The sequence below is a fragment of the Zea mays genome, chromosome 9, assembly GCF_902167145.1.
Source record: "Zea mays cultivar B73 chromosome 9, Zm-B73-REFERENCE-NAM-5.0, whole genome shotgun sequence".
NCBI lineage: Eukaryota > Viridiplantae > Streptophyta > Magnoliopsida > Poales > Poaceae > Zea > Zea mays.
In genome coordinates, this window is record NC_050104.1 from 105,753,133 (window position 1) to 105,825,221 (window position 72,089).

Genomic DNA, 72,089 nt, shown 5'->3' on the forward strand with positions numbered 1-72,089 from the left:
GCGGCGCCTTTTGGGGAAAGGCCATATGGGTTTGTGGCTCATCACAAACCAAAATAAATAAATAAAAAATAAAAAGTGAATGAACTTAGTGATATGGAATACTGAATTCTCATGCAACAAGATGACCTGATGGAGTATCTCCTTGATTAACTTTGATGGCTGTGTGGTAGTAGTGGCTTCTAGAATTAAATAAAGTTGCGTTATTAATAGATGATGCGTTATGTTGGTGTAATGGTACAATCATTTATGTTGTTGAGTGTGTTTATATATGTGCGCGAGAATGGATTCCACCCGGCTTTATTAATAGGTGAGGCCGGCCAGGCTGCTTCTTTTCGCTTTTATTTGGTGGAATGCACCTTCTGGAACAAGTAAACCGTAAGAGACAGAGCATCTCTGGGGGAGTTCAGGCGCAAGTTCGTGGCATGCATCTTGACCAGAACGCTAGCTACTTTAATTTCCGATGGTATCATCGGATGAGGGCCGTTCACGGTTTACAAAACCGTTTTAGGTTACCGGAGGTAAATCGATGGAAAATCGATAAAAACAAAAAATCTGGATAATAAAAAATAAATCAGTGACAAAGACAAAAAATATTAAACGCACGGACAAATCAGCGGCATAAACAAAAAAATCTGGACAATAAAAAACAAATCAGTGACAAAGACAAAAAAATATGTTCACGGTGGGGCTCGAACCCATGACCTTAAGGTTAAGAGCCTTGCGCTCTACCAACTGAGCTAGACAAGCTTTGTGGTTATATATTCGAGCTCGGCGCCATAGATCTTGGCGCCGAGCTCGGTGCCACGTTGACGCCGCGTCAGCTCGTGAACGACAGCGCGGCAGGTAGCTCGGCGCCAAGATCTATGGCGCCGAGATGTGTAAACTCGGCGCCATAGCTCATGGCGCCGAGAAATGGGTCCAAAATTGCATTTAAGTTTTCTGGGGGTCTAATTGGAAATTTTTGACACAAAAAGGACTCAAAAACAAAAAATTTGGTCCACCCGCCGCCCTCGTGGGAGTGAAACCCTAGCTAGGGTTCTGCCCGCCGCCGCCTTCGATCAAGACGCCAGCAGCCTTAGCGCGAGCCCGCCATGGACACAGAACGCAAGCGCATCGCGCCGGGGGGCGCCAACGGCGCGGGCGGCCCGAAGCGCGCGAGAGGTGAGCAGCTTCTCTAGCTCCGGGGAATATGGATTGGCTGTTGCTTCACGGAAGGTTCGGCTCTCTAGGGGTTATAGCTGGTCTTCGTTGGTCGGATCTGCACTCCGTCGTTCGCGACTTCGCTGCGAACTGCGGAGATCCGTGGCTTTTGCTTCTGGTACTGCAGGGGGGATCTGGAGTATTGGGAGTTTGGAAAGACCTAGAATGTTTTTCGTGTTTTCTCTGATTGGTTTACGTGGTAGCTGAAGGCTGTTCTCGTTTAGGTCTATCCACGGAATTTTGCTCGCTGGACGAAAATTTGAGGGATGAAACGAGACGTAGTTGACGTGCTAGATTGAGATTGCTACTGTTCTGTTTTGATAGATCTTTCGGCCTTTTAATGCTTTGTTGAACTTTTAATGCTTCTTCGTTGGGCTAGGTAGAAGTCCCCCTTTTAGTGCTTTCAGTGGTTTAAGCAAGTATGAATTTTCTAATAACAAATCATTGGATTGGACCACTGCTTGCATACTGGAAGATATAAGCAGCATTGGTGACCTTTTAATGTGATAATCCCAATGTTTCTCACAGAAACCGGCGGATCCCTCGCCTGTGCGTCCCCTACGCCTCCTATCACCGACGTTTCTTCTCCGCCGACCCCTACGCTGCCTTCTAGCATCGACGCTTCATCTCCGGTGTCCTCTGCATCTTCTGCTTCTTCTCCTGCGTCCTCTGCATCTTCTTCGACGTCTACGCTTTCGTCGGAGGCCACCACAGTCAGATCCCACGGACCATTTTCCTGTCTTTGTGTTTGTTTTGATCGTAAAATTCTATCGGTAAGGTTTTCTTCCCGGTTTGGCCGGAAAATGTTCTGTAGCTTTTTTTGCTGCAACAGTGGTAGTGGTGCAAAGGTAAATCTTAAGGAAAAAAAGGAGAAGGATAAGGAGGAGGAGGAGGAGAAGGATAAGGAGAAGAAAAAGGGCGTGCCGCAAGCATCATTAATTGATATTTAGAAATTGGTACAGCTCTATTCCTGTGCATCCAACGTGTTCTCCTGTACATTTAGTGCAGCAGCAGCCACAATAATATGTAGAACCATGTCTTGTTCTTTCTTGTTGTAATACTTCTAAGACATTGTTGTTGACCTATCACTAGGGGTGCTGTTGTACACTAAGACATTGCTGTTGAACTATTGTTTGTTGTTGCAAGAACAGATGACATTTCTGTAGTTATTTCGATAGACCTCGCAGCCACAATAATCTGTAGAACCATGTCTTGTTCTTTGTTGTTGTAATACCCCGTGGCTGTGATTATTTTATCTCCATTTTCTGTCTCATTATTTATGTCAACAATTTCAAGGGCTTATGCTTCTACTGGATGTCCGAAACCCTAAACCTAATTGAGTTTAGTCTAGTTCAATTACCCAAAGTAAGAATAGAAAAGAATTCCTCCACAGAGCATTATTACAAAGCATTGTATGAAGAAAAAAAGAAAAAAAGGCAAAGTGAAATGTACTACGTTCACACGTGCATTGTATGACTTGGAATAACAGTATTCAGCTGAAGTTTAGAAATCACAAGTCACAATATTTCAACATACCAAAAGCAGAATATCTAGGCATCATCAGCTAAGCATCACTGGTTCTAATGCCATTTCAAACGGGGCCAGCCAAACTCAACACTAGGCCAAAACAACAACAATGAAGCATGAACAATTTCATGCACTAATCTTCCTTGGCATTGCTTGCTGAATGGCATCCGCATCCCTCTCTAGAAAAGAACATCACTGCATCGGCCAGCATACTAGTAAGTAGTTCATAGTTACATCCATAGAACATTGCCATAAAGAAAATAAATGCCAAGTAGCTTGTTTGAGAAACCACATCGCTCTAGGGTAAACCTTTCAGAAAGCAATAACAGGCTATTCAGAAAGCAATATACAATCATCATTACTTTCAGAAGATAGAAAAACATGTAAACAGAAAGAAACCAAGGCTGAACGCAGTCTCCATGACATGTATTTGCTTTTAGCTGGCCCCTTAGATTTTAAGGCCAGACTAGACTAGTAAAAAAACACAGGAGGAACAGGATAAATAACTGACATGACTATAGAAGACCTAAACAAACTGGCTTACCTTTAAGGAAGAGGGATCATATTCTAATTTCCAGGTTACTGCCAGGAAACTGATCCATCAGATTCTAATTTCCAGGTTCCTTCCAGGAAACTGATCTTTTCCTCAAGGGATTCCAGACGGGAGAACGTACTCAGATTTTGATAGTCTTTAAGTAACTTATTGGCTATACAAAATTTTAAAGTACCACCTAAGATGCCATGGTCTTTAAGATATTTCATTGCATCCTCGTGGGTCATGCCATTTTGTAATGACTGAGCCACATGAACTTTCGAGCTCTTCTGACGAACATGGCTGGAAGAGGTCTCGTCAATCCTGCGCTTTCCAGTACTTGCACTACTTAAGTTCCCACATCTAATATTGGCACGATACGCGGCTACTGATGGTGACTTATGCTTATCACAACTTACAAATATATGTGTGAGCTGATCCAAATATTGCAACATACGTTCGTATTTACCCGATTCAAGTTCTTTTTTTATCTACAATGGAAAGCGTCAGTTAGTGTTAAGTTCTATAAACAGAGAAAGACTGAAATGTTCAGGTGAGGTACCTCTTCAAGTGAGAGCTTTATCGGGCCTACGCCATTTGACAACTGCCGCGTAAGCTTGTTGTACCGTCCCCACAAATCTTTGAAGTATTTAAACCTATTTTGCAGATACTTAAGTGGAATAGTCATATTCGTTTGTTTATTAATGGATTTTGTAACATTCTGCCAAAAAAGGTGAGTGAATTCTGTTACATAGATGCCGTTCTCAACCTCTTTGAAACACGCATCCACGAAAAGTGTGTCCAATACATCAGGCCATGCCATGTCCAACGGATCCCTCCAACCTAAAATGGAAAAAAAGATGCAAGCAGTTTAACCATCTGTTCTGAAAGTATTGTATGGATTTCTGCAAGCAAATCGTGTATCGGTGTTCCAGGGTGATATGTCATCCCTTGCGCCCCAACAATTTTAAACAATGGTCAGAGAAGTGAAACACAAAATATTACAACTATTTCTTGGACTGGGCAATTATTGATTATGTGCTGAGACAAAGCTGACACTCGATACTTCTGTAGCAAGCAATCCTATTAAGTGCTTTATAATTTACCACTGGATTCCAATATTCCACAAGAACCAAGAACCCTAGGACCCAAGAACCCTACTTCGTGGTCAGCAGATGCGAAGGAAGAGGAGGTACCTGTCAATCGACTGGACCGACAAGGTGAAGACCGAGTCAAACGAGAACTGCAACCGGCGATGCGACGACTGAACCTCACCAAAGAGCCACCACCGATCCAGCAAGAATATGGGCCGACTATGTGTCGGCTGTATTGGTAAGAAAATTTGCCGGCAATGCGTCGGCTGGATCTCCGCGCATGGCCACTGTCGTTCGGGCGCGGACCAGAGGACTCGCCCTTGCCCTTCATTTGTTGGGGGAGAGAATGGAGGGAGGGGGAGAACTTCAATGCAGGCAGTGAAGGCCAGAAGGGGCACGCGGGCGGCTGTAGCCAGTGACTCAGAGCAATGGCGATTAGACAGGCTCGGGGGCAGCGACTCGGAGGCAGAGGACTCGGCTGGATCTCCGCGCATGGCCACTGCCGTCCAGGCCCGGACCAGAGGACTCGCCCTTCATTTGTTGGGGGAGAGAATGGAGGTTGGAGGGAGGGGCAGAACTTCAATGCGGGCAGTGAAGGCCAGAAGGGGCACGCCGGCGGCGGCGACAGCGGAGACCGAGGTGTTCTGTGCAGTGGCTAAATTTATCAAACGCTTAGGCTGACTCCAACAATGTTGCATATCGGAGAGGCGCGCGCGAGAGAGATGGGCCTGTTGGGCTCATTTCTTCTGTATGGGTGGCCTATCTTCTCGACAGGCAAAAACAACACCGCCCCACTGCCTGGCTACCCATCTTCTTCTGACCTCTTTCTTCCTCCGCATCCACTGCCGCGACGGGACCTCGCCGCCCCACTATCGCGACGGGACCTCGCCGCCCCACTGACGCAACCTCGTCGGCTGTGTCGTGGGAGCTCCGGTCCCCTCGCATCACCTGCTGGCGGGCCCGTGAGCTAGGGTCCGGTCGCCGCGGATCTCGGCGGCCTCCTCCGCCGAGCTCCTCGTAGCCCCGCGACGCGATATCATCGGGCGTGCCGCCTGAGGTAGCTGCCATAACTTCACTGCTGTTCTCTCTGTTCTTTCCCTGACTTGCATCTGTATCTATTGTCCATCTCTCTCGAATGTCCACTCCATTCTTTCTTCTTTTCCCTGAGCTGAGAAAAGAGCAGATCATGGTCCATTTTGACACGGAATTTCACTCTGGGTCTAAACCGAGCGGGAGTGGTTGATTCTTTCTTTTCTTCTTTTGATTTCCTCCAGTATTCAAAGATGATATCTGATTTCAAGTGCATCATAGCCTATAGGGTTAGGGTGGCGAGCAGCAGGGTTGTAGGGTGGCGTGTGCAGCATGCTGCTGAGTGGCGCTTTACTGTAGCCTATAGGTGGCATGCAAGCCTTGAACGACTTTTGAATCCCCAGCTTCTGCATGTCTCCGACACTGCCCATGATGACATCAATTCCAGCAGTGCAGTTCTCCTTGTGGTGCTCAGCCCGGAGCTGAGAGATTAGCTCAGCACTATCGAAACCAGCATTGTCAGCTATGGTCGTTGGGATGGCTTGCAGGGTGTAACACCTCAGGTGTTACCAAGGCAATGGCTTCATTTATGCACTAATGACTTGTGATCACATGTGGTTAAGTGGAGAAGAAGAAAAACCTAAAACCTTGGAAGCATGGGTTAGCTAAGGAGGGTTAATGACAAAAGCTATACCCAAACATGTTAAACAATGGTCATTTTGAGCCAAGGAGATTAAACCCTAAAGACATCTAAGGACACTAGACTTCCAAGCAAGGGATCAGTGAATAAGTTAATCAAATTGCCAAAACATGATTCTAATCCTTAAACAAAGTTTTAGTAACATTGTAACCTACCAAATGCAGGGGGAAACATTACAAAAAGACCCCTTGAAGACCCCAAATTCACCCCTTAAGTAGAGAGCACACTAGAGCTCTCTAATCTTTTCTAAGTTAGATTTAACCCTAATCTAAAGATCCACCGTGTTCACTTAGTAAATGGCGCCAAAACCCCTTGGGTTAAATACCAAAAAGGCGCCAAACCACCTAAGGCACCCACTGGAAAAGTTTGAAACCGAGCCAATTTCATTTGACAAGATTTGACATCGTTTTTGTCGCGAGGTGGACAGTGGGACAAGCCAGAATTGGCGTCCGCAAATCTCCCTACCTAGGCCATATCTGCTATTGGAACTCACATACAAGAGACAACCCTAGGTGCTAGGAGGAGGTCTGCGCCGGATTTTTGCCAAGATTCACATGTTTGCGATCTCGGCGAGCTGTTGAACAAGGGCAGAAGAACACTTCCATGTGTTCGACGCGCCCTGAACGCGCCAGAGCATGCCCAGCGCCCAACCCCGCGCGCCCCGCGCCGCGCCAAGCCGCGCCCGTGTCTCCTGCCCGCGCCCGCGTCTATAAAGCCCGCCGAAGCTTTAGTCGTACTCCCCCGAGCGCTCTCGACCTCACCGGAGCAAGAGATCACCGGCGTTTGCCCTGCAGACGGCGTGCCAGCAGCCGCCCGATCCCCCGCCACCGTAGACCGGCCAGCGGAGCCATCCCCAACCCCGTCCAACCCTTGGAATAGATTCTACGTGCCTTGGTGAAGCTCCCAGAGCGAGGAATCGAGCTCTGCCTCGCCGGAGACGCCGGATCAAGGTCACCGGACTTCACCCGACCGCCGGCAAACGTAGACCGAGCCCCACGGTGAGTTATTCTTAGATTCCTTGCATGGGTCGACTCATTAGCACCCCGTGAAGCTCACCGTGCCCTTGGATTGACCTGTATCGCTGTGGATAGGCCGGAGCACACGCCGCCGACGAGCTCGCCCGCCTGCGCACGTGGACCAGCCGATTCCGGCCATCACCGTCGTTGAGCTGCACATCGTTGTGACCGCAAGGACCTCCCGAAGCCAACCCCACCCTTCGCCGGACCTTCCTCGCCGCCGGTAAGCCGCGCCGCCCTTTTTCCTTTCGCGGGTACTATTCAAAAGGGGGGAGGGACCTCGGGGGAAGAAGAAATAGAAGTCAGGGGGGTTTTTGAACTGTCAGTGACTCAGGGGAATAGTTGCGCAGGGGTATAAATTAAAGAAATGGTTTAGGAAGAACCCAGGGTCCTCGGTGTAAACTGGTTTTCCAGGAAACCTTTTTAATATTTCTAATTTAAATGCAAATAGAGCTTGTAAAATTTATAACTTCAGTTTTATTCAACCAAATTTGGTCAAACCAATTTTGCCTGATTCTAAATAATGTGAACTACTTAGGAAAAATACAAAACCCCCTTAGTATTGCAAAAGAATTTAAAGTTTGGATTTGAATATTGGTTTGGCCAAAAGCTAAATAATAGAAGGAAAAATAGTTACACTGTTAGACTGAGGTTAAGAAAAATCAGAGAAGTACTTAATCACTCCCTAATCTGTTTAAAAATAGTAAACCCCTCGATACACCAAATTAAGGTAGGGTTTGCCATTTAAATCATTTTTAGCTTAAAAGATAAGGAAAATAGAAAAGGTAATTTAAATTAAGAACCAGGGAGCAACCATATTTTTGTTAACTCACTTATTTAATGTAGTTCACTTGAAAAATTTATTAGACCTTTGTTTAGTACAAAAGAAATGAGATACCTTTTATTTTATGCAAACAAGGAAAACTTAGAAAAATCTTAGAGAAATAATCCTGAGGAGAAAACACCCCAAACTTTGGGATAACTAATACTTTGTTATTATGAACATAGGAAAAATATGAGTTTTGTTGTTTGATATTTTTCAAATAACAAGTTAGTTATAAGTATTTTTTGGCATTAAACCTTAGAAAAGCATAACTAAATAACCACTAAGTAACCCTCTGTGATTTTTGGCACAGAAGCATGTTATTACCCATAGATCCCAGCAAAAATAACTCTTAGTACAGAGCCCACACCTAGATGGGAGATGTAGTGCAAAGTGACCCCTCTGCCCCAACTTTTGTTATTTTTGTCTAGGGCAAATTCTATTTATTTTTTACCTCAAAATTATAGGATAGAATACAGTGACCAATAGTAACCCACTGTAAGTTTTACAGAATTGTTGGAAATTTTGAAATCACTGTTGTAGTTCAAACCCAACTTAAGAGCATGAAAAGAGAATAAAAGAAAGAATTAAGCAGTGGAGATAAATGTTAACCTGACCAAAACAGCAAAACTCTTAAGTACCTACTAGAACCTTTAAGGGCAATCCAAGCCTTAATCCACTATGGTTGCCTCTAAGCAAAACCTCAAACCTAAATTGATAATCATAAACCACAAGAGCTTCTTATAACCAGAAAACCCTAAGTTATCAAATAACTTAGTTCTTCGTCACTACGCATAATGGTTACTAAATCCTGCATATCATAGCATACATATCAGAACATCTTCAAAGTTAAGGCCTCATCTACCGAGGGACGCGATCCCGTCTCACCCGAGCCCAGCCTCGAGCAAGAACAGTAGTCCCGAACGGATTCACGGCTCGCCCGAGGGTCCCCTCAGGCAGTGGGCGCACCCCCGACTCGCCCGAGGCAAAGCTCGGGCAAACTTTGTCGTATAGCGGCCTCGGCCAAATCGCCTTGCCACCGACCGTATCATGTGCGCATTTAATGCGGGGATCACCTGACACCTTATCCTGACACGCGCGCCTCAGTTGGCAAGGTCAAAATGACCGCAGTCACTTCACCATTTTATTGATCGTTCTGACAGGATAACAACACTATTCATCCCGTTCCGACCACTGTGCCAACCATCGGGGTAAGACTAACAACAGTAAGTTGCTGACTCTCCCGAGTTTAGCCTCGGGCGCAGCAAAGAGTTCCGCCTCGCCCGACCCAGGCCTCGGCCCTAGCCTCGGCCTCGGGAGGAATCATCACCACGCCCGACCCAGGCCTCAGCCTCAGCCTCGGCCTCGGGAGGAGGTCTTCGCCTCGCCCGACCTAGGCCTCGGCATCGGGAGGAAGTCTTCGCCTCGCCCGACTTAGGCCTCGGCTTTGGGAGAAATCACCGCCTCGCCCGACACGGCCTCGGACCGACTACACGAACCAGGAATACAACACTATCCTTCCCCTAGCTAGCCACCTCAGGCTACGAAGGAACAAGACCGGTGTCACATCAAATTACTCTAGTAGCAGGTGATGATGATTCCCGGCATGCACCCATGACGTCGACTGTCCTCAGCTCTCTACGAAGGCAAAGAAACGTCAACAGGACCTGGGGCCGCACCGCCAGCTACGCTTCTACAAGGGCTCAAGCACTTCTCCGCCGGCCACGTTAGCACATAGATACACCCCCATATGTACAGCTGGGTCACCTCCTTGTACCTATAAAAGGAGATGCCCAGGGTTGAAAGAGACCCGGTCTTTGTGACCACCTCAACGGGGAGTAGGTTTGCGAAAACCGAACCTCGGTAAAACAAATCCACGTGTCACACTTCTTATTCGCTTGCGATTTGTTTTGCACCCTCTCTCGCGGACTCGATTATATTTCTAACGCTAACCCGGCTTGTAGTTGTGATTATTTTGAGAATTTCAGTTTCACCCTATTCACCCCCCTCTAGGCGACTTTCAATTGGTATCAGAGCCCGGTGCTTCATTAGAGCCTAACCGCTCGAAGTGATGTCGGGAGATCACGCCAAGAAGGAGATGGAGACCGGCGAAAAGCCCACTACAAGCCACGAGAAAGCTCTATCGGGAGAGTCCCGCAACAAGGAGAAGAAGAAGGAAAAGAAAACTTCTTCCCACAAGTCGCATCGGAGTGGCGACAAGATAAAGAAGATGAGGAAGGTGGTCTATTACGAGACCGACACTTCATCACCTTCCGCCTCCGGCTCCGACGCGCCATCCATTACTTCTAAGCGCCGTGAGCGCAAGAAGTTTAGTAAGATTCCCCTACACTATCCTCGCATTTCTAGACATACTCCATTACTTTCCGTTCCTTTAAGCAAACCGCCAACCTTTGACGGTGAAGATTATGCTAGGTGGAGTGATTTAATGAAATTTCACCTAACCTCACTCCACAAAAGTATATGGAATGTTGTTGAGTTTGGAGCACAGGTACCATCCGTAGGGGATGAGGACTATGATGAGGATGAGGTAGCCCAAATCGAGCACTTCAACTCCCAAGCAACAACAATACTCCTCGCCTCTTTAAGTCGAGAGGAGTACAACAAGGTGCAAGGACTAAAAAGCGCCAAGGAAGTTTGGGACGTGCTCAAGACCGCGCACGAGGGTGATGAACTCACCAAGATCACCAAGCGGGAGACGATCGAGGGGGAGCTCGGTCGCTTTCGTCTTCGCCAAGGAGAAGAGCCACAAGATATGTACAACCGGCTCAAAACCTTGGTGAATCAAGTGCGCAACCTCGGGAGCAAGAAATGGGATGACCACGAGGTGGTTAAGGTTATTTTAAGATCACTCATTTTCCTTAACCCTACTCAAGTACAATTAATTCGTGGTAATCCAAGATATACACTAATGACTCCCGAGGAAGTAATCGGGAATTTTGTGAGCTTTGAATTTATGATCAAGGGCTCACGGAAGATCAACGAGCTCGACGGTCCTTCCACGTCCGAAGCTCAACCGGTCGCATTCAAAGCGACGGAGGAAAAAAAGGAGGAGTCTACACCGAGTAGAACACCCATCGACGCCTCCAAGCTCGACAACGAGGAAATGACGCTTGTCATCAAAAGCTTTCGCCAAATCCTCAAGCAAAGGAGGGGGAAAGATTACAAGCCCCGCTCCAAGAAGGTTTGCTACAAGTGTGGTAAGCCCGGTCACTTTATAGCAAAATGTCCTATTTCTAGTGACAGTGACAGGGGCGACGACAAGAAGGGGAGAAGAAAGGAGAAGAAGTACTACAAGAAGAAGGGCGGCGATGCCCATGTTTGTCGCGAGTGGGACTCCGACGAAAGCTCTAGCGACTCCTCCGACGACGAGGACGCAGCCAACATCGCCGTCACCAAGGGACTCCTCTTCCCCAACGTCGGCCACAAGTGCCTCATGGCAAAGGACGGCAAAAAGAAGAAGGTTAAATCTAAATCCTCCACTAGATATGAATCCTCTAGTGATGATAATGCTAGTGATGAGGAAGATAATTTACGTACTCTTTTTGTCAACCTAAACATGCAACAAAAAGAAAAGTTAAATGAATTAATTAGTGTCATCCATGAGAAGGATGACCTCTTGGACTCCCAAGAGGACTTCCTAATCAAGGAAAACAAAAAGCATGTTAAGGTTAAAAATGATTATGCTCTAGAAGTTGAAAAATGTGAAAAATTATCTAGTGAGCTAAGCACTTGCCATGAGACAATAGACAACCTTAGAAATGAGAATGCTAATTTATTAGCTAAGGTTGATTCAAATGTTTGTAATGCTTCAATTCCCAATCTTAGAAATGATAATGATGATTTACTTGCTAAGATTGAAGAATTAAACATATCTCTTGTTAGCCTTAGGAAGGAAAATGAAAAATTGATTGCTAAGGCTAAAGATTTTGATGTTTGCAATGTTACAATTTCCGATCTTAGAGATAAGAATGATATATTGCGTGCTAAGATTGTTGAACTTAATTCTTGGAAACCCTCTACATCTATCGTAGAACATACTACCATTTGTACTATATGTAGAGATGTTAACATTGATGCTATACATGATCACATGGCTTTAATTAAACAACAAAATGATCATATAGCAAAATTAGATGCTAAAATTGCCGAGCATAACTTAGAAAACGAAAAATTTAAATTTGCTAGAAGTATGCTCTATAATGGGAGACGCCCTGGCATCAAGGATGGCATTGGCTTCCAACAGGGAGGCAATGTCAAACTTAGTGCCCCTCCTAAGAAATTGTCCAACTTTGTTAAGGGCAAGGCTCCCATGCCTCAGGATAACGAGGGTTACATTTTATACCCTGCCGGTTATCCCGAGGACAAAATTAGCAGAATTCATTCTAGGAAGTCTCACTCTGGCCCTAACCATGCTTTCATGTATAAGGGTGAGACATCTAGCTCTAGGCAACCAACCCGTGCTAAGTTGCCTAAGAAGAAAACTCCTAGTGCATCAAATGAACATAGCTTTTCATTCAAAACTTTTGATGCATCATATGTGTTAACTAACAAATCCGGCAAGGTAGTTGCCAAATATGTTGGGGGCAAGCACAAAGGGTCAAAGACTTGTGTTTGGGTACCCAAAGTTCTTGTGTCTAATGCCAAAGGACCCAAAACCATTTGGGTACCTAAAGTCAAGAACTAAACTTGTTTTGCAGGTTTATGCATCCGGGGGATCAAGTTAGATTATCGACAGCGGGTGCACAAACCACATGACAGGGGAGAAGAAGATGTTCTCCTCCTATGAGAAAAACCATGATCCCCAACGAGCTATCACATTCGGGGATGGAAACCAAGGTTTGGTCAAAGGTTTGGGTAAAATAGCTATATCCACTGACCATTCCATTTCCAATGTTTTTCTTGTTGATTCATTAGATTACAATTTGCTTTCCGTTTCGCAATTATGTCAAATGGGCTACAACTGTCTTTTTACTGATGTAGGTGTCACTGTCTTTAGAAGAAGTGATGATTCAATAGCATTTAAGGGAGTGTTAGAGGGTCAGCTATACTTAGTGAATTTTGATAGAGCTGAACTCGACACTTGCTTAATTGCTAAGACTAACATGGGCTGGCTCTGGCATCGCCGTCTAGCACATGTTGGGATGAAGAATCTTCATAAGCTTCTAAAGGGAGATCACATTTTAGGATTAACAAATGTTCATTTTGAGAAAGACAGGATTTGTAGCGCTTGCCAAGCAGAGAAGCAAGTTGGTGCTCATCATCCACACAAGAACATCATGACGACTGACAGGCCACTGGAGCTCCTACACATGGACCTATTCGGCCCGATTGCTTACATAAGCATCGGCGGGAGTAAGTACTGTCTAGTAATTGTGGATGATTATTCTCGCTTCACTTGGGTATTCTTTTTGCAGGAAAAATCTCACACCCAAGAGACCTTAAAGGGATTCTTGAGACGGGCTCAAAATGAGTTCGGCTTAAGGATCAAGAAAATTAGAAGCGACAACGGGACGAAGTTCAAGAACTCTCAAATTGAAGGCTTCCTTGAAGAGGAGGGCATCAAGCATGAGTTCTCTTCTCCCTACACCCCACAACAAAATGGTGTAGTAGAGAGGAAGAATCGAACTCTATTGGACATGGCAAGAACCATGCTTGATGAGTACAAGACTTCGGATCGGTTTTGGGCGGAGGCGGTCAACACCGCCTGCTACGCCATCAACCGGTTATATCTACACTGAATCCTCAAGAAGACATCATACGAACTCCTAACCGGTAAAAAGCCCAATATTTCATATTTTAGAGTCTTTGGTAGCAAATGCTTTATTCTTGTTAAAAGAGGTAGAAAATCTAAATTTGCTCCTAAGACTGTAGAAGGCTTTTTACTAGGATATGATTCAAACACAAGGGCATATAGAGTCTTTAACAAGTCCTCTGGACAAGTTGAAGTTTCTTGTGACGTTGTGTTTGATGAGACTAACGGCTCTCAAGTAGAGCAAGTTGATCTTGATGAGATAGGTGATGAAGAGGCTTCGTGCATCGCGCTAAGGAACATGCCCATTGGGGATGTGTGTCCAAAGGAATCCGAAGAGCCTCCAAATGCACAAGATCAACCATCCTCCTCCACGCAAGCATCCCCACCAACTCAAAATCAGGATGAGGCTCAAGTTGATGAAGGAGAAGATCAAGCAAATGAGCCACCTCAAGATGACGACAATGATCAAGGGGGAGATGCAAATGATCAAGACAAGGAGGATGAAGAACCAAGACCGCCACACCCAAGAGTCCACCAAGCAATCCAACGAGACCACCCCGTCGACACCATCCTTGGCGACATTCATAAGGGGGTAACCACTAGATCTCGTGTTGCACATTTTTTGAGCATTACTCTTTTGTTTCCTCTATTGAGCCACACAGGGTAGAGGAAGCACTTCAAGATTCGGATTGGGTGGTGGCGATGCAAGAGGAGCTCAACAACTTCACTAGGAATGAGGTATGGCATTTAGTTCCACGTCCTAATCAAAATGTTGTAGGAACCAAATGGGTCTTCTGCAACAAGCAAGATGAGCATGGTGTGGTGACAAGGAACAAAGCTCGACTTGTGGCCAAGGGATACTCCCAAGTCGAAGGTTTGGATTTCGGTGAAACCTATGCACCCGTAGCTAGGCTTGAGTCAATTCGTATATTATTGGCCTATGCCACTTACCATGGCTTCAAGCTTTACCAAATGGACGTGAAGAGTGCCTTCCTCAATGGACCAATCAAGGAAGAGGTCTATGTTGAGCAACCTCCCGGCTTTGAAGATAGTGAGTACCCTAACCATGTCTATAAACTCTCTAAGGCGCTTTATGGGCTCAAGCAAGCCCCAAGAGCATGGTATGAATGCCTTAGAGATTTCCTTATCACTAATGGATTCAAAGTCGGAAAGGCCGATCCTACACTCTTTACCAAAACACTTGAAAATGATTTGTTTGTATGCCAAATTTATGTTGATGATATTATATTTGGGTCTACTAACGAATCTACATGTGAAGAGTTTAGTAGGATCATGACACAAAAATTCGAGATGTCTATGATGGGGGAGTTGAAGTACTTCTTAGGATTTCAAGTAAAGCAACTCCAAGAGGGCACCTTCCTAAGCTAAACAAAGTATATTCAAGATATCCTAAGCAAGTTTGGAATGAAGGATGCCAAACCCATCAAGACACCCATGGGAACCAATGGGCATCTCGACCTCGACGAAGGAGGTAAATCAGTCGATCAAAAGGTATACCGGTCGATGATAGGTTCTTTGCTATATTTATGTGCATCTCAACCGGATATTATGCTTTCCGTATGCATGTGTGCAAGATTCCAAGCCGACCCTAAGGAAGCTCACCTTACGGCCGTAAAACGAATCTTGAGATATTTAGTTTATACTCCTAAGTTTGGGCTCTGGTATCCTAGGGGATCCACATTTGATTTGATTGGTTATTCGGATGTCGATTGGGCAGGGTGTAAAATGAATAGAAAGAGCACATCGGGGACTTGCCAGTTCTTGGGAAGATCCTTAGTGTCTTGGGCTTCAAAGAAGCAAAATTCTGTAGCTCTTTCTACCGTCGAGGCCGAGTACATTGCCGCAGGCCATTGTTGCGCACAACTACTTTGGATGAGGCAAACCCTTAGGGACTACGGTTACAAACTAACCAAAGTTCCTCTTCTATGTGATAATGAGAGTGCAATCCGCATGGCGGATAATCCCGTTGAGCATAGCCGCACTAAACACATAGCCATTCGGTATCACTTTTTAAGGGATCACCAACAAAAGGGAGATATCGAGATTTCATATATTAACACTAAAGATCAATTAGCCGATATCTTTACCAAGCCTCTTGATGAACAAACCTTTAACAAACTTAGGCATGAGCTAAATATTCTTGATTCTAGGAACTTCTTTTGTTGATTTGCACACATAGCTCATTCATATACCTTTGATCATGTCTCTTTCACATGCTATGACTAATGTGTTTTCAAGTCTATTTCAAACCAAGTCATAGGTGTATTGAAAGGAAATTGGAGTCTTCGGCGAAGACAAAGGCTTCCACTCCGTAACTCATCCTTCGCCGTCGCTCCGAGCATCTCTCCGGCCTTGGTATAATCTTCACTCATTTATTTATGACCAAAGGGGGAGAAAGTACTTCTAAAGGGCTCTAATGACTCCGTTTTGGCGATTCATGCCAAAGGGGGAGAAAGTATTAGCCCAAAGCAAAAGGACCGCACCACCACCTAATTTTAAAAAGAGTTTTTTCAATTGGTATGATTCTCAATTGATAAATTTCAAATTGGTATCTTATTGTGTTCAAAAGGGGTTGAAAAGTAGTATTCCAAAATTGATATATCAAAACCCTCTTGAACATTAAGAGGAGGATTTCATTTAGGGGGAGTTTTGTTTAGTCAAAGGAAAAGCATTTAAAACAGGGGGAGAAAATTTCAAATCTTGAAGATGCTTTGCAAAATCTTATTCATTTACCTTTGACTATTTGCAAAAGGACTTTGAAAAGAATTTACAAAAGAGTTTGCAAAAACAAAACATGTGGTGCATAAGTGGTCCAAAATGTTAAAAATGAAGAAACAATCCATGCATATCTTATAAGTATTTATATTGGCTCAATTCCAAGCAACCTTTGCACTTACATTATGCAAACTAGTTCAATTATGCACTTCTATACTTGCTTTGGTTTGTGTTGGTATCAATCACCAAAAAGGGGGAGATTGAAAGGGAATTAGGCTTACACCTATTTCCTAAATGATTTTGGTGGTTGAATTGCCCAACACAAATAAATTGGACTAACTAGTTTGCTCTAGTGTATAAGTTATACAGGTGCCAAAGGTTCACACTTAGCCAATAAAAAGACCAAGAATTGGGTTCAACAAAGAGAGCAAGGGATAACCGAAGTGTGCCCTAGTCTGGCGCACCGGACTGTCCGGTGCACCAGGGGACTTCATGCTGAACTCCTCACCTTCGAGAAAATCCAGAGGCGCTCCGCTATAATTCACCGGACTGTCCGGTGTACACCGGACAGTGTCCGGTGCCCCAGGGAAGAGCGGCTCTGGAACTCGCCAGCCTCGGGAATTCGCTCCGCTATAATTCACCGGACTGTCCGGTGTACACCGGACTGTCCGGTGAACCAGTGGAGCAACAGCTACTTCGCGCCAACAGTCACCTGCAGAAGCATTAAATGCGCGCCAGAACGTGCAGAAGTCAGGCACGCGCAAAGTGGCGCACCGGACACTCTACAGTGCATGTCCGGTGTGCCACCGGACATCCAGGCGGGCCCAGCAGTCAGAGCTCCAACGGTCGGAACCCAACGGCCTGGTGACGTGGCTGGCGCACCGGACACTGTCCGGTGTGCACCGGACTGTCCGGTGTGCACCGGACTGTCCGGTGCACCATACGACAGACAGCCCCACCAAACGGCTAGTTTGGTGGTTGAGGCTATAAATACCCCCAACCACCCCACATTCAAGTCATCCAAGTTTTCCTACTTCAACTACTTACAAGAGCTCTAGCATTCAATTCTAGACACACCCAAGTGATCAAATCCTCTCCAAACTCCACACAACGCCTTAGTGACCACCTCAACGGGGAGTAGGTTTGCGAAAACCGAACCTCAGTAAAGCAAATCCACGTGTCACACTCCTTATTCGCTTGCGATTTGTTTTGCACCCTCTCTCGCGGACTCGATTATATTTCTAACGCTAACCCGGCTTGTAGTTGTGATTATTTTGAGAATTTCAGTTTCGCCCTATTCACCCCCCCTCTAGGCGACTTTCAATAACACACTTGGGGTTTCTAAAAAAGGATTTGAGGTCGTTCTCAGCTTCTGAACCCAGTGGACGTACCAACTCATAATCGCGTGCAAGCTCAGCCTTCCCTGCAAGGTTTAGTTATGCCGAATTTGAGACGATAGTCCAAAACCATTTTGTAAGCAGTTCAATCCATATCATAATCCGAAACTTATTTTAATTCTGGGGCCCTTCCCAACTGACCATGTTTTTTGTTTATGCAGAAATGTTCTGAACGAATTGTGGCAAATAAGGAGATGATGCTTGATGTGTTCGACTATGTCGTTGGTGACTTTGTCCCCAATTCTTATCCGGAGCCAACCCTTCGTTTGCCTTCTATTTCTCCTGGAAGTAATGATAAGAAAAGAACTTCCATGTGTTTGGATGAAAAGGATGACAGTGCCATCCAACATCGCTCTAAAAGATCTTGCTGTTCAGAGAGTGTTGATCACCATTTGTCTAGGTTGTTGGACCAAAGAGCAGTTGTTCAAGAAATTTTGACGGGCCCTATAAGTATGAACGATTGTACTGAAAAACTTAAGAAATGTGTTTTTCAAAAAAAAGAACTTTGGAATGCTATCGATATATTGAAGGCTGATTTAGAATTGCGTCAGGTATTCATCAAATTAGAAGATTCTGAGGCAAAAGGGTATATGATCCATGCCATGCGTAACAGCAATGTTTAGCTGTCTGTAATAAATTTATCACTCTTATGAGGTTTGGGATGTGAGGAAGACCATTTCGCCTGTAAGGGAATTTGTTGGCCATTCAGAAAGTTTCATTTCTCTCACTGCTCTTACGGGGCGTTTGGATCCCTTCATTTTAGAGGAATTGGAATTCACTCATTAAAGTAACTTATTTAGTTTGGAATTTAACATTCCACCACTTTCCAGAGTTCAGATATAAGCCTATATCAAATTCATGGGGTGAAGGATGGGAAATGATTTTATGCATTAGTAGAATTTGTTTCTATTCTGTAACTTACATGACACTCTTCGTTTCATTCCTCTATAGTAAAAATGTAGCACATAAATATCTCTGACATCTTGCTAATAATAGTATACAAATATATTTGCATAAAACTGAATTAGCTTAATTGATATATGACTAAATTATTATTATTAGAATGGAATTCAATTCCAATGATCCAAACGGGGCATTAGTGTTTTCCCCATCTAATGCTTATCTATATGTATTCATAAGATATTTAACTCCATATAAAAACACAGCCCAAAGCAAGATTTTTTGGCCCAAAATGGCCTGCTTTCTGTTCCTGTGCGTACGCACCCCGCCCGCGCCGCAGTCCTGACTCGAGTCCCGTTGGTTCCTATCCCCGTAAGGCCAGAACAGAAATAACTTAGAGCTCGGAACAGAAATAACTGAGAGCCAGATAGGAATAACTGAGGTACGTAGAACACAATAACTGAGTTGTCACAACAGAATAACTGAGTATGCACAGCAGAAATAACTAAGATCCTGTAGGAATCACAGAGTAGCGAGAACAAAAATAACTGAGTAGGGAGAACAGAATAACTGATGAATAACTGATTAGTCAGCAGAGAATAACTGAGTCCCGAGAACAAAAACAACGGAGCAGGTAGAACCTGAATTCCTTCTTTTTCGATTTCCCATCCTTCTCCTGCTGCTTCCTCTTCCCCTTGCTTGCGTTGTGCAAACCAAACCCCCAGTTCTATTCATTCATTTGGCCGCCTCATTTTTAAAACAAGATGCACCTCTCTCGCATGTACTACGTATTTACTACGTATTTACTCTGATTTGATTTATCATAATGTATTTTAAGCATAGACTTAATTTTTTCAGATTTTGCCGGCATAGGAGTACATCTTTTCAAAGCTAATTATTAGGTGCTTGTTGGCGATAGACGGACCCATCAGTCTGCTCATCGGCGGCCCCGACCATCGCATCAAATATTTTGACTAGAGCAGAGGAAGTGACCCCCTCCACTTCCAAACCCCACGGCGGTGCAGAGCGCATCGCCGAGCCCCCGCCCACCCGACAGCCTCACCTCGAATTCTTCTCCAGTAGTTCGTTGCCCTCCTCCTTCCCCTTCCCTCCTCGACAGGTACCCGGCGGCTTGGATCTATGCGGACCCGGCATCTGTATTTTACCTCATTGGTAAAGAGTTCGTTCCGGTTCTCCTTTTCCCATTTTCGTTTCTGCGAGCAATCGATTCCATATCTGTGTTCTGACATGGATTCATCCACTTTTTTTGCATTGAGCTCGTCCCCGATCTTCATTGCATTTTCCTTTTTTGCAAGGGATGGAGGTGCAGGTGCTGGATTTGTCTTCCAATTCCGAGGGCGAGGTGTCGGCGCACTCGCCCGATCACAAGCGCCCCTCTCAGAAGCCGGGTGTAGACCCCAATCGCCGGGTTGGCGACAATGGTTCTAGCGCCGTGGACAGCCTCTTCGAGGAAGCGGGTGCGGCGAGGCCACCGCGTCACCCCAACAACACGCTGAACAAAGGGAAGGAGAAGGTCATCGATGTGGAGAGCGTGGGGTCTCCAAAGCACGGCGGGGAATCGCTCGGTGCTGCTGGGCGCGTCCTGGGAGCTGGGAGTGATCCGTGGAGCGCACTGGTGAGCAAGTGCAAGGCTGGGGACAGTGGGAATAATGGAACTACGTGTTGGGATAGTTGGGGTGATCAGCTTACTAACTCGGCCCCCGTGGCATGTCTAGGGTAAGAGAGGACGGGGTTTCATGAGACATATGAACTGTGAGGGACGCATCAGCTTCACAGTGACTCTTCAGCATTCAGTGACCAGTGGAAGGGTATTCTGGGTGCAAGCCCTGCTGATCCTGTCAACTCACTGTGGTGCTCCAGGGATACAAGCATGAAAGATAGTGAGGATGAAACCTTGTCTCAAAGGTCTGTGTCTATTCGTGAAATTTCTAGCTGTGATTATTTTCTTACCGAAGATAGTAGCTCATCATGGCTGTCGAAGGTCAAGGGGTTGAACTTCCCACTTCCTGATGAGCATCAGTTGAGAACCAGGCAGATTGAGAATGATGAGATGTTTGCCTGTAGACTTCAGGAGCAGCTCAATCAGCAACAACCAGGATCTCAGCATTCTGAAGCGGTTGTTACACTGGACTACTCAAGCCTTAATGTTTTGTTTCCTTTTGGTGTCTTTTCCATCTTAATTGGTTTTGCAGTTTGTGTGTATGTTGGGATGTAACAAACAGCTTTTTCATTGCTGACATCTTGTAGGTTGATAAAACAATAGCCTGGACATTACATGAGCAAGATGTTGAGCATGCCAGATTTGCTGCAAGAGAAGTCCAGTCTAGTTCTGTAAGTTGTCACGTGGCAAGGATAGTTTATCGTTTGTGAATTCAATGTAGGTATGTTTATGCACATCCAGATCTTTTATTTATGAACGGTTATGTTGATACCTATATGTTTTTTTTGAAAGTTATGGAACGTATTATCAAGCTGCCCAAGAGCTATGTGTTGAAACGGAAGAGGATGGCATAACATCATATATTCATATCTGCCTGTAACCATCTGAATTTCGACACTTGGTGGATTCACTAATTAGAAAATAAGTCTCAAAACTAAGACAAAGCTACATGCATCAACTGAAACATTATATAACTTAAAAATATCTCTTCCTTGCTCACCATTATTGGTTTACTATAGATTTGTGCACATATATTTCCCTGTATTGACGTTTACGGTGTTCGATTAGTACCAGTTGGCTAAACCCTCTTGTGTTCATTCCAGCTAGGCTTTATTTTAGGTTCGGTACGGTTTTATTTTGGTGTTACAAACTATGTAATTTCATCGCACACGAGAAATGAAATTTGGTTCATCTGTGGTGGAAAATATTTCTCTGTATTGGCTATGACATTTTATATCTAAAGAAATCCATTCTCATTTATATGAATCTGCATCCTAAGTTCCTGATCCATGTCCATATTCTCTCCTATTTGCCATTGTTTTCCATACTATATTCTGAATTTTCATAGCATTATTTCTTTTTTTCTAAATGTACTATTGTTCTCAGAGCCAGAGGGACAGATAAATGGCACACTTATATTCTTATGGACGTCACTCACCTGTTCAAAATTTTGCTTCTTGGGCATCAAATCATACTCCAATTTCAATGCCAAGCAGAGGCGGCTTGCAAAGAAACATCAACTGCCCTCAAGTGGAGCAACGCAATGTGAGACATTTTCAAATTTATTTGATGGACCTCCACCTCTGTCCTGTGCACTGACGCTTGCTCATTGTCAGATGCTTATCTCTCAGTTAACCAGAGGATGCTTCAGAGAAGACATGGATCTACAAACGGTTAGAACTTACTCTATTCTTAGAGGACCATGCTTTGGGGGGTGTGCGTAGAGCCTTCTTTTCTAGTACGATACGACAATGTATGTAGATGCAGCTTGCATATACTGTTAGACTACCCGTCTAGGGTTTGGGGTGTTCCCCATGTAATTACCGTCTCACCCTCAATGTAATGGGCTCACATTCCAACATGGTATCAGACTAGGTTTAGGGTTTTTCCGCTACAGCAGCTGCAGCCACCGGGGGCTCCCTCCACCCCTGCAGCCGCCACACCCTTCTCCCTCCCAGCCGCCAGCCCCCAGCCGCCGGCCTCCTAACGCCGGCACTCCCTCCCTCCCTGACTGCTGCGCCGCCAGCCGGCCCGGCGCCCCGACGCCGCCCCAGCCGCGACCGCGCCAGGATGCAGTCGCGCCGCCAGCCGCTCGGGCCACCGCTCCGCCCGCGACCCGCTCAGGCCACCGCGCCCTGAAAGGGAAATGTGACCTTGGGCCATTTCTAAGTATTTTGGTGATTTAGTGCCCAACACAAGTGCCTAAGTGTAAAAAGGTGGACAAAGTACAAATCAAGGATAAATGTATGTTTCTCAGACTTAGTACATTGTTTTATGGACTAATGTATTGTATCTAAGTGCTGGAAACAGGAAAAATCAAATTGAAAATATCTTGGCTCGAGCAGCCAAGACTCTGCTGAGTCTGGGAGCACCGGACTGTCCGGTGGTGCACTGGACAGTGTCCGGTGGTGCACCGGACAGTGTCCGGTGCGCCAGGCTGGCTCGAGCGAACTGGCCGCTCTCGGGAATTCACCGGCGACGTACGGCTATAATTCACCGAACTGTCCGGTGTGCACCGGACTGTCCGGTGAGCCAACGGTCGGCCGGGCCAACGGTCGGCAGCGCGATCTGCGTGGGACACGTGGCTGAGCCAACGGCTAGAAGGGAGCACCGGACTGTCCGGTGTGCACCGGACATGTCCGGTGCGCCAACGGCTCTCTGGCTGCCAACGGTCGGCTGCGCCAGTTAAGGAAAGAAATTGGGCACCGGACAGTGTCCGGTGTGCACCGGACTGTCCGGTGCGCCACGCGACAGAAGGCAAGAATTGCCTTCCCAGATTGCTCTCAACGGCTCCTAGCTGCCTTGGGGCTATAAAAGGGACCCCTAGGCGCATGGAGGAGAAGACCAAGCATTCCTAGAGCACTCTTGATCACTCACACTCAAATCTTGCGCACTTGTTCGACATTCTAGTGATTTGAGCTCCGTTCTAGTGTGCTAGTCTCTTGAGCTCAAGTCTGGGTCTTGTGTGTGCGTATTTGCAGTGATCTTTGTGTCTTGTGTGAGTTGCTAATCCCTCCCTTGCTCCGTGCTTCTTTGTGAACATCTTGGTAAGGGCGAGAGACTCCATGTTGTGGAGATTCCTCGCAAACGGGATTAAGAAAAGCAAAGCAAAACACCGTGGTATTCAAGTGGGTCTTTGGACCACTTGAGAGGGGTTGATTGCAACCCTCGTCCGTTGGGACGCCACAACGTGGAGTAGGCAAGCGTTGGTCTTGGCCGAACCACGGGATAAACCACTGTGCCATCTCTGTGCTTGATATCTTCGTGGTTGTGTTTTGTTGAGACTCCTCTCTAGCCACTTGGTGATTATTGTGCTAACACTTAACCAAGTTTTGTGGCTTAAGTTTTAAGTTTTACAGGATCACCTATTCACCCCCCCCCTCTAGGTGCTCTCAATTGGTATCAGAGCCATTCTCTTCAAGAAAGGGACTAACCGCCCGAAGAGATGGATCCTAAGGGAAAGGGGATGGTGGTCAACAACAACGAGAAGGAATCTATCTTCAACGAACCGAAGGATGACAAGTCTACCGACTCGGGCTCAAGCCACAAGCGAAAAAACGGGAAGAAGAAGAAGACAAGGCGCATCAAGGAGATCGTCTACTACGACAGCGACGAATCTTCCTCTTCCCAAAAGGACGACTATTGGGGGCCTTCAGCTTACGAAGGTCCTCAAAAACAGGATTTAACAGTATTTTTGGAGCATAATATGTGAACAGGTATCTTCGGACTCGAGTCGATATCACAGTAGGAGAAGCCCAAGATAATACGAAGGTTGATGCAGCGCCGAAGATGTGAGCGGGAAAGCTTCGGCGTGGTAGCAGAAAATGAAACCGACTTAAAGATGAAAAGGCTATTCAGACCTTGGTGGATTACTATAGAATCATTACCAAATGTAAAGGGCATGAATGTAATTTTGTATGGGCTGTGTCCCGTGTCTATAAATAGGTGAACAGTACCCCCGTACTGTTCACGCTGATTTGGCATCTGCTTTTGCGTCACACCTGTACTTTCATCTCTTTCCAAGCTAAAGGTACATTTGTAATTCGATGTCATTTCTGTTTCTTCATAATAATAATGTAAAAAATAAGTTGATAATAATATACACTTGTCTATGTTATCCTTCATATTCCTTATGATTCATTCTTCGTCATTGTATGCTGTGTTTATGAAGGTATGCCCTTCATAACCTTCGTCCGAAAGTCATTATATCCTAAGGGAGATAATGCTCCGAAGAACGAAAGACTTTACCGATTAACATTTTCTGTGTTGCCTTGTTCTTAACTCATAGCATTTAAGAACAAGTCCCCAACATTGGCGCCCACCTCCGGTGAACTCACTTCCACTCTTTGAGTTTTTGAACACCTTCGGCGATCATAAACCTTCGCTATGGCGCCGAAGAAAGCTTCAGCAACTGGGGCTGCAGCTCTGCAACCGCTGGACCACAATCAGGAGACAGTCTCCCTTCGGGAGGCCCGAAGCCAGAAAAGGAAGGCTGTTAGCCCGACACCGCCAGAGGATGAGATAGATCAAGAAATCAGAGACATGGAGATGCTTCATCAACAGGTGCAGAGGAAGAAGGAAAAAATGGCCAGGCTAGCTGAATTACAAAGGCAGATAGACGAAGCCTCTGAAGAAGTTCATCTTACTCAGGATGAGCAACACCGAAGGCCTCAGCACCAAGACCTTCATCAGGAGGGTTTCCTCAACGAAGATGACTGGTATGACAATTTCCATCATGGGAATTTTGTTTTTGATGATGCTTCTCCTCTGTCCGCTGAGCTGCAGACTACACCTTGGCCTCCGTCCTACAAGCCGCCTCAACTTCCCATATTCGATGGCCACTCAGACCCGAAGCAGTTTTTGATGAGCTACAAAGCAACAGTATCTTCGTATGGTGGCAATGCTGCAGTCATGGCCAAATCTTTTGTTATGGCTGTCAGGAGTGTTGCTCAAACCTGGTATTCTTCCCTTCGACCAGGAACGATCACTTCATGGCAAAAGCTGAAGGATTTGTTGTTAACCAGCTTTCAAGGGTTTCAGACGAAGCCGGTCACTGCTCAAGCTCTATTCCAGTGCACCCAGGATCACGAAGAATACCTTCAGGCGTACGTCCGGAGGTTCTTGCATTTGAGGGCACAGGCTCCAACAGTGCCCAACGAAATTGTCATTGAGGCCATGATCAAGGGGCTTCGGCCAGGACCTTCAGCTCAGTACTTTGCTAGGAAGCCTCCTCAAACTTTGGAGAAGCTGCTCCAAAAGATGGACGAGTATATTCGAGCCGATAATGATTTTCGTCAAAGAAGGGAGGAGGCTTTCAGGTTTTCTGAAATGACCAGGGGCTTCGGAGGGAGGTTCTATCCGAGGCACGTTAGATCAATTCACAACTCTACTCAAAATGATGATAGGGGGAGCCAGCAGCAAAGGCCACAGTGCTCCTCACAGGCTTAGGGGCAACAGCAAGGCTCCTTCCGACCACCAGCTCTGAGAGGCAGAGGCGCCAGGGGCTTCGGCGGAAGATTTGGCGATCAACCAAGAAGAATTTTTTGCTTGTTCTGTGGTGAGAACAAAGGCCATACCACCAGGATGTGCCATGTTACCATCCAGAAGCAAAAGGAAATAGCCGAAGCTGCAGCACAACAGGCTCAGCCGAAGCAGGTCATGCACACTGCTTCGTATCATTCGCCTTACATCCCAGAATATGTAGGCAACCACCCTGCAGTTTCTGTTGCTTCGGCGAGTCAACCTCAAGCTTCCTGGCAACAGCCTCCGCCTCCACCACCGCTGCAACAAGGCCAGCAGCCAGAAGGGAGCCAATATGCTCCACACCAAAGGGACTTCAGAGAACAGTCCGAAGCTCGCACAGTCAACAGCACTGTGCCAGAGTCAAAGCACATCTATTGACAAATATCCTACCTTGATAGCAGTCTTTTTCATTCAGTTTTATTTTCTGTGTAATAAAGGACATTGTTTAGATTTCATGTAATAGTTTCGTTGTTTGCCACAAGGAAAATATACTTTCTCCACAGGCTTAAGTTGTTGAAGCTTAAAGATTTCCGATAACAAAGAGGACCTTCGAATTATCAAAAATTCTTCGAAGCAACAAAAAGTCGTTCTAAGGAACGCAGAGTAAGTTTGCCGAAGTCACAAAAAGCCATTCCAAAGGGAGCGCAGTGTAAGTTTTCTGCTCCAAAGTCGTTCCAAAAGGAATGCAGAGCTTACAGCGAAAAGTCAACGCTGATACCGCCTAAGTAAAAGGCGAAGCGCGAAAAGTCAACGCGAATACCGCTGAAAGTAAAAGGCGAAGAAGCTCCTAAGGGAGGCTTACAGCGAAAAATAAACGCTGATTCCGCTGAAGTAAAAGGCGAAGAAGCTCCTAAGGGAGGCTTATAGCAAAAAGATTATGTGTTTTATCGCAGGAATGTGTGTGTATCTTCGGAATAAACACCATCTTACATAACATAACATCATCGCATCATTTCGCATAGCATAAGGGCACAAGAAGGGGACACAATATCGATCTTCAGAAGAATGTTTTGAAAAAGGGGGAAATCATGCTAAGTCGCAAGGAGATACACTATTGATCTTCGAAAATGTAGCTTCGGAAAATATCTTCACGAAGCTTGGATATTATTCATCAGAACACTACGGATATTGTTGTGACAAATGAAAATTCTTCTTCACGAAGCATGAAAAGAAGGGAAGGTGTTTTTTCGTCAAAGACTCAAAAACGGTACGTATGTAAAATTTCATGCATCGTAAAGAATTGAACAATAAAAGCAGGTATATTACATTCAGGGCCACAAGATGTCGCACATGTTACATTTCAGAAGTTTTTACAATAGTACTTAATCTTCTCTCAGAACAACTTCTGCAGCCTCATTCAGGAGCCGATTAACAACTTCGTCCATGATAGCTTCAGCCATCTTTTTAATTTCGTCGTCTCCTTTCGGGTGAGAGCCCGGAGACGCTTTAGCAGGATCTGAAGGAGGACAGGATACGGCTACATTGCTATTACAAATTGCGAACGAAGTTTAAAACCAAAAATTACAACACAATAAAAACCATTAGTTAATACCTAGTTGCCCTTCGGGCTCTGCGCTCTTCTCAGCAGCCTCAGCCACTTCTCTAGCATCGTGAAAACCTTTCTCGCTTTTCTGGATAATTTCTCGAGCCATTTCTCGACCGCCATTATCCCAGATATCGGTGAAAAATTTTCCACCAACCATGCTAGCCTCGGTTGAAGGATTTCTCGCATCTTCGAAGGACAAGGTGGCTTCGGATTGCGCTAAAATCTTTACATGCTCGCAGCCCTTTTTCTCCAAAATGGTGGCAATCCCCCTGGCACCCGAGAAAGCACATATGTCTCCGCGGCTATTTAAAATTTCCTCGAAGGCCTCAGCTTCATGATTAATCCATTCGATGGCACCTTCGGGGTTGCCTCTTGTAAAATTTTCTTCGCTCGAGAATGCGCCGACGCTGGCGAAGCTAGCTTTCAACTTCTTAACACACTCCATAGATTTGTTATAGCATCTTTTCCTGGACGAGCGAAGCTCTTCAACAGTTCCCTCTAAATGATTTGCCCATTGGTCGCTAAGTTCTCGCCTCGTTTCTTCAAGTATGCGTTCCTCTTTGGCTCTGGCCAGTTGTTTTCGAAGATCTTCAATTTCACGCTTCTGAGCCTCAGCTTGACCTTTAAAAACAGCTTCGTTTTCTTTTATTTTATTTATCAATGAATGTAGTATTTTATCTTTTTCGAGACCTTCGTTCCTCAGTTCAATTACTTCGGAACGAAGGTTGCTCAGGGCTATAGCGCACCCTTCATCTTCGGCATCTTTTTGGGCCCTGAGGGCATTGCTAAGTATAAGGCCCTGCAAAGAAAAATGTGTTTACGTCAATAGATTTAAGCAAACGAAAAATTTTGGTCTCAACAAAAAAATATACAAAGATCTCATTTTTTGCACCTTTAAGCTATTGTATGCCAGGCTGTCGGCCAGTTCGTTTTTCGACAACACCGAGAGCCCGTCTTCTAGTGTTGGGAATCCGAAGCTCTTGCTTATCTCCCGACAGACAGAAATCTCCTTGCTGTCAGGGAGACAATACAAAAAGTCTTCTTCTCCACTGCCGTTGAATATTAACGCCCCCTTTGGATACTTCAGTTTTTGGGCGTAGAGCTGGGCCTCTTGCTTCTCTTTTTCTGATAATTTTTTCCCCGAAGCATGACGAACAATATAATCAAGGACTTTGGGGGATGCTTCGGGGGCAACAACACTGATTTCTTCAACAAGAATTGGCTCCGTTATTTTTTCTTCCTCGGTTTCCAAGGATTTTACCTTTGTAGGCTCTGAGGGCCCAGCTTCAGCTTCAGTTCCTGGCTTGGGAGCCTTAGTATCAGAAATTTCAGTTTTTGCTTCGGAAATTGCAACAGTCTTCTTCGGAGTTGTGCTTGAGGACTTAATTGTTTCCAAAACATCTAACACATTGACCATCCTCTTTCTTTTCGGAGTCACCGCTGGCCCCTTTTGGTTTTTTATTGTCTCAACATTTGCTGAAGGACTTAAAGCTTCTAATATTTTTGATCCCTCGGTTGATCCCTTTACGTCTTCCATTTTTTCTGTCGATGGCACTTCGGCCATCTCTTTGGTTGCTGGTAACAAAATCTCTGGTTCTTCCAATTCTATTCTTGTTGGCGCTTCGGCCATTTCTGCGACTTCTGGCAGCAGGGTTGGCTTGGTTGGCTTTTCAGCTTCGGTGGCCGAAGAGGTCTCTCCAGTGAACTCAGGCACCGAGGCTGGTTCAATATAGCGTGGCCGATGTGTGAGGACTTTTATCCTTTTTCTTTTCGGTGATGGCTCACTAGGAGCAGTTGCAGCTTCTTCTTTCGCAGAGGTTGTGCTTTTTCTTTTCTGCCCTCGAATGGGATAGCGATAGTCAGGGTAGACGAACCCGATTGCGTCAAACACCCGGTTCAGTCTTTTCTTTTTTCGGCCTCCGAAGGCTGCTGACAGTGCAGTATCTTCAGCCTTCGAGTAAGCCCCAAGCAGTTCATCACTTAAATTTTCAATGCTTTTTAGCCAGTCATCATCTGGCTCAACAAATTTATCTCCGAACTTGAAAGTATACTTCAGCCTGATAAGCCCACCTTCGTCGGCCTCCTTTATGGTTTCTTGCGGCATTTCCCATTTCTCCGCGAGCGGCCATACTCTGAAGGCAATATGCTCTTGTACCAAATCTCTCGTTCCAATAAAAGAACAAATAACACCGAATGCTCTCTGGCATTCTTCGGCAGCTTCATTCATTTCAACCTTCGGCCTCCGCAGGCCAAAGCTTTGCCAAATAGGGCGCATAATTATACCTTTGATATCTTCCCGTACTGTCAGGTCATTCTTCACATAAAACCATTCTGTCATCCAGTCGCCGGGCCATCTCTTCCGAAAGGTTGGCACGGGACAGCTTGACCCAGACCGAGAAACGAAACTGTAGCAGCCAAAATTATTGTGATACTGTTCCTTACCCCAAGGTTTTGTCTCGTATGATAATTCGTGTATATTGCAGAAACTTTTCGCATCAGGCTCCAGACTTTGGCTTCTCACGGCCCACACGAAGATATTCAGCCTTATGATTGCTTCGGGGGTGAGTTGGTGAAGGTACACTTCGAATATTTTCAGCACCTCTACGACAAAGTTGCTCAGGGGAAATCTAAGTCCAGCTTTCAAAAAGCTTCGGTACACTACGACTTCATTTTCTTCAGGGTTCGGACAAGTCTTTTCTCCTTCGTCGGCCCTAACAACGGACAAGTCCCGGAAATACCTTCCTCTCATGTTGACAAGATGATTTTCTTTGATACTTGATTTACCGAAAACTGCATGGCTCGGTCGCCAAGGGCGATCTTCGGAGTCTTCACCACCACTATCCACATCATAACTGTCGCTGTCACCAGTATCTTCAGACAAACCTTCTAAAATCTCTTTGGTGATTTTTTCTGTATTAGTCTTCGACATTGCTATAAGAAACCCCAGATTCTTCTCTTCATCGAGACTCAGCTTCATCTCGGCAGCAGCCTTCTTATCTTCAGACATCTTCGAAAACACTAAAAAACTGTTTTCGATGCCGAAGCTTCAAAACTTAAAAGCTAAGCAAATCTTGGTGCGCAAGAGCTAAAAATTGAGTGAGCGGGAGCAGATGGCAAGAGAGCGTGCCAAATGAGCTTGCGGTATGATCTTATTTATACGCCAGTGCGTCGAAAATTGAAAGACCCCGCCTGTCAGTGAATGTTGCTATTCTAGCAAAGGGAAGGTGTTTTTTCGGACCTTCGGCTTAAAGCCTTCGTCCATGTCGCAATCTAAATTTATTATTTTAAACAAATTAATATTGCGAGGGGCTACTGTTGGGGGCCTTCGGCTTACGAAGGTCCTCAAAAACAGGATTTAACAGTATTTTTGGAGCATAATATGTGAACAGGTATCTTCGGACTCGAGTCGATATCACAGTAGGAGAAGCCCAAGATAATACGAAGGTTGATGCAGCGCCGAAGATGTGAGCGGGAAAGCTTCGGCGTGGTAGCAGAAAATGAAACCGACTTAAAGATGAAAAGGCTATTCAGACCTTGGTGGATTACTATAGAATCATTACCAAATGTAAAGGGTATGAATGTAATTTTGTATGGGCTGTGTCCCGTGTCTATAAATAGGTGAACAGTACTCCCGTACTGTTCACGCTGATTTGGCATCTGCTTTTGCGTCACACCTGTACTTTCATCTCTTTCCAAGCTAAAGGTACATTCGTAATTCGATGTCATTTCTGTTTCTTCATAATAATAATGTAAAAAATAAGTTGATAATAATATACACTTGTCTATGTTATCCTTCATATTCCTTATGATTCATTCTTCATCATTGTATGTTGTGTTTATGAAGGTATGCCCTTCATAACCTTCGTCCGAAAGTCATTATATCCTAAGGGAGATAATGCTCCGAAGGACGAAGGACTTTACCGATTAACATTTTCTGTGTTGCCTTGTTCTTAACTCATAGCATTTAAGAACAAGTCCCCAACAACGACGACGACTACGAGAAAAAGAAAACGGTCAATTCGAACTTTTCTTTTGATTACTCTCGTATTCCTCAAAGTACAAATGCTCATTTACTATCTATTCCACTTGGTAAACCTCCTCATTTTGATGGAGAGGACTATGGATTTTGGAGTCACAAAATGCGTAGTCACTTGTTCTCTCTCCATCCTAGTATATGGGAGATTGTAGAGAGTGGAATGCACTTTGATAGTTTGGATAGTCCCATGTTCATTAATGAGCAAATTCATAAGAATGCACAAGCTACTACTGTTCTTCTAGCTTCATTGTGCAAGGATGAATATCACAAAGTGAGTGGCTTGGATAACGCCAAGCAGATCTGGGACACCCTCAAGATTTCACATGAGGGGAACGACGTCACCTTGCTCACCAAGATGGAGTTGGTGGAGGGCGAGCTTGGACGATTCGCAATGATAAGAGGCGAGGAGCCGACACAAACATACAACCGGCTCAAGACCCTTATCAACAAAATAAGGAGCTACGGAAGCACGCGATGGACGGACCACGACGTCGTCCGATTGATGCTAAGGTCCTTTACCGTTCTTGATCCTCATTTGGTGAATAACATTCGTGAGAATCCCAGGTACACCAAAATGTCACCCGAAGAAGTCCTTGGAAAATTCGTAAGCGGGCGAATGATGATCAAGGAAGCGAGGTACGTGGACGACGCTCTAAACGGTCCAATCAATGAGCCTCAACCCGTTGCTCTCAAGGCGACAAGGAGCAAGGAGGCGCTACCAGCAAGGTAGCACAAATTGAGGCCGCCAGACTTAATGATGAAGAGATGGCCCTCATCATCAAGAGATTCAAGACGGCGCTTAAGGATCGCAAGGGACAGCCAAGCAAGACCAAAGCCAAGGGGAAACGCTCATGCTTCAAATGCGGTAAGATTGGTCATTTTATTGCTAACTGTCCCTATAATGAAAGTGACCAGGAACACGGGAGCAAGAGGGAAAAGAAGAAAAATTACAAGAAGGCCAAGGGCGAGGCACATCTAGGAAAGGAGTGGGACTCGGATTGCTCCTCCTCCGACTCCGACAATGAAGGACTTGACGCCACCGCCTTCAACAAGTCATCCCTCTTCCCCAACGAGCGTCACACATGCCTTATGGCAAGGGAGAAGAAGGTATGTAGTCGAAACTCTACTTATGCTTCTTCAAGTGAGGACGAATCTAGTGATGAGGATGAAATAGATTATTCATGTTTATTTAAGGGCCTAGATAGAACCAAGGTAGATAAAATTAATGAATTAATTGATGCCTTGAATGATAAGAATAGGCTTTTAGAAAAACAAGAAGATTTGTTGTATGAAGAACATGACAAATTTGTAGAAGCACAAAAATCTCATGCTTTAGAAGTTAAAAGAAATGAAATGCTTTCTTGTGAATTATCCTATTGCCATGAGATGATTTCTAGCTTAAGGAGCATTAATGATGATTTGAATGCTAAGATAGAAATAGCTAGTAAATCAACAACTTGTGTAGAAAATGTTGTTATTTGCAATAGATGTAAAGATTTTGATATTGATGCTTGTAGTGAACACATAGCTTCTATTGCAAAGTTAAATGATGAAATGGCTAGTCTTAATGCCCAACTTAAGGCTAGCAAAAGTGATTTTGATAAACTAAAATTTGCTAGGGATGCCTACATGATTGGTAGACACCCCTCAATTAAGGATGGGCTTGGCTTCAAGAGGGAAGCCAAGAACTTAACAAGCCATAAGGCTCCCATCTCCGCCAAGGAGAAAGGGAAGGCCCTGTTGGGGACTTGTTCTCAAGCGCTATGGGTTAAGAACAAGGCAACATAGAAAATGTTAATCGTTAAAGTCCTTCGTCCTCCGAAGCATTATTTCCCTTAGGATGTAATGGCTTGCGGACGAAGGTTATGAAGGACATACCTTCATACATTCATTAAATAATAGCGAGGAATGAAATATAAAGAATATTAAAGACAACATAAACAATCATATATCATTATTGGACAAGAGCAAAAAACATTGTTGAATTACAAGTGTACCTTCAATCGGAAGGAGATGACAATACAAGCGTGACGCAAAAAGCGAATGCCAAGTCAGCGTGAACAGTACGGGGGTACTGTTCACCTATTTATAGGCACGGGGCACAGTCCATACAAAATTACATTCATGCCCTTTACATTTGATAATGATTCTATAGTAATCTATCGAGGTCTGAATAGCCTTTTCATCTTTAGGTCGGTTTCATTTTCTGCAACCACGCCGAAGCTTTCCTGCTGACATCTTCGGCGTTGTGTCAAGACCTTCGTATTATCCTGGTCTTCTCCTGGCGTGATAACGACTTGAGTTCGAAGGTACCTGCTCACACATTATACTTCCAGAAATACTGTTAAATCCTGTTTTTGAGGACCTTCGGATGCCGAAGGTCCCCAACAGTAGCCCCTCACAATATTGATTTGTTTAAAATAACGAATTTAAATTGCGACGTGAACGAAGGCCTTACGCCGAAGGTCCGAAAAAACACCTTCCCTTTGCTAGAATAGCAACATTCACTGACAAGCGGGGTTTTTCAACTTTCAACGCACTTGGCGTATAAATACGGCCATACCGCAAACGCATTCGACACGCTCTCTGGCCAACTGCTCCCGCTCACTCAATTTTTAGCTCTTGTGTACTACAATTTGCTAAGCTTTTAGTTTTGAAGCTTCGGCTTTGAAAAATAGTTTTTTTTAGTGTCTCCGAAGATGTCCGAGGATAAGAAGACTGCTGCTGAGACGAAGCTGAGCCTCGACGAAGAGAAAAATTTGGGGTTTCTTATAGCGATGTCGAAGACCAACACGGAAAAGATTACCAAGGAGATTCTGGAAGGTTTGTCCGAAGATACCGGTGACAGTGACAGCTATGATGTGGACAGTGGTGGCGAGGACTCCGAAGATCGTCCATGGCGACCAAGCCATTCAGTTTATGGTAAATCAACTATCAAAGAGAATCATCTTGTTAATATGAGAGGGAGGTATTTCCGGGATTTGTCCATTGTGAGGGCCGACGAAGGGGAAAAAACTTGCCCACACCCTGAAGAGAATGAGGTCGTAGTGTACCGAAGCTTTTTGAAAGCTGGACTGCGATTTCCTTTGAGCAGCTTCGTTGTGGAGGTACTGAAAATATTCGAAGTCTATCTCCATCAACTTACCCCCGAGGCAATTATAAGGCTAAATATCTTCGTGTGGGCCACGAGAAGCCAAGGTCTGAAACCTAACGCAAAAAGCTTCTGCCATATACATGAATTATCATATGAAACAAAACCTTGGGGTAAGGAACAGTATCACAACAATTTTGGCTGCTATAGTTTCGTTTCTCGGTCCGGGTCAAGCTGCCCCGTGCCAACCTTTCGGAAGAGATGGCCCGGAGACTGGATGACAGAATGGTTCTATGTGAAGAATGATCTGACAATACGAGAAGATATCAAGGGTATAATTATGCGCCCTATTTGGCAAAGCTTCGGCCTTCGGAGGCCGAAGGTTGAAATGAATGAAGCTGCCGAAGAATGCCAGAGGGCCTTCGGCGCAGTGTGCTCTTTCATTGGAACAAGAGACTTAGTTCAAGAGCATATTGCCTTCAGGGTATGGCCACTTGCGGAGAAATGGGAAATGCCACAAGAAACCGTAAAAGAAGCCGACGAAGGTGGACTTATCAGGTTGAAGTACACTTTTAAATTTGGAGATAAATTCGTTGAACCAGATGATGACTGGTTGAAAAGTATTGAAAATTTAAGCGATGAACTGCTTGGGGCTTATTCGAAGGCCGAAGACACTGCAATGTCAGCAGCCTTCGGAGGCCGAAAAAAGAAAAGGCTGAATCGGGTATTTGATGCCATCGGGTTTGTCTACCCTGACTATTGCTATCCCATTCGAAGGCAGAAGAGAAAAAACACAACCTCCGCAAAAGAAGAAGCTGCAGCTGCTCCTAGCGAGCCAGAGCCGAAAAGGAAGAAGATAAAGGTCCTTACGCATCGGCCGCGTTATATTGAACCAGCTTCGGTGCCTGAGTTTGCCGGAGAAACTCCTTCGGCCACCGAAGCTGAAAAACCAACCGAGCCAACTTTGCTGCCGGAAGTCGCAGAAACGGCCGAAGTGCCAACAAAGACAAAATTGGAGCAATCAAAGATTTTGTTATCAGAAACGAAAGAGAAGGCCGAAGCGCCATCCACAGAAAAAATGGAAGAGGTAAAGGAAGCAACTGAGGGCTCCAAAACATCAGAAGTTTTGAGTCCTGCAGCAATCATTGGGACAGCAAAAAATGAAAAAGTGCCAGCCGTAACTCCGAAAAGAAAGAGAATGGCTAATGTGCTAGATGTACTGGAAACGATCAAATCTTCAAGCACACCTCCGAAGAAGGCTGCTGTCACTCCTGAAACAACAGTTGAAACTTCTGGTTCTAAAGCTCCAGAGCAAGAGACTGAAGCTGAAGCTGGGCCCTCAGAGCCCGCAAAGATAAAACCCTTGGAAAGTGAGACAGAAAAAATAACAAAGCCAACTTTTGTTGAAGAAACCGGTGTTATTGCCCCCGAAGCATCCTCCAAAGTTCGTGATTATATTGTTCGTCATGCTTCGGGGAAAAAACTATCAGAAAAAGAAGAACAAGAGGCCCAGCACTATGCCCAAAAACTGAAATATCCAAAGGGGGCATTAATATTCACTGGCAGTGGAGAAGAAGACTTCTTGTATTGCCTCCCCGACAGCAAGGAAATTTCTGTCTGTCGGGAGATGAGCAGGAGCTTCGGATTCCCAACTTTAGAAGACGGACTTTCGGTGCTGTCAAAGAACGATCTGGCTGACAGCCTAGCTTACAATAGCTTAAAGGTGCGACAAATGAAATTCTTGTATTTTTTGTTGAGTTCAAAATTTTTCGTTTGTTTAAACCTATTGACGCAGACATATTTTTCTTTGCAGGGCCTGATACTCAGCAATGCCCTCAGGGCACAGAAAGATGCTGAGGATGAAGGATGTACTATAGCCCTGAGCAACCTTCGTTCCGAAGTAATTGAACTGAGGAACGAAGGTCTCGAAAAAGATAAAATATTATACTCATTGATAAATAAAATAAAGGAAGACGAAGCTGCTTTTAAAAGTCAAGCTGAAGCTCAGAAGCGTGAAATTGAAGACCTTCGGAAACAACTGGCCAGAGCCAAGGAAGAACGCCTACTTGAAGAAACAAAGCGCGAACTCAGCGATCAATGGGCAGATCACCTAGAAGTGACTGTTGAAGAGCTTCGTTCGTCTAAAAAGAGATGCTACAACAAATCTATAGATTGTGTTAAGAAGTTAAAGGCTAGCTTCGCCAAGGTCGGCGCATTTTCAAGTGAGGAAAACTTTTCGAGAGGCAACCCCGAAGGTGTCATTGAATGGATTGACCACGAAGCTGAAGCCTTCGAAGAAATTTTAAATAGCCGAGGAGATATATGTGCCTTCTCTGGTGCCAGAGGGATTGCCTCCATCTTAGAGAAGAAGGGCTGCGAACACGTAAAAATTTTAGCACAAACCGAAGCTACTTTGTCCTTTGAAGATGCAAGGGATCCTTCGGCCGAAGCTAGTATAATTGGTGGAAAATTTTTTACCGATATCTGGGATAATGGTGGCCGAGAAATGGCCGGAGAAATTATTCGAAGAAGTGAAAAGGGCATTCACGATGCTAGAGAAGTGGCTGAGGCTGCTGAAAAGAGCGCAGAGACCGAAGGTCAATTAGGTATTAACTAATGGTTTTTATTGCGTTGTAATCTTAGGTTTTAAGATTTGTTTGCGATTTGTGATAGCAATGTAGCCGTATCTTGCTTCAGATCCGACTAAAGCGTCTTCGGGCCCTCAGCCGAAGGGAGACGACGAAATTAAAAAGATGGCCGAAGATATTATGGACGAAGTCGTCAATCGGCTCCTGAATGAGGCTGCAGAAGTCGTTTTGAGAGAGGATTAATTATTTTTGTAAAAACTTCTGAAATGTAATATAGTGTAACATTTTGTAACCCCAAATGTAATATATCTATTTTTGTTACTCAATTCTTTACGATGCATGAAACTTTACACGTACCGTTTTTGAGTCTTTGACGAAAAAACACCTTCCCTTCTTTTCATGCTTCGTGAAGAAAATATCCAATGTTCTGATGAAAAATATCCAGGCTTCGTGAAAATATTTTCCGAAGCTACAATTCCGAAGATCAATGATGTATCTTTTTGTGACTATGATTTCTCCCTTTCAAACCGTTCTTCTGTAGATTAATAATGTATCCACCTCTTGTGCCATGTGCAAAATGATGTATGATGCTTGATGCTATGCGAGATGATGTGATGATGTTATGTTTATGTGAGATGATGTTTATTCCGAAGATACATACACATCCCTGTAATAAAACACAATCTTTTATAAGCCTCCCTTAGGAGCTTCTTCGCCTTTTACTTCAGCGGAATCAGCGTTTATTTTTCGCTGTAAGCCTCCCTTAGGAGCTTCTTCGCCTTTTACTTTCAGCGGAATTCGCGTTGACTTTTCGCGCTTCGCCTTTTACTTAGGCGGTATCAGCGTTGACTTTTCGCTGTATGCTCTGCATTCCCTTTGGAACGACTTTGGAGCAGAAAACTTACACTGCTCCCTTTGGAACGACTTTTTGTGACTTTGGCAAACTTACTCTGCGTTCGTTAGAACGACTTTTTGTTACTTCGAAGAATTTTCGATAGTTCGAAGGTCCTCTTTGTTATCATAAGCCTGTGAAGAAAATATATTTTCCTTGTAGGATTCAACGAAACTAATTACATGAAATCTAAACAATGTCCTTTATTACAGAAAATAAAACTGAATGAAAAAGATTGCTATTAAGGTAGGATATCTGTCAATAGATGTGCTTTGACTCTGGCACAGTGCTATTGACTGTACGAGCTTCGGACTGCTCTCTGAAGTCCCTCTGGTGTGGAGCATACTGGCTCCCTTCTGGTTGCTGGCCTTGCTGCAACGGAGGTGGAGGCGGAGGCTGTTGCCAAGAAGCTTGGGGCTGACTCGCCGAAGCAACAGAAACTGCAGGATGATTGCCCACATATTCTGGAATGTAGGGCGAATGATACGAAGCTATATGCATGACCTGCTTCGGCTGAGCTTGTTGTGCTGCTGCTTCAGCTATTTCCTTTTGCTTCTGAATAGTAACATGGCACATCCTCGTAGTATGGCCTTTGTTCTCACCGCAGAATAAGCAAAAGATTCTTCTCGGTTGATCGCCAAATCTTCCTCCAAAGCCCCTGGCGCCTCTGCCTCTTGGAGCTGGTGGTCGGAAGGAGCTTTGCTGTTGTCCCGAAGCCTGTGAGGAGCATTGTGGCCTTTGCTGTTGGCTTCCTCTATCATCATTTTGTGTAGAATTGTGAATTGATCTCACGTGCCTCGGGTAAAACCTCCCTCCGAAGCCCCTGGTCATTTCAGAAAACCTGAAAGCCTCCTCCCTTCTTTGGCGAAAATCATTATCGGCCCGAATATACTCGTCCATCTTCTGGAGCAGCTTCTCCAGAGTTTGGGGAGGCTTCCTGGCGAAGTACTGAGCTGACGGTCCTGGCCGAAGCTCCTTGATCATGGCCTCGATGACAATTTCATTGGGCACCGTTGGTGCCTGTGCCCTCAAACGCAAGAACCTTCGGACATACGCCTGAAGGTATTCTTCGTGATCCTGGGTGCACTGGAACAGAGCCTGGGCAGTGACTGGCTTCGTCTGAAATCCTTGAAAGCTGGTTAACAACAAATCCTTCAGCTTCTGCCATGAAGTGATCGTCCCTGGTCGAAGGGAAGAATACCAGGTTTGAGCAACACTCCTGACAGCCATAACAAAAGATTTGGCCATGACTGAAGCATTGCCGCCATACGAAGATACTGTTGCTTCGTAGCTCATCAAAAACTGCTTCGGGTCTGAGTGGCCATCAAATACGGGAAGCTGAGGCGGCTTGTAGGACGGAGGCCAAGGTGTAGCCTGCAGCTCAGCGGACAGAGGAGAAGCATCATCAAAAACAAAATTCCCATGATGGAAATTGTCATACCAGTCATCTTCGTTGGGAAAACCCTCCTGATGAAGGTCTTGGTGCTGAGGCCTTCGGTGTTGCTCATCCTGAGCAAGATGACGAACTTCTTCAGAGGCTTCGTCTATCTGCCTCTGCAGTTCAGCTAACCTGGCCATCTTTTCTTTCTTCCTCTGTACTTGCTGATGAAGCATCTCCATATCTCTGATTTCTTGATCTATCTCGTCCTCTGGTGGTGTCGGGCTGACAGCCTTCCTTTTCTGGCTTCGGGCCTCCCGCAGGGAGACTGTCTCCTGATTGTGGTCCAGTGGTTGCAGAGCTGCAGCCCCAGTCGCTGAAGCCTTCTTCGGCGCCATAACGAAGGTTTATGATCGCCGAAGATGTTCAAAAAGACTCAGAGTGGAAGTGAGTTCACCGGAGGTGGGCGCCAATGTTGGGGACTTGTTCTCAAGCGCTATGGGTTAAGAACAAGGCAACATAGAAAATGTTAATCGTTAAAGTCCTTCGTCCTCCGAAGCATTATTTCCCTTAGGATGTAATGGCTTGCGGACGAAGGTTATGAAGGACATACCTTCATACATTCATTAAATAATAGCGAGGAATGAAATATAAAGAATATTAAAGACAACATAAACAATCATATATCATTATTGGACAAGAGCAAAAAACATTGTTGAATTACAAGTGTACCTTCAATCGAAAGGAGATGACAATACAAGCATGACGCAAAAAGCGAATGCCAAGTCAGCGTGAACAGTACGGGGGTACTGTTCACCTATTTATAGGCACGGGGCACAGTCCATACAAAATTACATTCATGCCCTTTACATTTGATAATGATTCTATAGTAATCTATCGAGGTCTGAATAGCCTTTTCATCTTTAGGTCGGTTTCATTTTCTGCAACCACGCCGAAGCTTTCCTGCTGACATCTTCGGCGTTGTGTCAAGACCTTCGTATTATCCTGGTCTTCTCCTGGCGTGATAACGACTTGAGTTCGAAGGTACCTGCTCACACATTATACTTCCAGAAATACTGTTAAATCCTGTTTTTGAGGACCTTCGGATGCCGAAGGTCCCCAACAGGCCCCTATGGCAAGTAGTACTAAAAAGAACCATGCTTTTATGTACAATGATAGAAGACAGTCTCATAGGAGTTGTAATACTTTTGATTCACATGCCTATGACTCTTATGCTATGTATGCTTCCAGTTCTTCCTATATGCATGGTAGAGATATTCCTAGGAAAAATATTCATCATGTGCCTAGGAAGAATATTGTTCATGTTCCTAGAAAAGTTATGAATGGTCCCTCTACAATTTATCATGCTTTAAATACTTCCTTTGTTATTTGTAGAAAGGATAGGAATATAGTTGCTAGGAAATTAGGGGCAAAATGCAAGGGTGATAAAACTTGCATTTGGGTCCCTAAGGAAATTGTGACTAACCTTGTAGGACCCAACAAGAGTTGGGTACCTAAGACCCAAGCCTAAATTTGCCTTGCAGGTTTATGCATCCGGGGGCTCAAGCTGGATTATCGACAGCGGATGCACAAACCATATGACGGGGGAGAAGAAGATGTTCACCTCCTACGTCAAGAATAAGGATTCCCAAGATTCAATCATATTCGGTGATGGGAACCAAGGCAAGGTGAAAGGTTTAGGCAAGATTGCAATATCCAATGAGCACTCTATCTCTAATGTGTTTTTAGTTGAGTCTCTTGGATATAATTTACTATCTGTCAGTCAATTATGTAATATGGGATATAATTATCTATTTACAAATGTAGATGTGTCTGTCTTTAGAAGAAGTGATGGTTCACTAGCATTTAAGGGTGTACTAGACGACAAACTTTATTTAGTTGATTTTGCAAAAGAGGAGGCCGGTCTAGATGCATGCTTAATCGCTAAGACTAGCATGGGCTGGCTATGGCATCGCCGCTTAGCACATGTGGGGATGAAGAACCTTCACAAGCTTCTAAAGGGAGAACACGTGATAGGTTTGACTAACGTGCAATTCGAAAAAGATAGACCTTGTGCAGCTTGTCAAGCAGGTAAACAAGTGGGAGGAGCACATCACAGCAAGAATGTGATGACCACTTCAAGACCTCTGGAGCTGCTGCATATGGACCTCTTCGGACTCGTCGCCTATCTGAGCATAGGGGGAAGTAAGTATGGTCTAGTTATTGTTGATGACTTTTCCCGCTTCACTTGGGTGTTCTTTTTGCAGGATAAGTCTGAAACCCAAGGGACCCTCAAGCGCTTCCTCAGGAGAGCTCAAAATGAGTTTGAGCTCAAGGTGAAGAAGATAAGGAGCGACAACGGGTCCGAATTCAAGAATCTTCAAGTGGAGGAGTTTCTTGAGGAGGAAGGGATCAAGCACGAGTTCTCCGCTCCCTACACACCTCAGCAAAATGGTGTGGTAGAGAGGAAGAACAGGACGCTCATTGATATGGCGAGGACTATGCTTGGAGAGTTCAAGACCCCCGAGTGTTTTTGGTCGGAAGCGGTAAACACGGCTTGCCACGCAATCGACAGGGTCTATCTTCACCGCCTCCTCAAGAAGACCTCATACGAGCTGCTAACTGGTAACAAACCCAATGTATCGTACTTTCGTGTATTTGGGAGTAAATGCTACATTCTAGTGAAGAAGGGTAGGAATTCCAAATTTGCTCCCAAAGCTGTAGAAGGGTTTTTATTAGGTTATGATTCAAATACAAAGGCGTATAGGGTCTTCAACAAATCATCGGGTTTGGTTGAAGTCTCTAGCGACGTTGTATTTGATGAGACTAATGGCTCTCCAAGAGAGCAAGTTGTTGATCTTGATGATGTAGATGAAGAAGACGTTCCAACGGCCGCAATACGCACCATGACAATTGGAGATGTACGGCCTCGGGAACAATTGGAGCAAGATCAACCGTCTTCCTCAACTATGGTGCATCCCCCAACCCAAGATGACGAACAGGTACCTCAAGTGGAGGCGCATGATCAAGGGGGAGCACAAGATGTTCAAGTTGAAGAGGAGGAAGCACCTCAGGCACCTCCAACCCAAGTTCGAGCGACGATCCAAAGGGATCATCCCGTCGACCAGATATTGGGTGATATTAGCAAGGGAGTAACTACTCGTTCAAGATTAGTTAATTTTTGTGAGCATTACTCCTTTGTCTCTTCTATTGAGCCTTTCAGGGTAGAAGAGGCCTTGCTAGATCCAGACTGGGTGTTGGCCATGCAGGAGGAACTCAACAATTTCAAGAGGAATGAAGTTTGGACGCTGGTGCCTCGTCCTAAGCAAAATGTTGTGGGAACCAAGTGGGTGTTCCGCAACAAACAAGACGAGCACGAAGTGGTGACGAGGAACAAGGCTCGACTTGTGGCAAAAGGTTATGCCCAAGTCGCAGGTTTGGACTTTGAGGAGACCTTTGCTCCTGTGGCTAGGCTAGAGTCCATTCGTATTTTGCTAGCATATGCCGCTCACCATTCTTTCAGGTTGTTCCAAATGGATGTGAAGAGCGCTTTCCTCAACGGGCCAATCAAGGAGGAGGTGTACGTAGAGCAACCCCCTGGCTTCGAGGATGAACGGTACCCCGACCATGTGTGTAAGCTCTCTAAGGCGCTCTATTTGACTTAAGCAAGCCCCAAGAGCATGGTATGAATGCCTTAGAGACTTTCTAATTGCTAATGCTTTCAAGGTTGGGAAAGCCGATCCAACTCTTTTCACTAAGACTTGTGACGGTGATCTTTTTGTGTGCCAAATTTATGTCGATGACATAATATTTGGTTCAACTAATAAAAAGTCTTGTGAAGAATTTAGCAGGGTGATGACGCAAAAATTCGAGATGTCAATGATGGGCGAGTTGAACTACTTCCTTGGGTTCCAAGTGAAGCAACTCAAGGACGGCACCTTCATCTCTCAAACGAAGTACACACAAGACTTGCTGAAGCGGTTTGGGATGAAGGATGCCAAGCCCGCAAAGACTCCGATGGGGACCGACGGACACACTGATCTCAACAAAGGAGGTAAGTCCGTTGATCAAAAGGCATACCGGTCAATGATAGGGTCATTACTTTACTTATGTGCTAGTAGACCGGATATTATGCTTAGCGTATGCATGTGTGCTAGATTTCAATCCGATCCTAAGGAGTGTCACTTAGTGGCAGTGAAGCGAATCCTTAGATATTTAGTTGCTACGCCTTGCTTCGGGCTCTGGTATCCAAAGGGGTCTACCTTTGACTTGATTGGATATTCAGATTCCGACTATGCTGGATGTAAGGTCGATAGGAAGAGTACATCGAGGACGTGCCAATTCTTAGGAAGGTCCCTGGTGTCATGGAACTCTAAGAAACAAACTTCCGTTGCCCTATCCACCGCTGAGGCCGAGTATGTTGTCGCAGGACAGTGTTGCGCGCAACTACTTTGGATGAGGCAAACCCTCAGGGACTTTGGCTACAATCTGAGCAAAGTCCCACTCCTATGTGATAATGAGAGTGCTATCCGCATGGCGGAAAATCCTGTTGAGCACAACCGCACAAAGCACATAGACATCCGGCATCACTTTTTGAGAGACCACCAGCAAAAGGGAGATATCGAAGTGTTTCATGTTAGCACCGAGAACCAGCTAGCCGATATCTTTACCAAACCTCTAGATGAGAAGACCTTTTGCAGGTTGCGTAGTGAGCTAAATGTCTTAGATTCGCGGAACTTGGATTGATTTATAGTATACATGTGTTGATGTCTTTGATCATGTTCCTTATGCATTTTGTTGCTTAGTTATGGTGCTCAAGTTGTACAAACACTCCCTGGACCTCACAAGTCCGTTGCAAAGTGATGCACATATTTAGGGGGAGATGTGTTACAACTTGACCCTTTGAGACTAACCTTGTGCTTGAGTTTGATGATTAGTCTCAAAGAAGGGTTGAAAGGGAAAAGGTGGACTTGGACCATGAAAGACTTCCACTGCACTCCGATGAGAGGGTAACTTATTCCAAGTTCATCTCATGTACTCTTATTGCCTTTGCATTCTTATTGAAGATTTTGGTGAGGCAATGGGGTTCAAGGGCCAAAATTGATCCCGTTTTGGTGCTTGATGCCAAAGGGGGAGAAAATAAAGGCCAAAGCAATAAATGGATCAGCTACCACTTGAGAATTTTGAAAATAGTAGAATAGAGTTTTTGGTTTGTCAAAACTCTTTTATTGTCTCTTTTCTCAAAAGTTGGCTTCTTGTGGGGAGAAATGTTGATTATTGGTAAAAGGGGAGTTTTTGAAATCTTGAATCAATTTCTCTTGGAATGACTCTCTTTATGTCTTAACATGTGTGTTTGACTTAGAGATAGAAATTTGAGTTTGATTTGCAAAAACAAACCAAGTGGTGGCAAAGGGTGATCCGTATATGTCAAAATTGAATCAAAACAATTTGAGTTCTTATTTGAATTGGTTTTGTATTTGTCCTACTTGCTTTATATTGTGTTGGCATAAATCACCAAAAAGGGGGAGATTGAAAGGGAAATGTGCCCTTGGGCCATTTCTAAGTATTTTGGTGATTTAGTGCCCAACACAAGTGCCTAAGTGTAAAAAGGTGGACAAAGTACAAATCAAGGATAAAGGTATGTTTCTCAGACTTAGTACATTGTTTTATGGACTAATGTATTGTGTCTAAGTGCTGGAAACAGGAAAAATCCAATTGAAAATATCTTGGCTCGAGCAGACAAGACTCTACTGAGTCTGGGAGCACCGGACTGTCCGGTGGTGCACCGGACAGTGTCCGATGCGCCAGGCTGGCTCGAGCGAACTGGCCGCTCTCGGGAATTCACCGGCGACGTACGGCTATAATTCACCGGACTGTCCGGTGTGCACCGGACTGTCCGGTGAGCCAACGGTCGGCCGGGCCAACGGTCGGCAGCGCGATCTGCGCGGGACACGTGGCCGAGCCAACGGCTAGAAGGGAGCACCGGACTGTCCGGTGTGCACCGGACATGTCCGGTGCGCCAACGGCTCTCTGGCTGCCAACGGTCGGCTGCGCCAGTTAAGGAAAGAAATCGGGCACCGGACAGTGTCCGGTGTGCACCGGACTGTCCGGTGCGCCACGCGACAGAAGGCAAGAATTGCCTTCCCAGATTGCTCTCAACGGCTCCTAGCTGCCTTGGGGCTATAAAAGGGACCCCTAGGCGCATGGAGGAGAAGACCAAGCATTCCTAGAGCACTCTTGATCACTCACACTCAAATCTTGCGCACTTGTTCGACATTCTAGTGATTTGAGCTCCGTTCTAGTGTGCTAGTCTCTTGAGCTCAAGTCTGGGTCTTGTGTGTGCGTATTTGCAGTGATCTTTGTGTCTTGTGTGAGTTGCTAATCCCTCCCTTGCTCCGTGCTTCTTTGTGAACATCTTGGTAAGGGCGAGAGACTCCAAGTTGTGGAGATTCCTCGCAAACGGGATTAAGAAAAGCAAAGCAAAACACCGTGGTATTCAAGTGGGTCTTTGGACCACTTGAGAGGGGTTGATTGCAACCCTCGTCCGTTGGGACGCCACAACGTGGAGTAGGCAAGCGTTGGTCTTGGCCGAACCACGGGATAAACCACTGTGCCATCTCTGTGCTTGATATCTTTGTGGTTGTGTTTTGTTGAGACTCCTCTCTAACCACTTGGTGTTTATTGTGCTAACACTTAACCAAGTTTTGTGGCTTAAGTTTTAAGTTTTACAGGATCACCTATTCACCCCCCCCCCCCCTCTAGGTGCTCTCACGCCCTCTGTCTTCTTTGCTTGCCCGCGCGCCTCCGCGACCGCCAGTCCCGCTGGAGCGCAGTGCGCGCTGCTCTACGGACGCCGCGCGCCGTTCGCGGGAGCGCTCCTGTTTTTCAGCATTGGCGCCGTCAGCGCTGCGGTCGCGTACAGGACAGGGTGCGCCATACCCCGTCGACCACGCCTGCGCCACGCGCGGCCCCGTCGATCCTGCCTGCGCCACGCGCGGCCCCGTCGACCCCGGCTCGCTTTGCCAACCCCGCACTCGTCTACCACCGCCGTGGCCACGCCACTACCTCGACGCCCCCCGACTCGGGCCCGTCGACGAGCGCGGCCCGCTTCGCCGACCCCGCCGTCGTCTATCACCGCCGCGAGCCGGCCACACCCGCCGCTCTCGACGTTCCGGCGGTTCGCTCCGAGTCGTCCATATAACACCCGGTCGCCATCCACCGCGACCCCGGGCACGTCCACCTGATGGTGACTCGGCGCGCCGCTGGCATTCTTCGCCCCGTCGACCGGCTGATCCTGGTAGCTGCTACGTCTAGCACTCCACCCGACGCTTCCTCGGTGCCCTCCTCCGTTCGCACTACCCTCGCCGACCCACATTGGCGTCGTGCTATTGAGGAGGAGTACGCGGCCCTCTTGGCCAACCACACCTGGGACCTGGTGCCGCGTCCACCAGGCACCAACGTGGTCACCGGCAAGTGGCTATTTCGCCACAAGCTGACCTCGGACGGCTCCCTCGACCGCTACAAGGCCTGTTGGGTCCTTCGGGGCTTCACCCAGCGCCCCGGAGTGGACTACGACGAGACCTTCAGCCCCGTCGTCAAGTTTGCCACTGTTCGCGCCGTCCTCTCCCTCGCCCTCTCCCGCGACTGGGCGATCCATCAGCTCGATGTCAAGAATGCCTTCCTCCATGGCACTCTGACGGAGACTGTCTACTGCAGCCAGCCCACCGGCTTCGTCGACGCTGACCGTTTGGATCTGGTCTGTCGGCTGAATCGGTCCCTGTACGGCCTCAAGCAGGCGCCACGGGCCTAGTACAGTCGCTTCGCCTCCTATCTAGCCTCCATCGGCTTCGTCGAGGCCAAGTCGGACACGTCCATGTTCATCTACCGACGCGGCAACGACACTGTCTACCTCCTGCTCTACGTCGACGACATTGTGCTCACAACATCCACCACCGACCTTCTACACCGCACGATCGTCACCCTTCAGCGGGAGTTCGCGATGAAGGACCTAGGGCCCCTACACCACTTCCTCGGCATCACCGCCGAGTGCCGGCCTCAGGGTCTCTTCCTCCACCAGCGCCAGTATGCCATCGACATCTTGGAGCGGGCTGGCATGTCTGACTGCAAGCCCTGCTCCACGCCTGTCGACACTCAGGCGAAGCTCTCTGAGGACGACGGGCCTCCGGTCGCCGACGCGACGTCATACCGGAGCCTGACCGGCGCTCTCCAGTACCTCACCTTCTCTAGGCCCGACATCGCATACGCCGTCCAGCAGGTGTGCCTGCATATGCACACTCCGCGGGAGCCCCATCTCACTGCGCTCAAGCGGATTCTGCGCTACCTCCACGGCTCCCTCGACTACGGTCTCCTACTCCGCCCATCCCCGACGTCCGAGCTCATGGTTTACACCGACGCTGACTGGGCTGGTTGTCCCGACACGCGCCGGTCCACCTCCGGTTACACCGTGTTCCTAGGCGCCAACCTCGTCTCTTGGGCCGCCAAGCGGCAGCCCGTCGTCTCTCGCTCCAGCGCTGAGGCCGAGTACCGTGTCGTGGCCAACGGTGTGGCAGAGGCCTCCTGGCTGCGCCAGCTCCTCCACGAGCTCCACAGTCCCCTCCAGCGCGCCACCCTCGTCTACTCCGACAACGTCAGCGCGGTCTACCTCTCCACCAACCCCGTGCAGCATCAGCGCACGAAGCACGTAGAGATCGACCTGCACTTCGTCCGCGAGCGTGTCGCTGCTGGTGACGTTCGGGTTCACAGCGTCCCCACCACGTTGCAGTTCGCCGACATCTTCACCAAGGGGTTACCGTCGAGTGTATTTTTAGACTTTCGATCGAGTCAACATTTGTACAGGATAGAGTTGTGAATGCGGGGGGTGTTAGACTACCCGTCTAGGGTTTGGGGTGTTCCCCATGTAATTACCGTCTCACCCTCAATGTAATGGGCTCACATTCCAACATAACTACAATATTTCGCACATCTTGCCTTGTGTTGATACCAACAGCAAAAGTAGGGGGCTTTTTTAGGATCACTAACTGGATATGAAGAGGATATGTCTCAAACATTTTTATATCCACATCATGATAACCATGTTGTGTTCTTTTTTTGGTAATATGTAGAGATTGGTTGTACTGGACTCACTTTCTGAAGCATTTAGGAGCTGCGAGGACACGCTCTCTCCAGATTCTGATGAGTAAGCATTTACTGTCCAGTAGCATTTCTTTTCCACACAATGTTTGTTTAGGCATACATTTAAGCAATCATATGTTCTCTTATTTTGATAGTTTCATACCTGGTACCATGTTCGGTTGATTGTGTGTTTACCTTTTAACACATTCCTTGAAGTTCCGTAGGCACAAGCGTGAATGCTCCAAACAGCTGATGTGTTTTTTGTAGTAACTAGTAGGCGCCTGAAATTGCTTGTCACATGGCCCCATTTTGAATGGGATCCTGTTGACGTGATTTTCCCTTGGTTACATACATTCTGACTAATCAGCGTTTTATCACTTATAGTGATGATTACGAGGACCAAATAGCATGAGGCGTTGACAGACAGCAAAGAGGTGCTTCTGATGATCAGATAAACAGCCTGCCACTATCAGTAATCGAGGTACGAAGTCAGTCTTACTAAAGATGGACCGTGCATCCCTTTCTCGTATTAGCAGACCTATAATTTGGCTGCAATCCTTTCACTTGTCAAGGGTGAAGGTCGTTCCGATGAACCCTGCAATATATGCTTGGACTGCCCTGCTGCTGGTGATTCATTCCGGCGTTTGCCATGCATGCACAAGTTTCATAAAGAGGTACGCACCGGACATTTGAATGATTCAGAACTCTTTTTCTGTTCTAACGTTCCAGTTTAATACGTTCACTGGATCCAACTCTTCTTCTGCAGTGCATTGACAGGTGGCTCGGGATGAAGATATGGTGTCCATTTTGCAAGTCAAATGTGTTCTCCCAGTAGGCCGTGAGCATCTCTTATACTTTTTGGAGCAGCATCTAGTTGGCTGATAGGAGGCATTGTTACGGCTGCAGTGTGTACATTGCGTTCTTGACTTGTGCTCTCTTCTGCTCCCACAGAATTTTTTTGGCTGAGAGAAGGCACGGAAAACCTCATTCTGCTATTCCCATTTCTTGTATACGTGTATGTAGGCCGACATGCATACAACTACCTAACGTACGTCAGTCTTGGGCGGTGCCATGGGGGGTATGAAGCGCTGAGCTGGGATTGCACCCTGACCTTGGGTTGCCGATGCTCGCGAGATGGTCAGCAATGCTATTAGTACATTAGGTTAGAACATACGGTTGTAGATAAGGGATAAAAAGCTGCAGCACAATATATTTTTTTGAAAGGAAGCGGCAAAAGACTTGCCTCTTCAATATATTAGATGAGAAATAGATAACAGACTTCAGAAGACGGAGCAAAAGAAAAAATGAAAAGAAGAAAAACAAACACTAACTCAATCTAACATACACTGTAACTCCCAATTTGATCTTTCACCAATTGCGTAACCTGGATAGCAGATCTTTGAAGTCTCTGAAAGATTCTGTATTTCTTTCCAACCATATATTCCACCAAAAAGAGATGATGAGTCCATCGAAAATCTTCTTTGACTCCTTGCAGCAACGGTTCCTTAATCTCTTCCACCAATCATACAACGAGCCAAGGTTAGAAACGTCACTTAGGAATGACAGATTGGCCCAAGATAGGATCATGTTCCAAACCTCTACAGAAAACGGGCAGTCTTTGCCTAAATGAGGCATAGTTTCTTGTGATAAGTTGCAAAGACAACAAATTGGATTGCAAGGCCATCCCCGCTTTTGTAGGTTGTCCGCAGTCAGAATTCTGTTATGCAACATGGTCCACGCGAAAAAACGACATTTTGGCTCAATTCTCGCTTTCCAGATAGGAGAAAATTTGATTTTACAAAAATTCGTTGTGAACTGAATTTTGTATGCACTACTTGAACTATAACTCCCATCCGTCGTCCACCTCCATAAAATAGTATCATCGAGATCATTGAGTTCATGAGTGCCGTTGATACCTTGCCAGAGGGAAATGAATTCTTTTATCTCATCCTCATGTGTGTAAGGAGAACAAAAGTGCATCCAGCGATTGTTTGTAAGGGCTTGGCACACTGAGATATTTTTCCTCTTTGCTTTCATGAATAAGGTTGGCGCAATGTTCTTTGGGGCCTGACCCTGAATCCAGCTTGATCTCCAGAAATCAGCCATTTTGCCATCACCAATTGTTACAATCGTAGATGCATTAAATAGATCGACATCTGCTTTATCACAAGGTAATTGCAACCCAGTCCATGCTTTGTCTCTATTCGTCCATCGTAGCCATAGCCATCTAAGCCTTAACGCTCTTGCAAAGCGCTCTAGATCGAGTATGCCAAGACCTCCCTTATTTTTTGGCAAACAAGTTGTAGCCCAATTTATCAGGCAATGACCCCCACTACATGAATCCAAATTTTCTCCTTTCCAAAGGAAGTTCCTTCTTATCTTGTCAATCCTTTTAAGTAACCATTTCTGAGCTGGGAAACAGTTAAAAGATAAATCGGTTGCGCTGTCAACACAGATTTAACCAAGGTTTCCCTTCCTGCCTTTGAAAGAAGCCTACCTTTCCACCCAGCAAGCCTTTTATTGATTTTCTCAATTAGAGGTTGAAACTCTATTCTTTTAATATTCCTGAAGTGAAGCGGTAGCCCGAGATACTTGCCAGGGAAGTTAGAGTACTTGCCTGGAAAAACTTCCATTAAATTTGACCATAAAGATTCAGGGTAACGTATTGGGAAAATCTCTGTTTTCTCAAAATTGATCTTTAGACCTGAACACCATTCGAAAGCTTCTAGAATTCTTTTTAGAACTTTGAGATCTAGTTTGTCTGCTCTAACAAACACCCCCGCATCGTCTGCATAAAGAGAACAGCGAAACTTTGCCCCATTGGGTAATACCTGGCCCAGTAGCCCCTCATGAGCTGCCCTTTCAATCATTCGTTGTAAGGGATCCATTGCAAGGATGAAGAGAAAAGGCGATAGTGGGTCACCCTGACGCACCCCTCTCATGTGCTTGATTTCTTTGGTTTGCTGACCATTAATGATGATTTTGGATGAAGATGAGCCAAGGATGGTAGCAATCCAATCTCTCCATTTTTGGGTGAAGCCTAGGGCTCTTAAGACGTCTAGAAGATATGCCCAATTAAGAGAGTCAAAAGCTTTTGATATGTCTAGCTTGACGAATAGGGCTGCTTGTTTACTCTTGTGAAGTTTTTTAATCACTTTCTGGACGTAGAGGAAGTTATCATGAATTGATCGCTTTTGAATGAAAGCATTCTGGGTATTGGAGACAATTTCATTCATACGCGGCGCCAGCCTTGTTGCCATTATTTTGGTTATAATCTTCATACAACTATTGATAAGGCTTATTGGTCTAAATAGATCTATCCTGTCAGGGTTCTCCCTTTTTGGTAGAAGAACAATGTTTGCCTCATTGACCAAATGCAAACTTTTGCATTTATGATGATAAAAATCATTGATCGCTTTGGAAAGGTCTTCTCTAATCACCTCAAAACATTCCTTGTAGAAAAGCCCTATAAAACCATCAGGTCCAGGCGCTTTCTCTGAATGCATGCCCATAACCGCATTCCTAATCTCATCATCATTGATCATGGTGTCCAACTCAGATAACTCAAAAGGCGAGTAGCCTAGATTTTCCCAACGAACAACACTAGTCCTCCCGCCTCTAGTGCCAAGGATCTCTAGGAAATGTCTATGAGCCTCTTGTAGCTTATCTTCCTGACTAGTTAACAAGCAGTCTCCACAATTCAAGGATCTGATAAAGTTTTTCCTTTTTCTGTGATTGGCCATCAAATGAAAAAATTTTGTGTTCGCATCACCCAACCGCACCCAGGTCTGTCTGGAATGTTGTCTAGCAATAGATAATTGGATGCCTGCAAGGCCAAGAATTTTGATTTTTAGCCTTCTCCTGAAGTCAAGTTCCTCACTGGAAAGTGTTCTATTTTCCTGTGCCTTTTCCAGCATGGTAAGGACAATCTTAATGATAGCCAATTGTACTTTGATGTTACCGACCGTGCGTCGTCTCCAAGCTTTAAGAGCTTTGGCCGTGCGGACCATTTTAACATGTAGCCGAAGAATGGCATCAGAGGAGTTAACTGTGGACGTCCAAGCTTGTTGAACTACATCTTTGAACCCGTCAATGTGTACCCAGTAGGATTCAAAACGGAACCCCTTATAGAAATTACAAGGAGAGTGGCCCTGCATTAATAACGGAGAGTGGTCTGAAGTCATGGTACACAATGCCTGCAAATTAGCCGCTGGATAGAGCCCATGCCACTTAGTAGTTGCCATCAATCTATCAATCCTAGACATCGTAGGATCATCCTGTTCATTTGACCAAGTGAACTTTTTACCGATAAGGTCCAGTTCTAGGAGCTGTAGAGTGTCAATAGTTTGGTTGAACTTCCTTATTACTCTTTTGTTGATTGCTCCCTTATTTTTTTCCCTCACTCTCCTTATCATGTTGAAGTCTCCTAAAATCAACCATTCAGGTTTCATCAAGTTAGAGATGGAACACAGCTCAGATAGAAAACACATTTTTTTCGTTCTCCTGCTGGGGGCCATAAACAGCCGTGAGGTCCCAAACCACATCCTCCAATCTAGAGCTCACCCGAACTGATAATGAGTAGGTTGAAGCGTAAGTAACTGGGGTAATATCAAAAAAGTCCTCATCACAAGCAATTAGAATTCCACCCGATGCTCCAATAGAGGGCAAGTGTGCAGTCTGCTTTGCAAGCTTGTAACCCACAGTGTCCTTTAATAAATCGTTAGTCCAGTTCATAATTTTTGTCTCTTGAAGACAAACTAAAGTTGTGTGCGTAGAAAGAATTGTTTGCCTCACACTTTCACGCTTAGCGGGATCATTCAGACCTCTCACATTCCAAGAAAAAATACAACAATTTGTATTCATTGGATAGTAACCATTTCTCCACTTGAACAGACATTGCCACATAAAGGCGATAACATAATTAACATCTGATGCCGACTAGCAGCCATGATCACCACCAATATTGAAGAACAGAAACACATGACCCACAACACACAAATTAGTTCTAGCCATAAAATAGTACGATACAGATGAGTGGGGGTCAAGATCGAATGGTTCGAAAACCACCAACAGGACCACCAAATATCAAGCAGCAGCCAAAAGTCTGGCAAAATAACCTGTAGCACGCCATGCTCTACCCCTAGACAAGAGGAAGGTAGGAACAACTTCAGACACATAATATAAAAACTAGAAACCACTGATAACTCCAACACGATGAGCATCTCATATTCCCGAAGCAGCCTTGATTATGGGAGCCTTAAGTGGCGCCACTTTGCAGCCCCTGAGCTTGCTCCCTTTCTTCCCCTTCCCTTGATTTGCCAGCTCCATAATTGCCTCCATTTGATCCTTGCTGAGAGGTCTTGAGAAAAGGCCTTCAATCTGTTCAAATGAATTTACATGGTTATTGGAGGTCGACGCACTTGAACCTTGATATTGTATGGCCGTAGAATTATTTAACTTGGCAATGAGAATTTCCTGTGCTTTGGAAATGGCGTCACGGCTACCCCCCATGTTTAATCTTTGTTTTGCTGCCAGTCTGCTACTCGAGCGTTTACCAGGTGTGCCAGCATTTATAGTTACATTAGCATCTAGATTATCTGACCTCCCTAGTACTGGTGATGTGGCAAGTGTGTTGCTGTTCGGAGGGGATAGAATGAGGGGCGGTTCTGGTGTGTTTGTGATTGATTCAATGAAAATCTGCAACCTATCATTTGAGTTCAGCTGATTTTCTAATGGCCGAGGGGTGGAATGTGTTGATGATTCGTGGCCAATAGGTGGAACCTCATTACTAGGTAAAATGCATTGTCGATCTTCATTAGCAACGACATTCCTTTGACTGTTTGGTTCAGTATTGGAAAAATTGGACTCGACTTGCACATTCTGGATACATAAATCTCCTTGGATTGTTTCATTTGCAAGATGACTACCACTAATAAAAGGGACTGGAGCAGAATCTGTCCCCCTAGTCGACCATGAATGGATTAAAGCATTAAAAGAATTTGATGCAATTGGGATAGATACCTTGGAATGTGCAGAACATTGGTCTTCCTCCATAGCTTGAGTGGCAAGATCCATACCTCCCAGTGAAATGGAATTTTCAGCAGAGATGTGCCCTTTAGAAACATCTGTAGGCCAGATAGCAGTGATGACAGGATCTGCAAAAGAGACCTTTTTGTTCTTTATCTTGGGAATCCAGCGCCCTGGCTGCCCCATCCCCATCCCCCTATGCCGGAAAGGAGTGGATGGCCTGTATCTTCCACTCGAGTTGTAGCAGTCCTCCACACCACCACGGCATCGCGAGGAACGCGCCCACCCAGAGAGGCTACGCTGCCGACGAGTGCCCTGATGCCTATGCTGGTGAAAATCTTCATCATCATCATGGTCCCAGTCCCGACGCATGGTCTCCCTGCCTCTGAACTCCTCTGAACGCTCCCGCTTTTCACCAGCAGAGTCAGAAACACCATAGCTCCACACGAACTCTCTGCGAGGCTTTCGATTCATAGGCCCACCCCTAGTGTTCCTCCCATGAATGAAGCAGAGATCCTCAACCACTTCAATATGGTTGCGAAGCGTGTACACATGGCCTTTTTTCAGATCTGTCGGTTCAGCATGGTGAGCACCCACAAGAGGCAGAGGGGTGCTTGTAGGTGGTAATTCAGGGTCGGGTTCAGACACCGTTAGCCACACCTCCTTAGGGATTTCACAGGGGTCAGAGCACCATGCCCAAAGGTCAAAAGAACGGGTACGCTCTCTACGCCTAGAGCGCTCCTGAACATAATGAATAGTGCAGCTTCTGCCTAAGGCCCTTGATGCCACCTCCTCACCCCAGCAGTGAACAGGAATCCCTTCCACCCGGACCTTAACTCTAAACTCCCAGCTGGTCTTTCTAGCATAGCTCTCTTCCGACCAGTCACCGAAATGAAACTCACGCCCACGATAAGAAACTGATCTTCTATCGATAGCCCATTGCTTGGTTCTTGCATCAGGAAAGATAATAAAAAACTGTTCTGGGAAATGTTTGACAAGTTGATACTGACCATGGCAGAGATTGAACTTCTCTCTCAACATGTCTCCTGCCACAATGGTGTCAACCTCATGGCTATTTCCATCGAAGGAGCACACCACCGCCTTGCTGATGAGATCATCCCTGCGACGACGGATTGAGCCAGTCGCCGAAACTGCACAGAAGGCGCGCGACGGTCTTGCCCTTGGGTCACCTGGGTAGAGGGCCTCCATGTTCTGGCCCTCCTGAGCTGCACGGAGGTAGGATTTGTTGTGTTGAACTAGAGAAAAGTTGAGCACAGGTTCAGGGGCCTGTTTCTGTTCCTTAAGAAGAGAGTTGGGCTGCCGCTGGTGCTGTTGGTGCCTGGAGTTGACATTGCTGGTGTACTGCATTGAATGCCGCATTGGTTCAGGTTGGGGAGGAGTTGAATTGTGCCTGCTTCTGTAATAAATCCCTGGGCATGCCCTAGCCCTATGGCCAAAATGTAGGCACTGCCAGCAACGAGTAGGCGCCGAGCAACGAAAAGCGAAGTGATCTGGCGAGAGGCAGTTGTAGCATTTACCCTGAAGCTTTGTCTTGAAGGTGTTGGTACCTTTCGTGTCTTGTTGCTGCTGAGACGGAGATCTCTTAAGATTTTCAACAGTCTTGCACCACCAGAATTTAGGCCTCACCACACTCCATCCACCTTCTTCCAGCACCGGGGCGTCAGCCTTGTGCTGACCGAAATGAAGTCGGCCATAACTTCTCAAGTCATGTTCGCCGTCCACAGCCAGCTGATGTGAAGTAGCATTGCTCGCATTGAAATTGAAATCAGCTTCACTGCAGCCAGGCGGAAAAACCGGCGAGCTGCCCACTGCCCATTTCCTCTTCTCTGAGACCGGGATTTGGGCCGGTGCCAGCAGATCTACAGGATCTCCGATTGAAGATGTCTCTGAATAAAACTTCCTTGTTGATTTTGGCGCTGAAGGTGACGCAGCAAGCAGAGACGTGCCATCAGCAGTTGCGGCGCGCTTCTGCAGATCCAAATCTGACGGGACTTTGTCTCTGCGGGAACGAAAAACATGGGGCGAAGCATCCTTGATCTGCTCCTGCAAGCAAAAATCCCCCTTTGTAGGGCTTACCGTGAGGGGGAAACTATGGGTGTTCCCGTCCCCAGCTTCCAAACCAGATTTTAAGGCGATTGTGAGGACGGGGGTGGCTGCAGCGGCGATGCCGCCGGGGGATGGGGCTGGAGCTGGAGCGGTGGGCAGAACTGCGGGGCGGGATGGCTGGCGGGTGGCGGCAGAGGAAGATCGGCGGCCCAAGGCGGGCGAGCAGCGGCGGAGCGCCGCACGGGAGCGCGAGCGCATTTTTCCCCCTTCACCAGTCTTGGCCCGCTGCAGCACAATATAACTTTGTACTTTGCTATAATATGAAAGAAAAACATGTAATGTTTCATGGACAGACCATAAAATTCTCATACATGGGACCATAAAATTTTCATGGACAGACACCAACATGTGCGTAAGCTAGCTAGTTTTTACAGCGACAATTGGAGAATTCAATCGGTTCAGTGCCGGCCACCAGTGGTGATTTGACAACAACATCGAGCGTCGTGACATGGGAGATAGAATCACATATAGAATCACAATCCTCATGTTTCATGCATAAATATTGTGAACAAACGTAGCACATCACATTCTCAAGTTTCTTGCATAAATAAATGTCGAACATACTACAAATTAATATTACAGAGACATTAACTGAGGCGCTACATGTTCTGCCTCATTGTTGTTGTTCGAATGTTCATCTTAACAATATACCACATAAATATTATACAATACATACTACAAATTAATAAGAGCTTGCCAATCTCAATCAGCTTCTTCCACTAGTTCAGCTTTGATTCGCTTGTGCTGCTTTCTCGATTAGCTGATGGGACATGATCCTTGCCAAGCTCATTCGCATCATCATTGCCATCAGCTTCATCATCCTGACAGGGCCATTCGGTACCGCAACCAGGACAAGGTCTTGAAGTCTGCATATGCAGAAAAGTTAGCAAGTCGTGGCTTTAATTAACATCAACAAGAGTAACGGTGTCAGCTAGAATTAGATGACTACCTTTCGTTGTGGAAGTTTCTTCCTCGGACGGTATTCATGAATTCTTACATTGCATCCTTCATTAGGACAGCTTGTTATAAATGAATGCGACACAAATAGGATCAATCACAGAGAAGACACGGATTTAACGTGGAAAAACCCCTCCAAAGTGAAAGGGAAAAAACCACGGGCGCCGGCCGGCAACTTCTCACTATTTTTGGGTGCTTACAGATCGCAGGAGATTTACAATTGAGATGGATATCTCCTGCGGTTTACAAAGATATTTATAGAGGTGAAACCCTAAAACGATCCGTACCGGGGGGGGCCCCGCCCCCCGCACCCCCCAGGCGTCCCTTGGCCGGCCCAAGCCTCCCGGCGACGGGCCTCCGCTTCGCTCGCCAACTTGGCCGCCTTCTTCAGAATTTGGATCACAAACTCAACAAACTCCACCTTGAGACAAATTCCTTGTAGCATCATAATAGCAACCTCCACCTTAAACAAATGCATCATCACCTTGCCGGCACCAACAGCCACTAAGGGCTAATTTATAATACCAACTAAGTTTGAGCATAGCTCAAACTTAGCAACAGAAACATGCTTCGTCATCATATCAGCTGGATTATTATCAGTACTGATCTTGCATACCTTCACCAACCCTTTATCAATGATATCACGAATGAAGTGATAACGAATATCAATATGTTTGGATTTCTCAGTAATCATCTGATCTTTGGTGAGATGAATGGCACTCTGGCTATCACAATAGATGGTAATGCAAGACTTAATTCCACATAGCTCTGAATATATACCTTTCAACCATAAGGCTTCCTTAGTAACTTCTGCAATTGCCATATACTCAGCTTCTGTGGTAGACAAAGCAACAGTATCCTGTAAACGAGCTTTCCAACTCACAGCACAATCTCCAATAGTAAAGACATAACCTGAAAGAGATCTCCTCCTGTCTAAATCACCACCATAATCTGAATCAACATAGCCAATCAGACCATCTCCAGATTTACCAAAACATAAACAAGCACTAGAAGAACCACGAAGATATCTGAAAATCCACTGAACAGCTTTCCAATGCTCTTTACCAGGATTAGACATGTATCTAGCAACAACGCTCATAGCATGAGACAAATCAGGACGAGAACAAACCATAGCATACATGAGTGTCCCAACAGCACTAGAGTATGGAACTTTTGACATATATTCAAGCTCAGCATCAGTTTCAGCACACTGTTTAGCAGACAGTTTAAAATGAGGAGCCAACGGAGTACTCACAGGTTTAGTATTTTGCATGTTGAAACGACGAAGGACCTTCTCAATATAATTCTTCTGGCTCAAGTACAGCAGTCCTGACTTCCTATCCCTGACTATCTCTATGCCAAGGATTTTCTTTGCAGCACCCAGATCCTTCATATCAAATTCGCTACTAAGCTGTGCCTTTAAAGCAGTGATTTCCTTCATGCTCTTGGCAGCAATCAACATATCATCAACATATAGCAGCAAATATGTAGGTGATCCATTAACAAATTTTAGATAAACACAACTATCATATTGAGACCTCTGAAAGCCCTTAGAAAGCATAAATGAATCAAACCTCTTATACCATTGTCTGGGAGATTGTTTCAGACCATATAAGGACTTCTTCAACCTGCACACATAGTCTTCTTTTCCAGGAACAATGAACCCCTCTGGCTGGTCCATATAAATGTCCTCCTCCAAATCACCATGTAAGAAAGCAGTTTTCACATCTAACTGTTCAAGCTCATAGTCATGTACAGCAACAAGACTAAGAAAGGTACGAATTGAACTATGCTTGACAACAGGAGAATAGACATCAGAGTAATCAATTCCTGGAATCTGACTAAAACCTTTTGCAACTAGTCTTGCTTTAAAGCGCGGAGGCTCTTTTGGCGGGCCTCCGCTTCGCTCGCCAACTTGGCCGCCTTCTTCAGAATTTGGATCACAAACTCAACACAGCTTGATACCTTTTGCAGAACATAAACAATAGAAAAATAGACCACAACTCGCCAACGACTTTTCACGTGTCTGGGAGAACACGATACCTGGGCACCTCTGAATGTTAGAAACGACCCATTGTGCCTATGTGAGCGTGATTCTGCTTGGAAAGTGCACGTTTTGCTTGATTCCCATCTAGTTGCGAGTTTACGATGTTTCACGGGTTATGGCGACAACGGGAGCTGGACACACCCCGATGTTGGAAATGAACCATGTCGCCTGTCCCAACCTTTTTCCTGTCCCAAGGTCGTGCGCATGTCCATTGTTTGCAACCCTCGATTATCATCTAGAGTGATTTTTCCACTTAGGGCATGTACAATGGGTGTCTTAAGTTGTGTCTTAGAGTGTGTCTAGTGGGGTGAATGTAAAAAACTCAAGATATGTATCTTGACGAAGACACAGTGTCTTAGCTCTATGTTCGAGACAGGAGACTAGCTGATTGGCCACTTTAATTTATTGAATGCTCTGATTGGTACAATGAATATGGTAAGACACATGTTTTAGACACGACCACTGTATTATGTTGTGTTTTAGTTGTGTCTTATACTTGGAGTACTGTGCAGCCGTGTCTAGGTTGTACATGCCCTTATAATCCAAAAACTATCCTTTGTAGCCCTGTTTGTCGAGAAAATTAATTAGCCTACTAGTCTTGTCCACTGTTTGTAGCCCTCGACTATAGTTTAGAGTGATTTTTTCAGTCATAGTCAGGAATTCAGATTATCTTTTAGGCTAGTTTAGTGATAGACATTCCTAGTGTTACTCGATAAGACTAATTTTTTACTCAACGTACCCCAACTAGTGTTACCTCTGGAGAGCACTCTGTTGCTTCCTATGGGTGTATGCTATTGAGTAAAAAAATAGTCTTCTCGAGAAACTCTAAGAATGACGATCACTAAACTAGTCTAAAAGGTAGTGTTATACAAGTCTTAAGCAGTGACTGCCCATTAGCTACTCTATGGTTATACTATGGCAATAATTCTTCACACCCACTGGTGTGAAAAATTATTTATGTTGTTTAGCAATTTCACCATGCTTTTTTCCTACGAACAAAACCACAGAATCTGGCTTATGAAACGGTGGCCAACTCGTGCAGAAGAGTGGATAGAACAATTAATAGGGTTCTACATTCAAAAGATTAGTAACCTGCTCTGCAAATTCAGAGGACTCGAGTCCGTTAGGGATGACCACGACATGGTCCTTTAGCCACACGACACCACACGAGTTGGTTGTCCCAAGGTCGTGCGCATGTCCATTGTTTGCAACCCTCGACTATCATTTACAGTGATTTTTCCAGTCATAATCCAAAAAATATCCTTTATGATCATGTTTTAGACTAGTCTAGTGATAGCCATTCTTAGCGTTAGTCGAGAAAATTAATTAGCCGACTAGTCTTGCCACTGTTTGTAGCCCTCGACTATAGTTTAGAGTGATTTTTCCAGTTATAGTCAGGAATCCAGATTATCTGCCTGGAGTAACACTAAGAATGTCTATCACTAAACTAGCCCAAGGTCGTGCGCATGTCCATTGTTTCCAACCCTCGACTATCGTTTAGAGTGATTTTTCCAGACATAATCCGAATAATATTTTTTATGATCATGTTTTAGACTAGTCTAGTGATAGCCATTCTTAGCGTTAGTCGAGAAAAAATATCTTTTATGATCATATTTTATGATCATGTGCAGAGGCAGGACGTGACAAGGGGTGCCTATGTGAGCGTGATTCTGCATGGAAAGTGCACATTTTGCTTGATTCCCAACTAATTGCGAGTTTACGATGTTCCACGGGTTATGGCGATGGCGGGAGCTGGACACGTCCCGATGTTGGAAACGAGCCATGGTGCCTGTCCCAACGTGTTTCCATAAGGAAACTGTCCGTGACGCGCGCAGCACGTGCAGAGGCAGGACGTGACAAGGGGTGGGCTATGAAATCGGGTTGAGAGCGACAACAGCTGGCAACTCATGTCTGCAATAAAAACAGAATGTCATGGAGTTTTAAGAAGATGAATAAGACCGCGCCGCCACCGTAACAATGTCCTGCATTGCTGGCGCCGATGTCATTTTTGACGGTGTTAATATATTTTGTTGGAGACTGAAATATTTGAATTTACAATAGGGAATCTTATGATTGGCTTCCCGAGACTCCATCAGAGAGGCAACGATATATTAATTGTAAGTAACATCTTATGACTGGCAACGGCTTACCGGAGAAGCGTAAGGACCGGTCCCGAGGCGTTCAAATTCAAATTAGTAAAATTGGTGTGTCGTTCCTCCTGCCTCCACATCGCTCTTCCTGCCATTGTTGCCCTCCTCGACGCATTCGATCTTCGTCCCAACATTTGCCGGTCTTATTTAAAAGACTCTCCAAGCGAGTAACCATGTCCTTTCCCCCTTCACTTGATACCTCTCCCTTCAAGGTATCAATCAGCTCGGTCACTTCTACAGGTGTAGCAGATAGTGCAGACTCTAATTCTGAGAGCTTCTGACTCAGAACCAAGCCTAGTGCCTGCAAGAATTGAAAACAAAACTATCAATAGGGCTATGCAGCAATAAAAGTTTTTATTCTCAGATTAAACTCTTACAATAGCACTGGTCGATGACAGATTGTTCGTCCTTGCATTAGCCATTACACCATGGCTAAGATCAGTGTTTTCACCAGTCTCTTCCATCGTGTAATCCTTATTGTACACAGTATCCTCGAATTTCTTGACCTGAAAAAAGGTTTATGTAGTATCACATGAAAATATTTGTAAACCAGATCCGAAACTCAGAGGTGCATGCACAATTACAAGGTGCATAAAAAGTGCCAGAGTATGTTATCTTACTTTAGACAATAATCTATTGAAGTCCTCATTTGGCAAATCGTTGTATCGGTCAAAATAAGTTTGACTGACGTAATGTATCCGTGGGAGCTCCTGAGATAAGTTCTCATCTTCAGTCACAAAGTCAACAAATAGAACCTATATGGAAACAAGAGATCATTAGAAAATTCATTTGCAAGTAATTCATTCAAGAAAAATCTGCTATGACAGACTTACAGGGAGCAAGTAGACAACTCCATGACACTTTCTATGTGCACACGTGCTATTCTTATACTTTTTGATGCCATGTATAAGAAAATCCACGAAAAAATCACACCATGCCAAATTCTTCCACTGATCAATAGGATACTTCTTGAGAATACCCAAGAAACACCTCTCAAGTTGTCGATTCGACCTCGGAGCCAAGAAAAATGAAAATGCTTGCAACATGAATATGATGCAATAGGTCTCATCATCCAAATCTGAATTCTCACGAAGTTTAGCAATCCAATCAGAATAATATGCTGACCCCTTTTTCTCCTCTGATTTGGTTGTGAGCATTTTTCTCAGTTGTTCGCAGTTGGGATCTTTCCGCTCCTTATCTGGATTCTCAAAGTCAAACAAAATGCGAATTCTTCCATTGGGCAGACCTAGAACTTTTTGCCCCACTATGTGTAAATTTATCGATACAGTACCGATCATGAACAAGTTTTCTTCAACATCGAAACACTCTACCAACTGACCGATTAAGGTCTTGTTGAGCACAACAGGCATTGCATAATATATGGACTCAAAGAGCTTAAAATATCCTTTATGTATCGATATAAAGGTCTGCAATATAGGTACAGGTCGGTACGGTCCATTAAGTTAGGATTTAGGACACTAGTGGAGTTGCTTAATACTCAGTTATGTGTTGAGCAATATGTTTGACTATTTGTGAGACCACCATTGGAGCATCTTGCGTTGCGCTGCAGCAGCCGTTGCAGATTGTGTTTGCCCAGTTACCCAGACCAGGGTACCATTAGGGATGAACACGGTCGGAAACCATTATCGTTTTCATATTTTTTTTATCGGAAACAAAATCGAAAACGGTAACTCCGGAAACGAAAACGATATCGGTATTTCGGAAACATCGGGAACGAAAGTTCGGTGCGGAAAATACACCAGTAACGGTCAAAATCTAAAATACGATCGGTAAACATATCAAACTTCACAATACAACAGAGTTGACAAAAGATCACAAAGACCACAAGTTCACAATTCATGATATAACAAGTTCACAACGATCACAAATTTATAATATAAAAAGTTTACAAAGATCACAAGTTCACAATATAAAAAGTTCACAGTATAACAAGTTCATAAAGATCACAAGTTCATAGACTCAAAGTTCACAGTTCACAATATACACAATTCAATTGCGTTTGCCCAGTTACGCATAGCATACCATAGCATCCAACTTCTGTATAATAAATTTTAGTGAGCATATATGCATAATGGATGGAACATGTGATTTTACCAAGAACACAGATGTTACCACTGCAGAGTTTACCAACCCTGGACCTCCTGAGATTTTCCCATCCCCGAACCAACGATTTTACCATCAGGAACTTATGATTGTACCACCTAGATCCTCGATTTTACCAACCTTCAACATTGTGGCGGTGGAGAGCAGAGCTGGTCCGTTTTGGCTGGCACAGTTGGTCCATTTTGGCCCATTTTGGCTAGCACATAGTTGGTCCGTTTTGGCTGGCACAGAGTTGCCCTTTTGGCACGGAGCCTAGATTTTACTGCGTATTGCTCTTTGTTCAACACTTCCCATCACACTTCCTCAGCATGAGCTCTACAGTCACCTGGCGTCGCAAGTATAAGGACAGGCAGGGCTACTACAGAACATTACATGACGGTACACTACGGTACGAGAGGTGCTCGCAACTGTAAGCATTTGAAGCTTTCAAATGCCAAAATAGCTAGGACGGAGAAAGAAACATGTGATTCTCGATCTCCTCTTTGCTTAGCCGGCCCTTGTCGTTGGTGATCGTGATCTTGTTCTTCTGGCCAGTGGTCTTTTCCTCCGCTGATCGGGATGGTGGTGCCCCTTGGTTGATGGGGTTCATGGCGACCTGGCTCTTGGCGGTGTCACCAATGAGCCTCTCGGAGTTGGTGAAACTATGGTATGAGAGGAGCGCCCACACTAGGTTACGAGAGGTGAAATTTATGTACGCCAATGAGCTTTCATTTTGCCACGGTGGCAGTGCTGGAGCTGAGGCCTAAGGTTTCGGACATGCGGTAGAAGCACCATATAATCCTTTTCATAATGGAATGCCAAATTTTCCATACTAGAAGATGAAATATTTACATTTAGTTATACAAATATTCCATTTTCTGATGCCAAATATTCCTTACCAGAAAATTGGATATTTACACCGTCTGTCGACTGCCTACCTATCTTGCACTACCGGGTCCGATAGCTTCGCTCTCCTCCTGTCCGTGTCCCCTTAGTCTTCCACCATTCCCGCTATCGCAGAGCGCGCGGGGGTCATGCTTGGTGCCTCATCTGCTTCGGAGGCATCAAAGGTTTCCTTCTTCTCATCCAACTCTTCGACCACTTTCTTGATTTTTGCCACGGTGGTGGTGCCGGCGCTGAGGCCTAAGGTTTCGGACATGCGGTATAAGCACCATATAAGCCTTTCCATAATGGAATGCCAAATATTCCAAACAATATGAAGGAATATTTACAGATCGTTATGGGAACATTCTATTGTACGACGCCAAATATTCCAGCTAGAACACTGAATATTTACACCGTGTGCCGACCGCCTACCTATTTTGCTCTCTTGTCCGTGGCCCTTTAGTCTTCCACCATTCCCGCTATCGCGGAGCGCACGGGGGTCATGCTTGCTGCCTCACCTGCTCCGGAGAAATCAAAGGTTTCCTTCTTCTTCTTCTCATCCAACTCTTCGATCACTTTCCTGATTTTTGCCACGGTGGTGGTGCCGGCGCTGAGGCCTAAGGTTTCGTACATGCGGTAGAAGCACCATATAAGCCTTTCCATAATGGAATGCCAAATATTCCAAACTATTTTAAGGAATATGTACAGTTCGTTATGCGAATATTCTATTATACGACGCCAAATATTCCTACTAGAACATTGAATATTTACACTGTGTGCAGACTGCCTACCTATTTTGCTCTTCTTGGTCCGAAAGCTTCGCTCTCCTCCTGTCTGTGGCCCTTTAGTCTTCCGCCATTCCTGCTATCGCGGAGCGCGCGGGGGTCATGCTTGCTGCCTCACCTGCTCCGGAGAAATCAAAGGTTTCCTTCTTCTCATCCAACTCTTCGATCACTTTCTTGATTTTTGCCACTTGCCCTGCCGGGTCTGAAAGCTTTGCTCTCCTCTTGTTCGTGTCCCTTTAGTCTTCCGCCATTCCCGCTATCGCGGAGCGCGACATGTACATCTTGGCTGCCTTGATGGAGAACAACAAGATCATTGGCTTCATCAAGTTTGATGTCGACGATGTCATCTAGGGTCCACCCAACCGCCACTCCACACACAGAGACCACCAAACCTGTCAGCCAACGCTGGTTGACTAATGTCATTGAAATGCTTATTGTTAGCTCCTGGATCCAACTTAAGTTTGAATCCTCTTTTGTGGACAAAAGAAGATAAGTTAAGTTATTGAATAATATTTTTGGAGATATATTTAGAAAGTGTAGGTTAGAATATATTTTAATAAATACTACACCTTATAAATTATTTTCCTAAAAATAAATATTATTGTGTGTATGTTTAAAAGCATTTGCATAAATGGATAAAACAATCAATAAATGATAAATAGAATTATGCTTGCATACATGCTGGAGTTTACTTGTGTATTCAAGATTGAACTCAAACTTGAATTTGAACTTTGAACCCTGAATCAAACTTAGAAAATGAAAAAGAAAAAGAAAAAGAAAAAGGGAAACCTCTACTCGCCGCGTGTCCGCTCGTGTGCGGCGCGTGCGCCACTGGTTCGTGGGGCTCTGGCCTGCTTCATCCGATCTGTGAAGCCCACGTCCTCCGATTTGTGAAGCCCGTCCTGGGCCGGGCCGATCTGTAACGAAAGCTCATGGCTGTGTTGCCGCTAGGATACCTATGTTACCTTTTAACCCCTGTTACCGCCATGGAGAGGCCTGCTTCATCCGATCTGTGAAGCCCACGTCATCCGATCCGTAAAGGCCACGCTGGGCCGGGCCGATCTGTAAACGAAATCTCATAGTTGTGTTACCCCTGGGAGGTCGTATGTTACCTTTTTAACTCGTGGTAACGCTGGGAGACACAATGTTACCTTTTAACCCGTGTTACCTCTGGGTGACACGTGAGCCATAAAATGGGTTAGTAGTAAGGAAATGCTCAGGATTATTATTGATGTCGATTTTCCCAAGAGCATTGTGGACATGTACATCTTGGCTGCCTTGATGGAGAACAACAAGATCATTGGCTTCTTCAAGTTTGATGTCGACGATGTCATCTAGGGTCCACCCAGCCGCCACTCCACGCACAAGAGACCACCAAACCTCTCAGCCAACACTGGTTGACTCCTGTACCAGCATGTAGCATACCGTATCAGCACAAATTGTTTTCTAGTAATGTCATTGAAATGCTTATTGTTAGCTGCTTCTTCTAGTAGAACCCAAAAAAACTCGATAACCATGGAGCGAGGTCTGGCCATGGGTCCCAGCCCCTATGGACATGATGCGCATAGGCACGTAGTAGCAGAACAATACATTCTGATATTGTAACACCTAAAATTCCATTTTGGGATTATTAATATTCCGTCCAAAAAGATTAGTAATTACTAGTAAGAATCTTCTTTCTTTTCAAAGTTACTCTCTATATGGATCCAACTTAAGTTTGAATCCTCTTTTGTGGACAAAAGAAGATAGGAAATATGAAAAGATCCTTATTTAAGTTATTGAATAATATTTTGGAGACATATTTAGAAAGTGTAGGTTAGAATATATTTTAATAAATACTACACCTTATAAATTATTTTCCTAAAAATAAATATTATTGTGTGTATGTTTAAAATCATTTGCATAAATGGATAAAAACAATAAATGGGTCATGTTTCCGCTTCAAAATATCGTCAACTGACCATGATAGCACCTCTTCGAACAAAGCTTGTGCAGTTAGCATTTTAATGATAAGTTGTTCACAAAAATAATAAAGCTTGTGACAATTTAATTTGGCAATATAATACAAATGGTATTTACTCTTCCCACACCTTGTACAAGGTAATTAATTTTAAAGGGGTTCAACCCATTTTTGAGCCAAAAAAAGAAACGGTGCGTCATTTATTTTTTGACTGCTATGTTAGTACTAGACTTTGGTCTGAAGTCTTAGTGATCTAGGGGTGGATAGCAGTGGGATGTGTTTTGAGGAAATAGATACTTAGTGGCTGTGTAATAAGAAAAAAAATTTATTAGAAACATTGTGAATGCAGCAGTTTTATGGATCATTTGGAAATTAAGGAATAGTATACGCTTTCAGGGTACAGAGTGGAGGGATATGATGTGCTTTGGCAGTGGACAATCTTGTCTCTGGAAAATTGGTGGTTGTTAATCCAAGTGGGAGCTCAATACAGAGATCTATAATTTTTTTAAAAATAAAAAATAAAAAATGTTAAAAACTGACCAAGGCGACGACAGCTATGGCGCGGTGGAGCTTGAACCCACCGGGGAGGAGACGCCCGGGCCAGAGAAGACGGCGGCGAAGGCGGCTAAGGGTTCGGTGGAGCTTGAACTCGCCGGAGAGGAGATGCCTGGGAGGCGCACACGACGGCGACGGCGACAGCGACGGCGGCTAGGCGGACCTCTAGATCGGAGGAAGCAGGCTTGACAGATCGGAGGATGCGGGCTTGACAGATCGGAGGAAGTGGGCTCGGCCCAGCAAGGCCTTGACAGATCGGAGGAACATTCTGTCAAGAGCAACGGAGGTCGTGACTAGCAGGCTTGACAGATCGTAGGAAGTGGGCTTGACAAATCGGAGAAGCGGGCTCGGCCCAGCACGGCCTTGACAGATCGGAGGAACATTTTGTCAAGAGCAACGGAGGTCGTGACTAGCGGGCTTGACAGATCGGAGGAAGTGGGCTTAACAGATCGGAGGAAGCGAACTCGGCCCATCACGGCCTTGACAGATCGGAGGAACATTCTGTCAAGAGCAACGGAGGTCGTGACAGATCGGAGGAACATACTCCATTTCAAACGACGTAGCTCACTCCGTGATAGACATGTTCTTTGTGGCAATGAAAATCCAGTTTCACAAGGAGAAATTATCAGATAGATTGCATCAGGAGAACTAAAAATTTCCATCAATAATAGGAATATCTACTCTGAAATGCCTGTCTATCTATCCGAGCAGAATATTTTACAGAGGTACAGAAGCCGGTGAATAGGCCCAAGCTCCTAAAGCCATTGCCACTGCCTGTATTGGATTTAGATGCCTGTCATAGATGTATATGCCATCTTGGAATGTCTTAAAATTTGCACTGACTTACTTACTGAATGACTTATTGTTTGTGAATAAATCCTATCAGTTATGATACAACCTTTCATATCGGTCTGTCGTCAGTAGGCATCCCTCAGCCCTCACGATACATCTTGTGGATAGGGCCAACAAATCTATCACCTTGTTACCGACCTGATGTCCTTTGTTACCTTTATCGGCTTGTCACCGACGTAACAGAGTTTGTTACCTTTTTCTAGCATGTTACCAACGTTATGGACTTTGTTACCTTTGTCACGTTGTTACCGACCTGATGGCCTTGCTCCATAGTTTGATGTATGGTATTATTTTATGGTTTTTGATGGTTATCAATGTATTTTCAGTTGGATAGTTTCGTTTTATAAGGTATTGCATTACGACTTTCTAACTATATGTATGCACTTGTATTTGTGAGATATTGCTTTAATAATTTGTGAGATATCCTTTAATCTTTCATGAATTTGTGAATATTTATATATTATTATTAATTTTTATGTGGATGTACAACTTGTGTAAATTTTTAAAGCCAACTGAGGGTAGATGTTACGATTTTTACCTATCGTGTGTTAGATTCCGATCGTAACCGGTGTATTTTCCGTACCGTACTTTTGTTTCCGATGTTCGAGAATTACCGATGTCATTTTCGTTTCTGGAGTTACTGTTTTCGATTTTGTTTCCGAAGAAAAAAATGAAAACGGAAATGGTTTTAGTGTTTACCGACTGTTTCACTAAGGGATGACTAAACAATATAAGAGCATCTCCAAGAGACTAGCTAAATAGCTTGTCAAGGTAAATTTTAGCTACTTAATAGTAAAATAGTTCTCCAATAGACTAGTCATTTAACTTGTCAAGCTATCCGGCTCTCTAAATTGACTCCTTCATTAGCCAAATTTGGCTAGCAACTCTCGCTAGCCAAGCTAACTTGCATGTTGAAGAGTCTGTTGGAATGAGATGTTATATATACAGTTTAATCTTTATGAAGAGACAAATAAAGAGTCAAATAGAGAGTCAACAATAAAGAGTCTCTTGCATTGGAGATGCTCTAACTATCCTTAATTTTAACTAGATAACTGAGATCTGTTTTGACTAACATTCGAGATGCTCTAACACATATGGGTAGTCATGGCAGGAAGAACATGGGCATCTGGAGCGGCTCAACCACGAGCGAGTAATCCATCTGCCGCTTGATGTGACCGTTTAGGTCAAAGATGGCCACGTCGTAGCCGTAGGGCGTGTCAGCGAGGTAGACGCAGTCCGCCTCAAGATTGGTACCACACCAATACCGCCGCACGGTGATGAAGAAGGGATAGCTCGCCCACAGAAAAAGAGCGCGATCTCCCCCAAAGTCTGTGACACGCCGCCACCTGCCGCTGCTAGCGTCGAGCTCGTGGAGCGACATGACGAGGTCGTGGAAGCTTCTCCTATCGTCAAACACCATTCTGCTCCACACGCGACTGTCCCAGGAGTACATTCGCCCGTAGTTGTACATATCTTTGACTCCATAGCCATGTATGGAGATGAGCAGAAGCCGCTGATGGTCGCCACCGGAAGCGGCCAGGTAGAACCCGCACCGGTCATGGTCATGTTGGCCACTGATATCAATCTCTGGTCCCTGAACACTGCAGGCTCCGTCATGGCTCCACCGTCGAGGTCCCACGAGTAGACGTGGCCGATCTCATTCACGGCGAACAGCTTCCCATCGAGAACGATGGCGTCCATGTACGAGGCATCAGTCGCGGGGTTCTTCACTGCCGTCCACCTGCACTCGCCTTCGCCTCCGCCGCCGGCTGCCGTGAACGCCAGCAGACCATTGGAGAAGATAACAACGGCGAGGTAACCAGCGTGCGCCGGCGTCCGGCACAGCGCGACCTTGAGGATCTTGTGAGTGTTGTTAAAGATGTAGGCACTAGGGGTGCAGACGCGGAGATCGCCGACCACCTTGACTCTGCTGATGGTGGCGAATGATGGCAGGCGAACCCACGCGCCGGTTAGGGGATTCAACAGCTCGACGTCGCACCCCTTATTAATGGTCGTCAGCCACCCGTGATTGCCGCCGACCCAGGTCCGGCCCTTCAGTCCCTCGGCCTTGCCGAGAAAGGACTTGCGACCGCCGCCGCCGGCAGACACGTCGTGCAGGCCGAATGTGCCCGCCTCGACGTCGTACTCGATCTCGTAGCTGTCGGGGTCCAAACCAGACGTGAGCAGCGCGGGCGCGCCCAGCGGCAGAAGTGGACTCTCCTCGCAGGCTTCGAACCAATGCCTGCAGACGGCAGGGAAGCGGAGGAGGGTAATGGGGTCGAGATGCTCTCTGACGAGGTCGCACACGTTCGCCGGGAGGTCTGCCCACCGTGGTGCGGTAGCCGCGCTCGATGTCGAAGACATTGTCGTAGCAGCAGACCTGCACACCTGCTGGTTACCGTTATTGTTGTTGGTGTGATAGCAGAATATATACACGTACCAGGTCGCCAAACACAAAACCTGGATCGTATCGTAGCAGCAAACCACGGCCGGGCACAAGGAGTCCTACTGCTTGAGTGTTTGTTTACACAACGACGCCGAGATGAAGCCGAGGTAGACCAGGAAAGAAGTCCCTCCGTAATCCGTATATGTAAAGAAAGTTGGACGTGTTGCCCCTCATTTAATTAACGCGTCCGCTTATGCGCGGCCGTCCCGTTTTCTCCGCATGCACCGCACAGGTCGCGCTTGCCTGTTCACTTCACTCCGCCATGCGAATGGCGTATAGGTAACGAGGCGTTTCTCATGGGAACGGTACTGCCTTCTAGAACTTGGGATATGCAGTTCTGTGTGGTATAATTTGTTGTCTAACTGCACAGTATCCAAATTTGTGCAGACTTTGAATGTCTGAGGAAAGAAACTCAAGATCTCATGCCCATGATAACAAAACATTTAAATTGTCTGACTAACAAACCCTTTAAAATGTCTGACTCACAAACCCTTTAAACTACATTGTCTGCAAGATACATAAACATAGAAGCCTGCCACAAACACAAGTCTCTAGAAATTAAGTCTCATGAACACAATAAGTCCAAAATTGAGACAGACAC

At 45.4% G+C, this 72,089-nt stretch overlaps 2 pseudogenes; one reads left to right on the top strand and one right to left on the bottom strand.

Annotated features, from left to right (window-relative positions):
- The first annotated feature begins 19,376 nt into the window (after positions 1–19,376).
- LOC103638797 (probable E3 ubiquitin-protein ligase RHG1A) lies at positions 19,377–49,458 on the top strand (annotated as a pseudogene).
- A 15,010-nt stretch (positions 49,459–64,468) lies between these two features.
- Positions 64,469–72,089, bottom strand: part of LOC103640136 (uncharacterized) — a 7,817-nt pseudogene continuing 196 nt past the window's right edge.